Source organism: Nicotiana tabacum, chromosome 17 (assembly GCF_000715075.1).
Source record: "Nicotiana tabacum cultivar K326 chromosome 17, ASM71507v2, whole genome shotgun sequence".
In the NCBI taxonomy this organism is placed as follows: domain Eukaryota; kingdom Viridiplantae; phylum Streptophyta; class Magnoliopsida; order Solanales; family Solanaceae; genus Nicotiana; species Nicotiana tabacum.
In genome coordinates, this window is record NC_134096.1 from 52,688,917 (window position 1) to 52,761,005 (window position 72,089).

A 72,089-nucleotide genomic window follows, 5' to 3' on the forward strand; every position below is an offset into this window, starting at 1 on the left:
GCCCCGCTGGGATCAGATCGATATGGGCAGGAATCTTGAACCTCGCCCTATAATCAGCAAGATCGATCTCCTTCATCATTGAATCTGGGACCTCAGGGTCGTCCCCAGGTATCTTCGATAAATCGGACCTAGGTTTCTCATTACGGGGAACCATTTCCTCCACAGTAAGGAAGTTCTCTTCCTCAACAGCGGCAAAAATCCTATCGGCGTGAGGAGGCATGCCAGAACCATACGGTGCGTTAACCATATTCTTGAGAGAAGAAGTTTTAAGGACAGAAAGGATGGAAGCAACTGAAATCACTGGAATCAGGGGAGTGACTACGCAATGACGAAGTAAAAAGGGAGACAAGGGTTCAATATGGAGAATGAAGAAGGAGCCACAAGGATTTGGTATTAATTTAGAGTATGCAAAACAAACACAAATGGCCTCAGGTCCTTATTTATAAGTGTTCAAGCACTAGGACCAAGAAATCAAGCCATCATTACCCAGTGTAGGTATCGAAACAGTAGACACGCGGAAAACGACGCAAAGCATCGGGAAAATGCATCACAATGACGTATAATATCATGACGTCATTATGAAATAATGCGGCCTGAAAGGTTGCGGCTCACGAAAGGTCATGTCGCCACCTCGTCCAACTATCCGACTTGCTCGCCCAATTTTGTCAACCACGATAAACAGAGTCTGCTCATCAAGTCCATCTGGGCTCGGCCTCAATGAGCGGAGGGACTAACTGTATGAGCCAAAATCTGCCCCAAGGGTATTTGGTCTAATATGACATTAAGGAAAGAATCGATCGACGTCGACCATAAGGCAGCAAAATTCGTGACTGATGTGTCAACCATGGTCGAGGTCAAGCACTGCGTAAAGGACAATAACGGCTAGTTTTCAGAGTAGGATATTAGAGAGAATATTCTAGTGAATATTCTTCACATTTGTACTAGTAGGGTTTACTATGTTGAATATATAAGGAAAAATATAAAGTAAGAAAGGCATGTAATATTGATTTGATAAGAACACTTTTGAGAGGAAGATTATCTCTCTTACAAAAATACAAAGATTGTCTTTTGATAAAGATTCTTGCTCATATTATTTTCCGTTTTACCACCAGATCCGAGGATTGTTTATACGAATTTTGGACCTTTCTGCCATTCATCATTGTCTGGAAAAATATTCGTCCAATCCATCCATTATTGGGTGTATCATTCTCCTTATTTATTTAAATGTCATTTATTGTTAGTTATATCTCCATTAATGTTCATGCTTTAAGAGTATTTTGCACTTATGGCCATCACTCATTCACGGGATCTATCCACATCACTTACTTGTTTTCGAGATTAGTATCTAGAGTTGTTATCCTTAACTAGATTTAAACCATTAATATATAAATTTAATAATTTAATCGGAAGTTATATTTTTTGGTCAAACAGTGCATACCATACCATATTGGTACGAATATTTACCCGACTAACGTTCTAAGAGTTCCTTATCAGCTATAAATTCTTATTGTTCGAACAATGAAACAGACCAAGAAAACATGTCTGGTCTTTTCCCCATCAAATTCCTGATAATTGATGCTCTCAAATTTTCACAATGGAAAAATAAATGGCATGTACAAGCGGATAAAAATATGGGAGTTTTATAGCTTTACCCATAAACACCAAACTAATTATCCTTGTCTATTCATTTATTTTTCTACCCATTAAACTAATTACCTTTCCTACCCATTGTAGCTTTTGTGGATAATTGGCTATTTTTTATCCTTTTCTTTTTTCTCCTTTTTCTTTATTTTTTCCCTTTTTCTCCTATTATGTTCTTTTTTAAAATCATATTATTCTTTATTTTATTAATTTCAAATAATTTGATTCCATACTCAATTTTCGCTCCTTTCTTTTATTTAATTTTTTCTCTTTTTTCTTTCCTTTTGTTCATTTTCTTTATTTCTTCCTCCTTTTTCAAATTAATTTAGCTCTTTTTTCTTTTACTTTTTTTTTCTACATAATATATTTACATTCACTTTTTTGGCTCTTTTTCTTTGTTCTTCATTTTTTATACAATAATAAAAGATAACAGATATGGTAAAAATTTATTCATCTTCTTTAATATAATTGATAATATAATATACTATTGGTGAAGTGGTTGAATTTTGCGAGTTGTTCCAACCACTGCTGGATGTGATTCCAAGAAGCTAATTGAAACTCAAGAGCTTCACTCAGAGCTATTAAGCTCTTTGGGGCTTTTTTTTTTCTTCGTTAACTCAATTATTAGAGCAACTTATACATTATACCCGTTTTCTCTTCTCTTTTTTTCATTGTATTTTTTTTTAATACATGTATTACTATAAACATTTCTAGCACATAGGATCCAAAATTATATATGATTATAATAAAATGGTATATTAGTATAATAAAATGGCATATTAGTATTTAATGTTATTGTAAAATACTTGTCACAATATTACACCAAAACCGCATATAAATATACCAAATAGGTATATTGTTATTTTATGTCTTCCGACACCTACTTCTTATACAATGAATATTATTTTCATGGAACTCCATCAAAAATTCATCTAAGAAAATATTTGCAAGGACATAGTTGGAAAAAATTTAAATTTTTTAAAAATGACTTATTTATTATGATATATTGTTATATTATATTGTATACTATAACAACATAATGTTACTATAACCATGACTTTAGCTTTGCACAATATCACCTAGATGATTCAACAAATACCAGTCGAAGTATACTATTATAATATATTGTATACTATTATAGTATATTGTTACAGCATATTGCATATTATTGCAGTATACTATTATAGTATATTATATACTATAACAGTATATTATTACAATATAGCTATATACTCCTACAATATATTGTATATCGTAGCAGTATACTGTAAGGTAACTGTGTTCTTTTTCGCTTATTACAGTAAATCACTGCAGTATATTATATACTATAATAGTATATTGTTGTAGTATAGCTATATACTCCTACAACATATTGTATACCATAGCGGTATACTGTTGAGTAACTATGTTCTTCTTCGATTTTCAGTTGAAATATTCAATCTCAATCACCTCAAATCAGCTCCAAATGCGATCAAATTTCAGTATGATCTTTCAAACGGTACTATAAGCAATATTTAATAACATCCACTTTAAATCAAACAAGAGATCTTCAAAATAAAAAATTTAAATTCAAGAGCTTCAAGCCCAACAATGGTGGATATTCAAATACACATAAAAATTCAGATCTGGAAACTTACTCGAAGGTGCTATAAGCAATATACATCCACTTCAAATCTAATATTAAAATCTTCAGGTTGACAAATCATATATTTGGAATTTTGGAAAAAAGACTTTAAGAAAATCTGTAAAATTTTAATTTCAGCAAAAAATACGAAGTGCAAAATCCGAGCAAGCATGAGATTTTAACAAAAAAGTGATGAGATTATATGAAAAATAACGGGGTCAATTGAATTCCATAGTCTATTAAAAGAGAAAGCTCTAGGGTTTTGCAGAAAGGGAATGTTTTCCACTAGATTAAGCTAGAATTGATAAAACAAATCTAAAAGCAAAAGGGAATAGGTAGGTTGGGTAAAATATTTTGGCCGAATAGGTAGTTTTTGTAACAAACTTTTATATGGTAATTACAGGTAATTATATTGGGTTGTGTGGGCATTTAGTATAAGTTATAGTGAATGAATCTTTAACCAGTATATATGTTCAGCATTGAATCCCTCAACAATCAGTATACTCAAATTATTGAGCTGTAGGTTTGTCAGCAGGATTTACAGCCAGCACGTTTATATATATAGACCATATTGCCTTTTCTTACATTTGATGGTTGAAACAACTTACGAAACTTTAACTGCCATTGGCAAGTCTAAGGTAAAAGCTTAACAAGGGAGGCTCAGGATATGCTGGATTTCAACCATAGAATATAAGTGATGCTGCTGTATGTTATGTTATGGAAGAAAAGGGTAAAAGAGAAACATCATCTAAAAAAATATATAAAACGAACAGATACACAACATGAGAAAAATTAAATAGGCAAAAAAGAAACAGCGCCGTTGCCGGGGATCGAACCCGGGTCACCCGCGTGACAGGCGGGAATACTTACCACTATACTACAACGACTCTTTGTTGTTTCCCTAAAGTAGTGTTTTATAATATAGCTATATTAATGTTAAAGTCAACTTCGATATGTGAGACATTGCTCCTAACTATGTAAGGAAGATAAGCTTACCGATAGTGACATATGCATAATATATATTGACTTGTAAGTATGTTTGGATATGAGACTTTTGATTTTAATGCTTTAAGTCATGTACCAAATTGATATGTATTTATATAACCTTCAAATAGTGTTATCCTATTATCTATCTATATATATATATATATATATATTGTTCACACTTAGGTAAAGAAAAAATTATGAAGCTGTGTCGGATAACCAAAGGTGCTCCACTACTGAACGACAGTGAACACAGGAATTGACCTTATTTCTTTAACCCACAAGATCCATTTCAAACCCCTAAAGCCAACAATGTAATCTCTGGTTTCTGATCAAAAGCATGCCCGTGAACGATACCCAACTTATAGCATGTTCCGCCAAGCTTTTCGAGAGGTCAAAAGTGTTTTTTTTTTTCCTAACTTGGTATTTGGCCAAGCTTTTTTGGGAAAAAGGTGTTTTTGGGAAGAAGCAGAAAAAAATAGCTTCTTCGCAAAAGCAGAAGCAGTTTTGACTTTTTTTTATCAAAAATACCCTTAATAAAATATAGTATATACCAAAATAATCGTTAAACCTAATACTTAGGATATTAATGTATAAATATTTTTTATTATTATTAGGATAGCTTTCTAATATATAGTGACTTTAGGGGTAATTTTTTTATATTTGTTGAATGATTTTTAATATATTTAACTTATATTAAAAGAATTAAATACTTTTAAATTTTATTTTCATATTTTACTTAAATAAAATGAAAAGATTTAATTATTGCATGTAATAATAAATTTTTGAGATTATTTATTTACTTATAATATTAATTATTAAGTAAATCTATTCATGTCCTTATTCGTAATTTGATACTAAAAAGCATTTTTTGAAAAGTTTGGTCAAACACAAATTATTGCTCAAAAGTATTTTTCAGAGTGATTAGCCAAACACAAACTGCTTCTCTTCAAAAGTAAGTACTTTTGAAAAAAACACTTCACAAAATAAGTTGATTTATCCGGTTGGGCCAAACAAGCTATTAATTGTCAGCTATATCAGAAAATAAGTTAGAAATATGTTCAATTTATCATCATTACTACTGCAAAAAGAAACCAAATATGACAAAAAATAAAAGGAACAAAGCAGCTAAGAGAAAAGAGCCATTATGACCCAATCCGTGAATTGCTGCCTATTCATGATTGCATTTATAATTTTTCCCCAGTCATGTTCATCAGCTAGTAATATAAATTTTACTAGATAATCGTTTATAATAAGTGAGATGAGTAATCTCCTTAAAATATACATATATTAATATAGAACTTTTTACATTATCAATCAATATATATGAATTAAATCCTTGGTAGGTGCACTAGTAGAATCTATGATGGAAAAAGAATTTTTCTATCCCAAAAAAAGGACAGTTTATTCTTTATAGCATGCATTAATATGGCAAAGAAAAATATTGTTACTTCTTGATTTATGCTTCTCTCTCTGCCTTCTTTTTCTTCTCAACCACAAACTCTTCCAAGACAAGCACCCACCTAATTGCCTACTGCACATCTGCTTCACTTTCTTTTTCTGTCCCTGCAGCAACTGCTCCTCATTTCTTTTCGTTTCTTCTTCCCCTGATCCTGTTTCTTTCACTTTCACCTGTATATACATTTACGGTATACAAAAAACAATATATATATTGTCGTAAGTGTTCGAATGTTTTGTCAACAAGAACAAGGCTTATAGCTTTTTTTGTTAAATTAGTTGAGTATTCTTTCAATTTTACAAACATAACTAATTAATACGTTAGCTATAGTTTAGCAATACCCAAGCTTTCGATATAAGTAATTATACTTCGTTTGTATTTTTATTTTCGATATAAGTAATACTGATATTATTTTACACTGGATTTTTAACGTATTTTATACTACCTCCAACATGAGATAACAATCCAAGAATTAACTACACCAGGATAAAACAAGTAAAATAACAAATTGTTCTTCTACTAAAACCTTCCATTAAGAAGATCAAGGTTAAAACTAGAAATAAGAGTTTATCATGTTTAAAGTCGAATACATCTTTGATTATACACTCATGTGTATCACATTTAAATGCAAAGAACCAAATAAATCGTAAGTATTATAAACAATCTAGGATAGTATTACAATATATGCATTATAATTCCAGCATAATTTTATTTTCGGGCCAAACGTCCCCTTATCTATCTAACCGAGTAGAGTAGCTGGCAGAGGCGGATGTAACGTAACGCACTCGGTTCAATTTAATCCAATACTTTCGGCGTGGAGCATAAATTTATGTGTAAAAATTTATTAATATTGTAATATATAGCAATATAAACTCATAACTTTAAAAATACAATGTATTCAATGCTAAAAACTTTAAATGTTAAACTAATAAAACTTAAATCTTAGATCCGTGTTGGTAGCGGGAACTAGAGAAAGATAAAAGGTGGAGAAAAACACTACTTATTAGATCATGTGGTTTGTGTTTGTGGGGTTGTGCATTGGTGTTTGAAAGAAACTTATCTTGCATGAATTATTGAGGGAGTACGTAACAATATGACAGATATTATATTCATATTGACATGAGTATAGGGGAATACTATTCCCCTTAGTATTGGAAACCTGTTAACCATTCTTAGTAAAATAAAGCTGAAGAAAATATGAATAAAAAAGAGAGAAAAAGCTAAAATCTCACTTGTCCACAGAAGAAGCACAAACATTTGGGGCCACAAAAGCAAGTGATTTGCATGTGCTTGGGTGAATTATGCTGATTGATGTTCCAAGGGACCAATTATATATATATATGTAGTCCCCCACCAATATAATATATAGGGCAATAATCTGTCAATATCATGATATTCAGACAATCTTAATAATCTAGTCTTTCTGTTACTGTTGTCCCCCATCCACTATATATGATTCTTGAATGATAGGCCATGGTCCAAAGTTGAGAATTATTGAGATAGTACTGTTTCCTGTTGTCTTAATTTATGTGATACTTCACTCATGTCAAAATATCTGACATAATTCTACTAACAATAAAATTCCATATCTTTCATGAGTTTCTACAATTCAAGGTCAGTTGACTAATCAAATTTGGATTTTAATAAAGTGAATCTAATATACTGCTAATTAATTAAACTATGATCAACCACATAAAGTGAAGGACAGAGTTTCTATGGTTGTTAAGTCTTAATAAAAGATATATCCTAACAGGAAAAAGAAAAAAGTGTGAAACTAAAAATTCTGAGATATAGGTCCATAGATGTTGGGTTTTTTAATATGATGGGGCAGCAAAAAAGATTTAAAATATTAATTGAAAATGTCGCTCATAAATTTTATTAACCAAAAGGGCTTTAAATAGCCAACTTAAAACAGGATCTTGCAAAATAAATATTCAAATTTAAAAATCTAAAATATCTCAACTAACTTATCCAATTAAATTTAAATTTAAACAAAGCTCCTCTTACGACTAAATTACTTATTATTCTAGTAAATCAAATATCACCAATAACAAATGCAAAATCCAACAATAGACAAGAACCAAAAGAAAAGGATTTTTACGAAATGATCAACTTGTGCATCATTCTCTTAAATTATTTTGCATGTAGATTGTAGTATACCATGCAAACATTTCATAAGACAGGATTCTGAAATAATTACCTCTTCCTCAGATTTTAGTTCTGGAGTAGTCATAGGTGAGGAATCAGCTGCTTCACTTTGCTTTATAGACATTTCTTCAATTGATGGAGTTGGAACTGGACTTGGACTATTAGAACTGACATAATTATAAGCTGGTATGCTTTGTGTTCCCATATCTCTTGTTATGCTAACATCTTTCTTCTCTAAAACTAAAAGTGTGCAAAAGAAAAAAAACATTGTGAGTAGAAGAAAGGATAGTTAACAACAACAACATTAACAAATTCAGTGTAGTATGGGGTCTGTGGAGGGGAATGTATACATAGACCTTACCCCTACCTTGTGAAGGTAGAGAGTTTGTTTCCATCGGCTCAAGAAACAGTAAAAAAGAAGAAATGATAGTTAATGGTCTTGAAAATATAATTAAGTAAATAAAAGTGTATCTTTTTAACAATTTAAGTTTTAGACGAGGTAATCACACATTCTGCATGGTATTAGGCAAAGATCGTGAGTTCATGTCAAATTACCACCTATTATAGAACAAGAAGTTCTATGTATTTGGCCAATGAAGAAGAATTAGGTCGGCACATGAGGAAGGTTGAAGATATAACTAAAACAAAAATGTAAGCTCTCTAACAGCTTAAGTAGTTACGCATTCCAACAAATAGTAATGAAGAAATGAAATGAAAAACAAGTGTTTATACCTTTGCTTGGGATTTGGTTTTCAACATCTTGTGTAGGGAAAGAAGGCTTTGCAGGGTATTTTGTTGGAAATTGTCCTGTACTCTGAATCTGACAAGGATAAATGAGAGGTGCTGAGATAGTAATTCTGCTATTTGTTTGGCGAAATGATCTTTCATTCAGTGTTTTTGTAGATAAACACTCCAAAGGAACTTCCCCTGACAATGGATTGCATATGTATTTCTCAGCTTCATTCCATTTTGAATTGAGAGCCAAGCCATCTGGTGACATGTATTCCCAATTATATAATGTTTTTGCCTGTAATGCTGCATTCAAAAACTAGGTAAAGTTGAAAATCACCATTCATCACAATCATCTTTATTGTTCAAATGACTCACCTTTCAGGGCAGTGGTAAAAGAATATTTTGATGGATCAATTTCCTCTGCAGAAAAAATTAGAGCTTTATAAGATACAAAACTCCAAACCATGATTTTATAAGCAATTCAAGATTTCGTTTGTGTTCATGTTGGCGATTTCTGATGTAAATTATTGAAAGTGAAAAGGGGTGAAGAAGATGTTACCTCTTAAAGTGTAGCCAGGAGAAGAAGCAGTGCTTGAAATTGTGACATTTGATCTAAAAGATTTTGCATTTTCTCTGAAACTTCCAATATAAGATGCTGAGTACCTTCTTGAATTAGTTTTTTCTCTGCTAAGTTTAGCCTTAAGAGCCCATTCTCTCAAATTGAACTCTGCTTCATCTGGCTTTCTTGAACTTCCAAAAGCTGACTGTTCCATGCTAGGTTCTAGTTTCATGGATATACTATTGATGTAGGTAAGAAGATTTTAATGGCACTAAAATTTCTTTTATTTTTAACAGATAGGAAGGTAAGTCCAAAAAAACTCTTGTTGCAGAATAAGCAAAATAATTCAAGAGCATGAACTTAACATGTAACTTCCAAAAAATAAATTCGAAATATAAAATTCCTACCCTGTAGCAACCTAGTAAATGAGATAAAAGTGGACCACATGAATATTTGGTTTATCTGCAAGTAGTAAGATCAGACAGAGCTCTAATCTGATCTTGCTTTTGCATTTGCATAATAAAATGGAGGGGAAGCTTGGTGAATAATCCTAACGCGGAGTTTAAAAAAGAAATACTTTTCAAATTTGTAGCCTAAAAAATACCATAAATATTTATGTGGTTATAAAATCATGTCATTAAAGGTAAATGAAGAACTTAAAGTTAAATTACTTCTAAAAATTAAAATGTTTCTTTTTTTATGAAAATGTTGTCACATAAAATTGGACAATGATCTCTCTTTTTGTAGTACCCAATCTAGGAGCTGAAATACTACTCTATGTCTGCAAGAGCATGCAGTTTCGCCCTTATATTTTGGTACAAATAACAAAGTACAAGATAGCCAGGAAATATATGTTGATTCACCAAAACATTCTATACAGAACTGTGAATTGTGATCAATGTTGATTTTTTTTATTAGCCTTATGGATAAAGTCGTGGTTAAACAGGAAAGCAATTTAAAGAAGTGATCACAAATCGTTGTGTACTACTAACTCCTAATCGAATTGTTTGAGATTTACAAGTGGAAGACAAGAACCTAAAATGCATATAATTTTGAATTAGCTCTGAGATGATTAGAACTTTCTCCTATTCTTGTGAGTCCAAGAAATTCAATTAATATCAACTTGTTTAGTACTCCTTTAGGGAGTTCCTATATCCATATGGTAAGCTCGCAAAGCATAATGGAGTAATAAATATAAAAAGTAGCCAACATTGAAAAAGACATGTACTCCGGGCAACATTCAGAAGTTCAAAGAAATGATTCATGAAAATTCATTTTCTTGGCAGCAAGAAGATTATCCAATGGAATATGGACATGTGTTGCTAATCCATATCCAAGAAGATAGGGGGAATGATATATTTCCAAAGAATTGATGAAGGGGCATTCCACAATCCACAGTGTTGGGTTATATTCATTCTAGATTGGAAAGATTGTGTTGAAAGAGAAAGGAGAATAAAGGATATATAGAGAGAGATTGATGTATGCATGTGTTCATATGTGGACATCCATGAATCCATGTGAAGATGTCAAGATCATTATCTTAATACTAGGTAGGTCCCCCCCCCCCCCCTTCTTCTTCTTACTGAACATTTTGTTGATCACCCTCAGGTTTTGTCTCACGTGTATGCAAAATAGGTTTCATGGCAGAGGATAGAGAGTATGTTGTTTATGTCTCGTTGGGTTATTTGATCCTTCTTTACTTCCGGTATTTTTATCCAATTGGTTTTTACTTGTTCCATCCTCCGAAAATGTGTCTAATCTTCTAAAAAATTCTCACTCTTGGAAGATCCAACAATAGTAACGATATTTTTTTTGAGAATTTGAGCAACATAAGTGATTGACACCTAACGAGCTTTAATGCCCGGCAAACAAATATGCAAAGGGGTTTCAAGTGGTCCGACAATCATGCAATACGTATAATAAAAGCCATAACATGGCCCAAAGGTATCTTCATAACAAAATAAGTCACCTCAACAAGACGACATCCGAATACAAATTCGTAACACCACATACACCAACTCAAGTTTCATAGAGCTTAGAGTTATGAGTACATTAAGTTACGCACTTACAGAGTATAGGTGCTTATGTTTGGCTTATACAATAATTTAGTTGAAAAGAATCTTTGTACTATCCGTGGACAAAAGCTAAACTCTTGGTGAAATGTACTCCCAAATTTATTAGTTGATTGAATGTGGCTTTATTGGTTCATTTGCACACAAAATTGGACACAAGTGAGCTTAGTGGGAGGCTTAGGTCCACAGCCACAGCAAAGGCAAGTCTGGACCCTCAAGAGGAAATGGCAGTCAACTTCATACCTGACACTAACATGCATACTACTACTATTACTGTCAAGTGCCCACTATCTCGTCTCACTTATGGAGTAGTTTCCACCTCAATGGACAAGATGCCAAGAGAATCTTTTACTATGCATTTCACCCCCCAACCATATTTGGAACAGCAGCAAGATGAGGTAAGACAAGGCTAAGGATTATAGAAACTGTCAACTGTATATACAGCAGAGCGCAATACATAGTTCATACCATCTTCTGCATTTTCATACCATATCACAATTAAGCTGCATGAGTACAGAAGTTTGTAAAACAGTAAAGAGTCATCCCTAAGTCTATGAAAATACTCACTTTTTTGTTGCTATGAAAATACATATTGTTATATGACCAAGATGACAAGTTGGTAGTCGATATTTCAAATGACCTCAGGACACATCATATAGTAACAAGTTGGTTACAAGACAATGCTACCATTAAATGGAGTTCAAATAGAAACAACAAAAGGATGTGGATGGAGAAGGCACATTACAGACAAAACTAGATACAACTGCAGTTACAATATTCCTAGAGGTCACTGACAAAACATTACAACCAGAAGGTAAAGGTAACATATTGAAATGTAATCTTCAAATCCTATCATCTACCCTCTTCTTTTCTGGTACTGTGAATATGCAAGTCACAGAAAAATAAGGGTAAAAATACCATCCATAAGAGAAGCCGCTACCCACTGCATTTCTCCAACGAACTGCAGGTAAGATGATGACAAAGGTTGTTGATCTTAGCTAGGCACGCATCTCTTGACATGTTGCAGAACATATTTAGTACCTGAATTCTACCAAGTGGTTGTCAAAAATCAGAAAAGATCTTAAGCAATAGCTTCACTATTCTGAAATGGAAGTATCTCCTGGACTTTGTGAGCTCTGACCCTCTTTACCCTGCAATTGAAGAAATATGATTTATTCCTGAAGATTATTAAAACTTACAAACAGTAACGCCTGATCAACTCAGAAAGACTATCAACTTTATACTAGATCCACATCCAAGTAATACTAATCCCAAGTGGGAAACTCCGAGACAACATATTGGCAGCAAGGATGTGTTATTTTCAGTCAAATTGAATTATCAATGAAGTTTATTCAGCATATGCCGATAACAATAAGCATTAACATAAATACATGCTTGCAAGCAAATAGCTAATGCAGAATTGTGATTTGTGACATAGTATATTTCTGTTAAATGCTCATAAATCATTACTTGATATCATGAGACAAATGAGTGCATTTTTCACCTTACTAAAGGATGTTTTATCTCAATTACTAGACTGGTACAAGGCCATTTCTGACTTCCTGAGCATAGAACAGGGGAAAGGTACATTTCTTTCTACCATCCATGGGAGTGGTCTAAGCAGCAATCAGAAAGGCAAGTACTGCAGTTCGCATATTCCAGAACAATAAAGAAGAAACTAAAATGAGCTTTTACATTGACCATGCAATAGAACTTGGAGAAAACCTTTTTTTCTTTTTGACAAGTCAAAAAAGTATGAAAATCCTAAAGGCCAGACAATCAGACAAAACCGTGTTGAAATATACAACTTATCTGCAAGGGAATTAGGGAAGTTTTAAAGTGGTTGGTCTCATATGAACAGATTAAGAGATTTATTCTCAGGAGAAATTCTTATCCTGTTTGTCCTGCTATCCCAAGTACAGCAAATATTCTCTTAGGAGTCTAAAAAGGTATCCAGTCAATGCACTTGTTTCTTATTCTAGACAATAAAGCATGTCAAACCTGAAATTCAGGCTCTTTAAATAGCCAGCTGGAAAAAATGAGAACTCAGCCTTGGAATCTCTATCAGTTTAATGGAATATAGTATTTGCATTACCAACCTTGAAAAATTAATGCGCTTCTCAATGATTTCTTTCTGTTCAACATCAAAAGCGGACCATTTTTCATCGGATGCAGCAGTATCACCAGTTCCTATGTCTGCATATGAAATAGGTGTAAAGAAGATCATCCAAATGCCAGTTGCAGAAAACCAGAGAAAATTTATATATACTTGAACCAACCTTGACATAATAGAATGGAATTGTCACAATAGCATTTTAGTCTCCAATACACATTACCATCAGTGCCTAAAAAGAAAGGCTCTGTCCTAACAGCTTCAGATCTTTGATTATCTATAGATAAAAAGAAAATGGTCAGAACCCAAATATATTTGGGTGGGTGGGGCGGGGGGGTTACATAATCATTGAAATTACAATAGACCAGGAATCATCAACAAACAAGCATTTCACATATCTCGTACCCAAATTTCATTTATGAATAAAGTGGCAGTCTGGATGGGGTAATAGCTATCTATGTTACTATAATTTTGCTTTGTTTCACTTTACATGATTGATTTGGTGTTATTGATCTTCTCTTTATTCTCTCTGGTCGCATGGTGCAGGTGTTTGATGGTCGTGAAAAGGTAGAATTTTCCATCTTTTCACTAGCCATTATATTATAGAATGTGGGGTAATGGCTGACAACCTACTCACCATATTATCAAGGTACTACAATTTACTTCTTTGAGAAGGATGGTGATCTACCGACGTGCTTGACTGGATCAAATTATATGTTCATCAAAAAAGTGAAACGGATAAAAGCGTCTTATGATCAAAAATCTGCATACAAGTTAATATTAAATTTCTCAGAGAAAATACTAAGCTTTGTAAAACAGTGGAATATTTAACAAATTTTCAATTGATGAAAGGAGAGTAAAGATACCCTCTCTAAGGGTAATGTCGTCATTCAACTTGCAAAGTTAAACAATTCGCTGAGTTAACCATAAGATTTAACGGGGAGGGGCTATTTAGTCTTGAATTCAAAATCACACAAGATCTTAGCCTATTCCAAAATCTTGGAAAGAAGACAGAATCTCGCATTGGTAAAAGTTCAACAGGTTCATAAGGCAAATCAAAGATGGTAGGCAAATACTATAATATACGAGACAAAACAATCCTAAAATACCAGCACGTTTTGACAAATATTAAAAACTCAAACACCATATATGGTAAAATAAGTTATCACAATAAAAATAGACAGGTGCATGCATCAAAACCCAGCATCTTGCAGCACGCTGAATAGCAACAGTTTTGCATCAGGATGAAAACAAATTTTGCTTTTATTTATCATGGCACACTATAGATACAAGATGATAACATTCTAAAGATTTCTTACAAGACACTCAAAATTTCAATATTAACTACCAACTACATTTGCATGACTTGAATCAACTGATGCTACATCAATACTGAAATCAAGTCTTAATGCAGTCCAAGCTAACTTCTGTCAATCTATTTGTCTAATTCTATCTCTACCTCTCCCTGAGAGAGAGAGAGAGAGATGATAACCTGCAGTATGTATATTACATCCAGATTGAGCTTGTGATTATAACTATAGTTTCCCTGGTGTAGGAATCAGATTTGCCAATAACATTTATGGCAAGTGAACAAGGAAAACCTTTTATTCAATCTACAGTGAGAAAAATAGAATGGATGTAACTAGTCTAACTTAATTGGACCTCTTTAAGTTGGTGTACTAGCACAAGACTTACTCCATGTTAAAGCAAAAGGTTTAGAATCTCTCTTGGGGCTCTAGATATCATATAAGGTAATAACAGATGACATGGTTCTAGAGCTAGAATAGAAAATATATAACAAGTCGTTTACTGGTCCACATAACATCATCATGAACAAAAAAATCTACTCTATTAGCATGTCTTTCCATTTTGGGCTTCCTTTTAACATGACTGATTAGATATGCACACTTATGCAAGTCATACAGGTAAAATAAATGAACTTAAAACTTGCATGTAGAATAAGAACATACACTTTGAATAAGTGTTCTTTGACTCCATCACAGAAGCATGAGCTTCTACTGCTTCACTTTTAATTTGAGAAACAATTGTTTCATGTTCCAATATTGAGAGTGGAGCACCATTCTTTGCAATTAGGGCTTGAGCTATCTGATCCTGCATTTTCTGCTTCAGGCGCTTCTCCTGTACAAGTAATAGCATTTCATATATTAACTTTCGTAACTTGACACACAATGAGGTTAAGTTTGTTTTTATATCTTCTTTACCTCATCTTTTGCAGCAATAACTTTTTCTTTTGCTTCCTTTGCCCTTTCAGCAAATTTTGCGTTTTGATTGTCAATCCAATCCCTTATCTTTCTGGGGAAAAAATATAAATTCACATCAACAAAAGGACAAACAGATAATAGAAAACGCTATGATGAAAGGGAGAGGCTAGGACAATACTTACACAGTTTCAAGGACTTCATCGCAGATAAAATTTAATATCTTGAGCTTTTCTGATGGACTCAAGTTCTCAAATTGATCAGTTCCATTACTTAAAGAATACAAGCCCATGGTTCTTGAAACACTGGGGGATTCTGAGATGCACATTTTAATATCAGCATACCATGAGTTTTTCCCTTCTGTTGAAGTTACTGCTGAAAATCTGGAAAATAAATTCATATATAAATGTTAAGAGATGTAAGAAATGTGCTTCTTAAACAAATGTGAAGAAGAAATTGTACCTTTCCTCATCCTCCTCCTTTAAAAATGATAGCAAGTTATTAAGAAACTGTATTGTCAAAGAACATTTTCCACGTCGTGAACTTCTCCCCTGCATTATATCTCTAAGAACAGCTTCTGGTTGCCCTTTCTTGATGTCAAGAATCTATCAAACGTGAACAGAAGAATAATTGAGAAATGTAAAATTTGATCAGCCAATTGTGTACACCTCCTAAATGCCACAGATCTAGCAACAGAAAAGAACCACAGGCAACAAAGCAAGTGAATAAGAAAGCACAGTATACTTGGAAAACAGATGTTCCATAAGAAATCTGGCAAAAATACTTCGTGTTCAGCTTAGCAGCTCGCCAACAGATATACCCTATATACCAAGTTCCAAGATTTTGGGAAACAAAAATGAAATAATGAACTAAGGAAAAACAAACAGTAGCCTATGTGTAGGAAAGCATGAAATTCAGTAATGAAGCTATGACAAGTGCTCGTCCACATTACAGCTTCAATGCATGAAAAATATTTTTACCATGCTGCCATAATAGAGTTTGTATTGGTATTGAGTTACTTGCCTTTCCAAAAACCACACAGAACTCTAAAAATTGTAAAGCATTCCCAACATCTTCCAACTGTAGATCAATGCCACCAACAGCTGTCAAACCAGCGCCCTGGGGCAATGAAGTCAAGGCAAAGGGATCATTATTTTCAATAGTGTTATCTTTCACAGAACCTTCCTTGACAGATCTTTCCTTGTTACTCTTTCTAGAATCTTGAGATTTTTCTAATAGAGTTTCTTTTGCTGATGCAACAGCGCCTCTCTTGCTATCAAATTTTGATCTTGGTTGACCTTGCATCAATTTTTTTGGCTTATTTTCACCACCATGTGGACTATCTTCAGAAGATGGAATGTTTTGTACACCATGATCTTTTACTTCATTATTCTCTGATTTCCTTTTATTATGACTGTTTATCTTACCATTCACTTCAGTTGCTCCCTCTTGCTTGATTCTCTTAGATTTTCCCTTGCCAAGGGGATTATTCTCCTTTAACGAAAGCCTTCCATCAGGCTTTCCGTTAACCTCTTTCCTTTTACATCCCACAGATTGCTTACTACTGGGACTTTTTGACAAATGAGAAGGACGCATATTTAAGTCTATCACCCCTTCAACGCAATTTTCCTTCCCCACAATTTCAGCAGAAACAATGCTTTCCTCCTGTCAATATTTAGAAACAAGGTATCAGAGCTAACAAGCAGACAAATATTTCCCCATTATCAGTGTCAAAATAATGATATAAAAGCAGAATTACATTGTTTGAAGTATTTGTGTCTTTCAGAACTTTGATGCGATCAATATTATTAAGCCCATTAGTCTGCAGCATATCTGAAACAGAAGAATATCCTGTTGCCTTTGCTGCGTGCACGAGGATACCGGTGGGTTGGAAACCCCGTCTCTTCCTGAGAATTGAGTTAGTCAGTACTCAATATTAAGCTGCCAAGACCATGTTAAATTTTGTTTTTAAAAGAATATGTATTAAGAACAAACTAAAGAAGGCTACGCACATGCAAAAACTGCAGTTACAAATGCCTCTGCATTTTGGACATTTCCAATCCTCCAAAAGTGATACTTCTTCTGCCTTCTCACCATACCTAGTTTAAAAGCTCACAAAACATAAGTACACATTTAAAATAAAAAGAATAGTGGTTGTCATAAAAAAAATTAAGATGGAATGCTTTTAACCTGTTTAATAGGCATTTATGACAGAAACGAATTGGACAAGGCTTATCATTTCTCATATTCTTACACGCAGCCATATAGTCCATAGTCTTTTGGCGGCACTGCATGAAGTTCAGTAAAAAGTTAGTACAAGATGCTGAAAGAACAAAAGGATGAAGGACAATAAGTTCATAATCTGCAATGCTATGCACACAGTAATGATAAATGGACAACAAGTAGTGCATGAGCCACAGGTTAACACAAATGAAAGTTCACATAAACCAAAATGTCATAAAGAAGCATAAAGCTTCACCAAGTTTGTCTTGCTTCAAATACATTTTTACCCAAATTAAATTATTCAAATAATAACTTCTACTTGAAAATGCAACAAAAATCACCAAAACCATTGTTCAGTTTTTAGACTCTTTCATCAAGAAAGAACTTCACATCTCCTGTAAAAACAAAGCAGGAAAAAAGAGAATAATTTTTCCTTTATGCTTGGCTACAAAATGAAATCTTGCATTAATTTCTACAAAGGTCTTGACTCTTGTGCCTAGTGCAGAAAATAAATTCCTTTAGAAAATATAGACAAAGTTCGAATCATGCTTCACTAATTAAAAAATCCAAAAGTAGCAATATGTTGGCAGTACATTTTTCCATCCAAATGCAGCAGAAAATGCATATGAAGGGTAAATGTTGATTTTAAACAATAAATTCTACATTAATGAACAATGCAATGAAGCAGAAGCACATAAATCACTAGGGAAAAAAGATAGTAGTAATAATTTCACAAGAGCAAACTTAAATGGGAAAAGACTGCATATGTAGTAACAGGGCTAACCTAGAGTATAAGCTGTGGTTTCAAACCCATTGCTGTTGGCTCTAAGCCAATTGATATATATATCCTCCTCCTCCTCTTCTTCTTCTTCTTTTCGGATAAACAAAACATCCACAATGTTCCAACTTCGCAGTGCATAATGGCTCACCCATCTACCCTTCCCATTTAAATACCAGACTTGGTTCACCACCCAAAATTTAAAAATGATGACATGCACCCACCACACATCTCATACTACGCTATGCCATTGAACCATAACCCTAGAAGCACATTGGAATTTATATTTTTATTTATAAACAAAATATATTCAAACTTCTCAATGGAAAATGGCTCACCTCTCTCCACTTAAATACCAAATTCAGTTCACCACCCAAAATTTGGAATAATGACATGCACTTACCACACATCCCATTCTACACTATGTTTGCCATTGAAACAAAACCATATAACCCCATTAGAATTCATATATTAAGGAAATCTAACTCATTACTCTCTTGAAGCAACAAAGCAGCGACATTTGTCTGTCATCCTAATTGCAACACTGAACTCGCTTACTTTACATCATGGACAAAGGCAGATTCAAGATTTGAATGTTAAGAGTGTTTGAACTTTAATAAGGGATTGACTTCAGGATTCAGAGTCAATTGTTTGTACTTATTTAGTGAATTTTTTAACAAATAAGGTTAGAGTCAAGACTACTAAGTTAGAACTCTATACCTGCCCTTCATGGATCAACGTCAACCCATGAATGGTAGTTTTTAGAATCAAATAATCGAGTAAGTCTCCTCCTGGTCCTCATCATATATAACAACTTACAATTTATAAAACATTTTCCTAATTTTAAAACAAGTCACCGAAACCTCAGTCCCTTATCAGCTTTCTTACTGATTAGCACATCAAGTAGATGTAATCACAGACCAGTTAAGAGGTACAACACAAGCATAATCTGTTATTAATCAGGGACGATATAGTAAGTAAAGTACCTGATGACATGTCTTGCCATTAAAAGAATCATAGATTCGCCCACCCACAAGACGTACTCCGGGACAATTGTTACGCTTCGCAGGAGTAGAAATAACCTTTTCCGATTGCTCTTGAGACTCCTTATTTCCCTTTTTCGTTGGGCTCTTCATTTTTCCTTCCTTTTGCTTAGAACCTGAAGCAACAGCCATTGTACAAGCAGAGAGTAGAGAGGGAAAGTTTACTTGTAATTTGTAAATAGATTTTGTTTTCGGTTTGGGGGTTTTTCTATTTCCTCTAGAGGGCGGGAAATGAATTTGGAAAAATGAAATTTTTGGATTGAAATGAAATTGGTTTTCGAAATTAACCCGCCATTGTCGACTCTGCAGACTATTTTAAAGGAACGGTGTGGATGCGAATTTTAGGACCATCATGTGCGCCGAATATTTTTTGCTATTTCTTTATTACTGTACGGAGAAATCGAGAGGGAAAAATACTTTAAGTTTCTTACCAGATGGCGTGCATAATAAAGGCCAATAAGGCATGACTTGTAACCTTTAGTGGGTTGCGTAGTTGGTTAGGACTCGATTAGGATCGATTATGTGTTCAATGTTTTTTGGGTTGAGCATGTCGAACAGATTTTGTCTAGTGTAATTTTTAATCTATTATATATGGGGAGGTTTACCCAATTCACACAAAATGCTCACCCGAAGGACAAAGGCTGTGACAGAGATTGTAGCGACTGCGAATTTTTCCTCTTACCAAGCAAAAAGGCATGACTTGTAGGCAAATCTACAATGTCCCTAAGTCCCATGTGGATTCACAATATTTATCGAAATTTTCTATATATATTAAAGTTTATTAAATATTTCCTAATTAAGATTATTGTTTGAACCCATAAGCTTCAAACTTTGAATTCTGAACTTTTATATATCTCACTTAAATCTCTCTCTTTCTATATATATGTGTGTGAGAGAGAGTTATACTTTTATTAACTTAATATATCAACCTAAAGTCGTTGTAGAACCCATTAATTTTGGATCTTGAACTTTTATATAACCTATATATAACGTGTGTATATATATATATATTGATTTTCGAAATTTACCTGCCATGGTCGACTCTTGATCACGTCCAATTCACACTCACTTAAAGGGTATGAAACAGTCGTTGCAATTATAAATCCCAACACGAGTCAGGATTGAATACACATGGAGTTTAAGTTGGTGCTAAGGTAAACACTCAAGAAAAGAACTTGAAATAACTAAATTTAGCTTTCAAACAAAAGTGGGTAATTGTTATCTAAATTAACTTCTAGGGGGGGTAAATAACTAATAAGCAAATAATAGTTGAAATATTTTTAATGTTTATCAAATAAAAGGATAGCCTAGGGTTGTAACTTTCACCTAGATGTAAATTTAATGGGTAGAGTAAATCTATGCGTGTTTGGTAGATCGAGGTCATGACTCTTAATGCTAAAGTACCCACTCAATAACTCTTGGTCAAAGAGTGATTATGCCCAAATTGACTTTCTCAAAACCCAATGAGTAGCAATCAAATCAATTGATTATGATTCCAAGTTGGATTATCCCTATCTCTAGTTCAAGTCCTTTAATCAAACTAATCAAAACTTCAACTAGTTCAATTTCTTGTTAGCCAAGTTTTTCTAGACTAAGTTCCTCTTTCTCAATTAATAACTAAAGCAAATGGGCATGAATCAATATTTTCAACCATTAATTGTAGAATAAATGCATGAATAAGGCTAAATAACATACACGCAATCACTAACAAGCATTAATATTAAACACCTATAAGTTTTACATTCTAGGGATCACAACCCTAGAAAAAATCCAACTACTCATAATCATAGACATAGAAAAATAAAAGGAATAAGTAATTGAAGACATAAGACTAGAATTAAAGAGTAAAATTAATGGGTCCTCTATAATTGTAATCACAAAATGCCCAAAATGGCTAAGTATAACCGTTAGCAGCTACTACAGTACAAAAATTGCCCTAAAAAGTATTTCTCATCTATTTATAGTGCTCTAAAATTTCCTGATAAAAATACCCTTCAGAAGATTCTGCGGCCGCATAATTTCATATGCGGTCCGCGCTTCAGTATGTTGCTCTTGCAGTGCTTGTCGGTTGAAGAGATTTTGGGGCAGCACAATTTTAAGGAGGTTTTAGACTTGTTCTTTTGCATCTTCTCTAATCTCTCAATCTTGTCAGTGTGAGCTTAAAATGCGACCGCACATTTTGGTGTGCGAACCACACTGCTTCTAAGATCATCTAAAGCTTCAGGGTTTAATATGCGGCCACGCTTCATTTTTTGCGGGCCGCATCTGCATTTGCGATCGCGGATAGAATTTTGCGGACCGCACTATTCTTTGCATTTCTCCTCTTGATTGTATGAGCTAGAACATCTCCTCTTTGAGTTAGATTTTTTTCGTTGAGCTCACATTCTCCAACACACTTGCAATTCGCACATTTTCATTAGATTCATAAATAAAAATCACTACTTTCGAACTAAAAACTAAAGCAAGAAGGTACTAATAAGTGGTTAAAATCCACACTTATCAACTCTGCATATTATTTTAAAGGAATGGCATGGATGCGGATTTTAGGACCATCATGTGTGCCGAATATTTTCTGTTATTTCTTTGTTACTGCATAGAGAAATCGAGAGGGTAAAATACTTTGCTTTTCTTGCATAATAAAGGCCAATAAGGCATGACATGTAGGCGGATGACGGATCTACAATGTATCATGTGGATTCACACTTCTTATCCAAATTCTCTATATATATTAATATGTATAAATATTTAATTATGAACTCAACTACTACAATCAGCATGACTCGACGTGGTTTTTGAACCTCTCTCTCTCTCTCTATATATATATATATATATATATATATATATATATATATATATATATATAATGTGTGTGTAATTGTTTTGTGCTTTTGTTAGCTTATCATGTGTTGCATATAAACTTCCTAGTTACGTGTGAAAGAGCATATTGTTATAGAATATAACTCAAAGTAACAATATAGAACAAGAAAAAACAAGTTAAGAGATATAGAGAGAAAGAGAGGAGATATTCTTATTTCTTCTTCAATTGTGTGTATTTTCCTATCTATTACAAGGTCTTTATATAGGAATAAAAAGTGAAGAAAAATATGTCATTGAATATGTCACTAAGCATAGAAATATGTCATTGAATATGTCATTAAGCATTTGAGAAGATCATGGATGAAGAATAGACATCCACCATAATTTTAATTTTTCTTATAACACTCCTCCTTGGATGTCCATATATAATGTGCCTCGTTAAAACCTTATTAGGAAAAAAAACCTATGGAAAAAAATCCTAGTGAAGGAAAAATAGTAAACATGTTTAGAAATACGTCTTTTGGTTGCCTCATTAAAAACATTGCAAGAAAAATTTAGTGGGACAAAACCTTATAAGGGGAAAAGAGTACAATGTGTATTAACTCCCCCTGATGAGAGCATCAATTCACATCCTTGAGCCTTCGCATCTCAATATTGTATACTAGTTTCTTGAAGGTTGACGTCGGTAGAGATTTGGTGAACAAATCAGCCATATTATCACTTGAACGGATCTATTGCACATTGATATCACCATTCTTTTGAAGATCATGTATGAAAAATAACTTTGGTGAAATGTGCTTTGTCCTATCCACTTTTATGAATCCTCTTTTCAATTAAGTTATACATGATGCATTGTCTTCATACAAAATTATGGGTAGTTTGTCACACTTAAACCATATTTTTCTCGAATAAGGTGTATTGTAGACCTCAACCATACACATTCTCGACTTGCTTCATTAATAGCAATTATCTCAACATGATTATATGAAGTAGCCACGATTGATTGCTTAGTCGATCGCCAAGATATGACAGTGCCTCCATATGTAAAATACCCAGCATCGGCATAACCAACAAGATCGGGACTGCATTCATTGCCATAAAATAATTTCATATCGGTAGTCCCTTTTAGATACCGCAATATGTGTTTGATTTTATTTCAAAGTCTCCTCGTAGGAGCAGAGCTATATCTTGTTAACACATTAACTGAAAAAATTATATTAATCCTTGTAATGTTAGAAAGATACATTAGTGCACCAATTGCACTAAGATATGGTAGGAGTTTTATCTTTGGAACTGATTAGTCTATTATGCTTCATGCATGTCATAGACTCTATTCATTATTAACTTTATTTTATTTGGAGCATTAGCAACTGAATATGACATTTAGCTTTGGGTCAGCAAATACGCCTGGTTATATTTTGCAAACGAATTATCACTTGAACTTCAAGTTCACATTTTCTCGTACGAGGATCTAAATGTACTCATAATAATTCATTACATGCATTACTTTTTCAGCTGACCATTTCCCCCCTATTATTGGGATCACCAACACATATCCCTAGCCTTATTTGGGGATCCATCTTTGTGCATTGTGGTGGAATAATCAAATCATATAGCACATTCATATTTCTAGATGGAAATTATTTGGTTCCTGACCCTGAACCAATTGTGATAGGGAGAACTTATCATAACTTAGCTAGAAGCATACAAGTGTTGTTGTATATTAAATACTACATCACATATCAAATTTTATTTTGGCAGTTTTGTTCTCATAACCAATGGATTAGATATAATTGGAGGCATACAATTTCTGCTAAAACCAACTTGGATTTAAACTAGTATTATCAAGATAAATCATCATAATTTATATTCTAGAACTTTGCTCTAATAATTTGAGCAAGTAACCTTGCAAAAGTCAAACTGCAAGTTGAACAAATGCACATGTGACCATAGAATAGACGCATCTATTAAGATCATATAATAATAAAAGGTCCACATGGTAGGTGACTGGGCCAATATATTTATCACCTTTTATTTGCTCCAGATATCAAGGGATTCAATCCCAACATTAACTGGTATATCATGTGAATAAGCAGCACAAGAGAATTCATGAAGAATCTTTTATTTCTTCAATATATGTCAATGTAATTCTCAATTAATTTTTCGCATCATAATTGAACCGGGATGGTCAACCGGTCATGCCAACTAATATTTGTTTTAGTAAACCTCTAGTTTACTTGTGACATATAATTTCATCATCATGCTTATATTTTTATAGTACAAATAGAAAGAAAATCGGGTAACCTTTCATATTTACCCGTTATGATTATAGAAATATGAAGATATTCAATATTTCGTTCACTTATAGTCTCAATATGCCAACCACTTTGACTTGTACATTTGAAACTCAAAAAGTTTCGTTTGAGACTTTACAATATCAATGTCGTGAATAATTATTCATCCGGGTAATAACAAATTAATTTTTTCGGAGCTCTTAACAATTTTTGTACTATAAGATCTTTTGTCACACCAATCAAAATCATATCTTGCTTTAATTTTGCCTTTAATAACCTTTTATAAGGCATAATAAAATATATATTTTTGGCGTATCACATGTACGCGACCAATGACATATTCATGTAACCACACAATAATAGTTATTCTCTTTATTTCACTCAAACCTCCCTTATAGGTGAGTTGTGTGGTATTCATCTAATCATGCATTGCTTGTCTTTATTCATTACTTTTATCACATATTGCCACATTCACCTTTAGGAATAGGTCTGCATTCTCAATGCTTCTCACAAGTCATATTCTCTTCAAGGAATGGATCATAATCAACGACGTGTTTTATTATTTTTCATATCAATTTGATGGTAAACATTGTATTCACATTTTGATGGACTATTTTGAGAACCTTTATTATTCTCATTTTATAATCATAGTGATGATTATTATTATTTTGATTTTTGGAACACCCACATTCATTGTTCAATCACTTGTCTTCATTTAGACTTATTATGCGTCGCTACCACATTCACTTCAAGAATGGAGCAAATCAAGTGGGACAATATTCATGCCTTTTCATGAAAAATATATTATTTTTCTTTAGTTATCATTATATCATCAATATGGTATAGTGAGACTCAAACCCAATGTCTTACCAATATAAAGGCATGTTAGGCCATAATGAATTGAGACTCAAACCCAACTCTTATCATTGGGACTTAAACTCATTGGAGTTGATATCATTAATAGCAAAAGACAAAAACAATTTCAGATACGAAGGAAATGCTTACCTCTTGAGTTAAACTCTTCATAATGTCATTTGGATATAATTCTCAATAATAGACTTTCGTTTACTCAAATCATCTAAGTAATTAATGTCAGACGAATATATGAAAATATAAAATAATATTAAAAATTCACATATGATCTTTGCTGCAATAAACTTACTTCAAGATGAAAATGATATGACTAGAACATTAAGAAAAAATTATGTATCAAACAGAATAATAGTACTACTAGTTACCATGCACTTTTGTGGAGATTAAGTATTATACTCTCTAGAAAAATAAAAAGATATAGTAGAATATTTAAGTCAAATAGAGAATCAAAACAAAATAGTGGACAAATCTCTGTCTACTATCTACTACTAAATGCTTTCCATATATAAATGATTCAACATGTTAATTTGATAAGAACTATTATCAATAAAAAATTTGATGTAGTACATACTTCTTGTACTAATATTTTATCTTATCAAAATAAAATAGTTACGATTATTATTATTATTATATTATATTTGATAGTAAACTAATGTATAATCATTATACTAGGCATACTAAAATCGTATTAAAAGGTAAAACCATAAGCATACATAATAAAGTATAATTTTAATTTTGTAGATTATTTAGTATACCGCATGCCACCTATTATTTAGTTCATGAAAATTTAACAAGGTGACATCCTTAGCAGCCACATAAATACTAATTTTCTAATAAACATACCATTGCTTATTCTAAATAGTGGTACAAACTTATCTGGTTTAAAGCTCGAACTTGTTGTTGTAGCAAAAAGACGTGTCTGTAACACTACATACCTTTCTGAATAAAATCTAGATAATTTTAACGATAGATCATCGAGATATACCTTACCAGAAGTGGAATTCAACCTTGAGGTTAGAGACTTCGTGTTGATAACGTGTTATAGAATATAGTTCAAAGTAACAATATAGAACAAGGAAAAACAAGCTAAGAGATATAGAGAGAGAAAGAGATTCTTATTTTTTCTTTAATTGTGTGTATTTTCCTATCTATTACAAGGTCTTTATATAGCCATAAAAAGTGAAGAAAAATATGTCATTGAATATGTCACTAAGCATAGAAATATGTCATTGAATATGTCATTAAGCATTTGAGAAGATCATGGATGAAGAGTAGACATCCACCATAATTTTAATTTTTCTTATAACACATATTGCATCCTAAGGAGTTGTTGCAAAATGATGTTAGATGGAGGGTGGGGAATGATAAATAAAAAAATAATATTGATAATGACCTCACCTTCCTTTAGATAATAATTTTTTCCCCGGAATTCATTTATATGTGGAAGCTCAAAATATGCAAGCTAAAATCTATTTTGTAAAGATGGCACAGGTATGATTAAAAAAAATCTCTATCTTTAACAAAGAGGAAGCAAAAATAATTTGCATTATTCCGATTAGTGTAAGAGGGGAGGTTGGTCGATTAATTTGGTATTTAAAAAAAATGATCTTATATCGTCAAATCACGTTATCACATTTGTTATCCCCTCTCTCTCTCTCTCTCTTCTCGAGCTTCGTGCTTTCACGGGGCATTTGTTGATTGGAAGAAGCTTTGGCACTTGAAGTTACCTCCAAAAAATAAGAATTTTATTTGGAGGTTAGCTCGAAATATTCTACCTACTAAATTAGTTTTAATAGCTAGATTCATTATTTTCAAGTGGTGTGTTATTTTTGTGGCTCAGTAATAAATAATGAACAGGTATTCCTTGATTGCAATAAGGCGAAGAAATCTAGGTGGCATGACAGTATGAACTAGGCGTGAAAGGCATTAGTATGGTAGGGTTCCTTAGCCCTGTTGATAATGACTCAATTTGTTGGAGGCTAGGCAAACATGTGCAGTACTTTGAAAAATTTAAGCCATGAGGAACAAATTTGTATGGAATGCACTACAACAAATGTGGCCTACAGCCACACTTATTTTATATTGCGCCCAAGAAGTGTTGCCAAAAATATTTATGGGAACACTTTCAAATGGTGGCCTTTGGATAGAGTCTTTGACTACGCTTTTTAAGGCAACGCTTGGAAAGCGTTCCTTTTAAATGAAAAGACTATATTTTTTAAGGGTGGCTAATAATAAAATATTTGAAAACCCTTATTCTAGGCATTGTAATGCTTTTATGAGTAGTATTATCAGCATAACTAATGTAATCCTTTACAAGTGTACCCAAAAAATTTCCCTCTAAATCTTTTCCCCAAATTCCCCCCTCCTAAAAGTTCCCCCCAAAATTTTCTAAAAATTCAAAAGGCAGTAACATCGATATTCATCTGTATATCACTTTTCAAAAGTACTGGAAAACCTTTTTCCATCTCCAATTTGTTTCCTCCGCCATAGTTTTGTTGAACTCGACTTCGCGTTACTTCTGTTACCGAATCAACACTGCTATTGTTTCTTAAGCTGACTGGTATGGTGTTCTCTTCATTTTATTTGGTTGATTCGTTGTTATTTTCTCACTTCATGCTTTGTCTTTTTTTAAAAAAATTCTTCTAGTTTGATATGAATATACGTGAACAACTGAACTTTGCTCAGGATCGACAATCTACTGTTGTTCGAGATGAGCTGCTAAGATCTCTTCTTGTGATTGCGCAGTCATGACGGTGAGAGTTTTATGAGAAAAATATTTTTTCAATTCAGCTGTTAAAAGAGACTCACGCTGACTCCTAAAACCCTAGACGTCAACGAAATATGTGAATATTTCGTTGCTGCCTAGGATTCAGCGGGTAATAAATTATGATTATATTATCTTTACTGATACTGATCTAGAAATCACTAGTTTTTTTCTAACATCGTGGCATTATGTGGCTAGCACCCGTATATATCAATGCCCGAATAGGTCTGCCGTTTACTTTCATGTCAACGAACTTTAACGTCCTCTTTTGTGATGTGGGAGGCCTCTCGTCCGCCTTTCCTTTCCCTTTCTTGTCGATTGGGAATGCCTTCTTCTTGGGGTTGCCAGCACTGGTTCTTGCCAAGGTATCATGAACGGAGCCAACAAATGCGTTGAAGGCCCCTACCTGTTCTTCGCCGACTGAGCCGTCCTGATCTGACTCATCATCGTCAACAATTTGTTAAGCATTGATTTGTGTATTGGGGCATTGATTGTTTCAATGTTCCCCGCCGCAATGACAGCATTCTGATGGGGGATTTCTCCCTTGATTGTTGTTGACTGATGCAACACTGTTGGTGCTTGAGTAAGGAGTCATAGATTTGATGCACCTCGATCTCCTCCGTTTCTGTTGGGGCTACCGTTGCTAGGTTGGCTCCCGTTATATCCCCCTCGGACAGGCGGCTGGGGCCTATCCTTCTGAGTTTCCAATTGATAATCCCCAAGGCACTCTGCAGCTTGAATGGCCTTGGGCAGGGTATCTACCCGTTGTCTTTGCAGCTCCATACGAGCATGAGGTTTCAAACCTTCTATGAATGCGAACAGTTTGTCTTTGTCCCCCATATCCCGTATGTTTAGCATGAGTGCGGAGAATTCATGCACGTAGTCCCGCACCGACCTGGTGTGGTGGAGTTCACACACCAGAGTTTTGCATCTTCACCGGCCCTGATGGCTTCGTACTTGACTCGCCACCATAGTTTTGCATCACCCTGAAGATACATGGCAGCAGTTGCTACCTTTTTGGATTCTTCCAACTGTCCAATGGCATCGAAGTATTGTTCGATGTCGAAGATGAAGTTTTCCACTTCTTTAGCATCCCGGGCTCCGTTGTATGGCTTGGGCTCCGGAATTTTCACCTTTTGTGGCATGGGGACAATGTTCATGGCACCCCTGATGTGGTTTCCGCCTCCTTTGAGCAGGCTTTGAAGGGCAACATTGACAACATTGAGCTGGCCTGTCAAGTTGTTTATGGTTTTCTGCATGACGGGCAGTCTGTCTGCCTCTAGTTCCTGATGGGCTAAATCCTCGGCACGCTTATGTTGGAGGTCCTCAAATTTGCCATGAATTTTGGTTGCCTCGACAGCAGCCGTTTTCGGTCTTCCTCAGAGTCTTGACTGATGTTTGCTATGTCAATTTCTGCCTGCCGCATTCTGCGGTCCAGGTCGTCCAACCTTTACACTAGGATGGTTTTTAGATCAGGCAATGTATCCACGATGGGCCGCAATGCGTCAACCGGCTCTTTTAGGGTCGTGATGTGATCCCCATAATTCACCATAGTCAGAAATGGTGATGATGATGGCAATGAGTTCCCTCGTCCAATGTCGAGCCTAGCTCTAATACCAACTGTTACGCGATGCCTTCCTGAAGTTCCTTGGAAGGGCGACGTAAGGCTAAGAAACCGATGTCAGTGCGGTTGCTATGCGCCAACTGAGGTCCTCGTCGTACGTTAGACTAGATTGTCAGTGCCGTACGGGAAAACCAATGTCGTGAGCAATTGAGCAGCGGAAAATGAGCAATTGATGATGAAAGCTGATGATTGTATTAATGATGATGAAAGCTATTACAAGATGCAATGCGGTGTCGGGGGGGGAGAGACACCAGTACAGAGAATTGTTTGAATGCTTGAATGTTTGAATGCTTTAGTCCCCCTTAATAATGCTTAAAAAAAATAAATCAAAGTTACATGAGTGGACCTAAGAAAGTTGTAGAAGCACACTGAAAATGAATGAAGTAAAACTACTCTATAATTACATTGAGAAGGACTTAGTCTTCTATGGAAGCAAGTCCGATGGCATCAACTTTGTCTTGAGCATCAGGGTCTGCGCACGCATTGATGTGGGCGCGTGCGACACTATTTGTATCTGCCAGCGGCGGGGCGCTGGTGCTTGGTATTGGGTCTGCACGCGGAGCACTGTCTGTGCATGCGGCGCTGTTGGCAACATGATGGTTTGTGCGCGCGGCATTGTCGGTGCGCGCGGCACTGATGACATTCGCTAGTCGTTGGGCACTGACATTGATTATCGGTGGGGCAATAGAGGTGCATGCTCGGTTTTCACTTAGCGCTGCCAAGACCACGGGGTCGACCATGGCACTAGGCGTTGGGAGGTTTACCGGGACGCCACGGGGCGCGTCCAAGGGGTCATGGGTCGATGATGGAAAGCAGCCCATGACATTCTCCCCCACCTGAGTTGGCGACGTCCTCGGATCCTTACCTGCCGGATGATGATGATTGGTCAGGCTCTTGTTGGCAGGGAGGTCTGTTCCCCTCGGTGTTGTGAGATGTCTTTCTGAATGATCTTTTATGCATTTCTGAAATGGCCTGAGGCGGATGACATGGAAGACTGGATGGATTTTCCACCAGGCTTGTGTGTTCAGCTGGTATGTGGATTTCCCGATGCGCCTTTCAATGGAAAAAGGCCCGATGTAGCTTTGCAATAGGTGAGGATCTTGGGTCCTCTTTGCAAATAAGTCCCGCCTCGGGGGTTCTTACCATCACTTTGTCCCATGTTTGATGTTGGGCAAAGCAAAGGTTTTGTTCGTTATACCTCGTTGCCCTCTCCTGGGCTTTGACAATATAGCTCCGCACTATCTTCAAAGTTTGCTCCCATTCTGTCGAGAAACTGACAGCTCGATGAGATGATGGCATGTTTGGTGCATTCACATTTTGTGGGAGTAGCGGTTGCTGTCCGGTAACAATTTCAAAAGCGCTTTTGTTTGTATGGGCGCACTTTTGTGAATTGAAACACAGCGCAACAGCATCTAAAAGCTTCACCCAATGTGTTTGTGACCCGGTTGCAAATTGGCGGAGATATTCCTCTAGCATGTTGATGTTTGGCATACTTTGATATGTGTTGATGTTACTTTACCCCTGTTTTAAAATGCTTTTTGATGTTATTTGATCTTTAAATGCCCAACATGGTTTAATTATTGGTTTTATGACTAATTGAGTTGTGTGTGGTGAATTAGGGTGTTTGGAGTGCAAAAATATGAAGAAACGTTGCTCTAGGTAGAGGAAGAGAGATTGGATGCGTCGCATCCAATCTAGAAAAAAATCAGATTTCGTGCACCCTTAGCAGTGAAGTCGGCCCATAGCATCCGCACTTGGGCAAAGCTGAGATGGAGGAACAAGGGTTGGATGCGTCGCATCCACCCTCGCATGCAAAGGTGAGAAGTAGAGGACGAGGTGGATGCGTCGCATCCACCCTCGCATATGAAGCTGAGAAATGGAGGACGAGGTGGATGCGTCGCATCCACCTTAGCATCAATCCCTGAAGCCGATTTGGACTAGGAATAGGAGAACTTTGGCCCACGACTTTTGTACGCAATATATAAGCCAAAAACACCTCTTTTAGGTCATCTAACATATTGGAAAGAGGGAAAAAAGCCACAAAAAAACTATGGAGGCCGGAATTCGTCAAGTTTTATCTTTCTCCCACCAAACTTAGTAATCTTTTATGTTTCTTTGTATAAATTGTTGTTTGGCTGCCATGTCTATATGGAGCTAAACTTCACGTTCTAGGGTTGTGGTTCTTTCATGACTATTGTTATTCGGATATTGATTTTGACTTCTTGATTTATCATATTAGTTTATTTATTCAATATTGCGCTTAATTATTTGATTTCTTGATCATCAATTGAATATTATCTACGAATCTAGAATTGAACTCAAAAGTGGGAATTCTATATTGCATACAGGATTGAGTAGGGCAAGTTCTTAAACTCGGGCATCGGGGTACGGATTCGTGGTCAGGATAGACATATACCTAATTGCCTTGTTTGGTTGATTTACATAAATTATAAATGCGTTCTTGTTGATTCTAACTCCATTGACATATAGGCGTTAAGTTAGCTTGAATAGGCGAGTAAGAACTCGATAGATTTTTATGAGCAATATGAACCCTGTCAACCAATAAGCTAGATAAATTAGTTGGTCCATTCAATTTAAGAATACAATAGGATTGTTAGATAGCCCATAACCCTAGATCGTTTTCATTACATTGATATCATAAAAATCTGCTCTTTCTCTGTTCAAAGTTCATTATTTATATTTTTTTATTTAATTAGTTTAGAATCAAATATTTTTAGGTTTAATTCTTGTTTAGATAATTAGGATAGTCTAATTTAGTTAATAGTTAATCATAAGTCCTCGTGGGTTCGACATCCGACTTTTAGTCACTTTATTACTTGACGACCGCGTATACTTGCGTGAGTGTGTTTGGTCGCAACAAGTTTTTGGCGCCGTTGCCGGGGACCTAAAAATTAACTACTTGACTGAGTTAAGCTTTTATTACTTATTTGTTCAAGTTTTAATTTTTAGTTTGCCTTGTTTGTGTTAACGCAGGCTCTTCTCTTGAATGCGGAGGAGTAGAAGTGAAAACAACCTACTTCCTTTTGATCCAGAAATTGAACGAACACTTCATAAAGTAAGAAAGGAAGTGGAAGCTAGAACGAGAATAGAAAGGGAGGTGGACATCGTAGTTCAACCACAGCCAATAGAGATGGCAGGTAATGAAGAGCGTCTAGTGATAGAAGCCGCAAGGCCCAATCTTGCTAATATGACTCAGGCTATCGTGAAGCCTGACATCACAGGGCATTTTGAACTCAAATAGTACATGGTACAGCTGATTCAATCCACATGACAATATATGGGTCTATCTCATGAAGACCCGCAGAGGCACATTCAGAACTTCTTGGAAATTATGGACACTTACAATTATCCGAATGTTTCCAAGGACTATGTTAGGCTGACATTATTTCCCTTTTCACTGTTGGGGGAAGCTAAGGAATGGTTGCAAAAGGAGCCCGCAAACTCAATCCACACTTGGGATGATTTAGCAAGGAAATTCCTAATTAAGTTTTTCCCTACTAAGAAGACAAAATCATTGAGGAGCCAAATTCTTGGGTTCCAACAACGGGATGGCGAGACACTCCGTCAAGTTTGGGAAAGATACAAGAAGCTACTCAGAGACTGCCCACATCATTGTCAGACTGATGAGGTATTGGGTCACACTTTTGTTGATGGGCTAGACGAGGCACCAAAGATGAATCTGGATTCAGCTTGTGGGGGTAGTTGCATGGCGAGGCCGTACCGTGAAATTCAACTCTTGCTAAACAACTCCACAACTAATGATCATAACTGGCAAGGAGATGGGGATGCAAGAAGAGCAATTAAATAAAAGTCAGCCGGGTTGATTGAGCTTGATGACTTCTCAACCATGAGAGCAGATATTGCAAAGCTGGCAAATCAGATGAACCGAATGACAACACAACAAACGCAACATGTACAACAGATGTCTATTTGTTGCGAAATATGTGGTGACAGTCATATGAGTGACATGTGCCTCACGAATCCTGAATCTATATACTATGCGGGGAAACAAAATAGAGGTCCTATGAATCAACATGCACAATATGGGAACACTTACAATCCAAATTGGAGGAATCATCCTAACTTCTCATGGGGCAGAAATCAACAGAATCATAATAGGCCTCAAGAAAATTTTAATCAGCCTCAGAAGCTACCCCAACAAATAGAAGAGAGTACGAATGACTTGCTGAAAAAGTTGTTACTAGACAATCAACAGCTCAGGACCGATTTCAGAAATCTTGAGAGGCAAATGAGGCAGTTAGCATTAAATCAAAATACTAGACCTACAGGCTCTCTTCCCAGTGATACAGAGAAGAACCCTCAAGTTAATGCAGTTACACTTAGAAACGGGAGGGAACTAGAGGAAGTGCCAAAGAAGAGAAAGGACAAACCTATACCTGAAGGGGAGCTGACCCCTAAGGCAATACACGAGTCAAAGAAAAATGATGCAAGTTCAGAGCCAGTGGAGGCTGTAAGGCCACCACCACCTTTCCCCCCAGAGATTGCAGAAAAAGAATGACGATCAAAGGTTCAACAAATTTCTCTCTATGCTGAGTGATGTTCAATTAAATATTCCATTGGTGGATGTACTTCGTGAAATTCCAAAGTATGCTAAGTACATAAAAGATATAGTGGCTCACAAGAGGAAATTGACTGAGTTCGAGACAGTTGCACTTACTGAGGAGTGCACTTCAAGGGTCCAAAACAAGCTTCCCCAAAAGCTTAAGGATCCTGGCAGCTTCACTATCCCAGCCCGAATCGGTAATAGTGATGTGGGTCGTGCTCTTTGTGATTTGGGGGCAAGCATAAATCTAACGCCCTTGTCCTTGTTTAAGCAATTGGGTTTGGGAGCTCCAAGACCAACCACTGTGATGTTGCAATTAGCTAATAGGTCCATAGCCTACCCGGAAGGAGTGATTGAAGATGTGCTGCTGCAAATTGGGAAATTTATCTTCCCAGATGACTTCATTATTCTAGATTTTGAGGCTGATGAACAAGTTCCAATCATATTGGGATGACCTCTCTTGGCTACCGGTGATGCAATAATTAAAGTGAAAGAGGGAAAAATGATTATGAGGGTGGACAACGAGGAAGCAGTCTTTAATGTCTACAAAGAAATCCAACTTCCCCGCCACTATGAGGAGCTCTCTATGATATCTGTTGTGGAGGCGGACGAGCAACTTCTTGACACAAGTGTATATCTAGACAACTCTCTAGAAAAAGCACTCATAGTGTTCGATAGCTTGACGATTGATGATGAGGTTGAGGAGATGATGCATATCCTAGATACATCATGTGCTTACATACAAAGAATACACCCGTTTGAGCCCCTGAATAAGCCAAGCGGGCATCCTCCAAAGCCGTCAATTGAAGAAGCTCCAAAACTGGAGCTTAAACCCCTACCCCCTCACCTTCAATATGCTTATTTGGGTAGTTCTGACACTTTACCTGTTATTGTTTCTTCTCACTTGTCTAAATTGCAGGAAGAAAAGCTATTGAGAGTGCTACATGAGCACAAGCGAGCAATTGGGTGGAAAATGTCTAACATTAAAGGCATTAGTCCAGCTTTCTGCATGCACAAAATCCTCATGGAGGACGAACACAAGCCAAGTGTAGAGCATCAACGCCGACTAGATCCAATCATGAAAGAAGTGGTAAGAAAAGAAGTGATTAAGTGGCTTGATGCAGGTATTGTATTTCCAATCTCTGATAGCAAATGGGTAAGCCCCGTTCAATGTGTACCAAAGAAAGGGGGGATGACGGTAGTAGTTAATGAAAATAATGACTTAATTCCTACAAGAACTGTCACTGGATGGAGAATTTGCATAGATTATAGAAAATTGAACAATGCCACCCGGAAATACCACTTTCCCCTTTCCTTTATTGACCAAATGCTTGATAGGTTAGCTCGCCACGAATAGTACTATTTCCTGGACGGTTATTCGGGGTATAATCAGATTGCTATAGCCCCAGAGGACCAAGAGAAAACTACATTTACGTGTCCTTATGGCACGTATGCGTTCAAGAGAATGCCCTTTGGTCTTTGTAATGCACCTGCGACTTTTCAAAGGTGTATGATGGCTATTTGTACTGACATGGTTGAAAAATTTGTAGAAGTGTTCATGGATGATTTTTCTGTGTTTGGATGTTCTTTTGATAGTTGTTTGATGAACCTTGATAAAGTGCTTGCTAGGTGTAAAGAGGCGAACTTGGTGCTAAACTGGGAAAAGTGCCATTTCATGGTACGTGAAGGTATAGTTTTGGGGCACAAGGTGTCAAAAGATGGTCTACAGGTGGATAAAGCAAAGGTGGAGGCGATTGAAAAATTGCCCCTACCGACATCCGTCAAAGGCATTCACAGTTTCTTGGGCCATGCAGGTTTTTATCGTCGATTCATTAAAGATTTCTCAAAATTTTCTTCTCCGATATGCAGGCTCCTAGAGAAAGATGTCACCTTCAAGTTTGATAATGCATGCCTGAAAGCATTTGAGGAGCTGAAGGGAAGATTGGTGACTGCACCAATTATCATTGGCCCAGATTGGGCACAACCATTTGAGTTGATGTGCGATGCAAGTGACATAGCAATCGGAGCGGTTTTGGGGCAAAAGAGGGATAAAATCTTTCACTTCATTTATTATGCGAGCAAAACTATGAATCCAGCTCAGATGAATTATACAGTTACTGAAAAGGAGTTGCTTGCAGCGGTGTGGGCGTTTGACAAGTTCAAATCCTATCTAGTGGGAACCAAAGTCATCGTCTACACAGATCATTCAGCTATTAGATACTTGTTTGAAAAGAAAGACGCCAAGCCGAGGCTAATTCGTTGGGTCCTACTCTTGCAAGAATTTGACTTAGAGATCCGAGATAAAAAAGAGACAGAAAATCAAGTGGCTGATCACTAGTCCAGATTAGAAAGCCGGAACCATGTAGCTGAATGAGGGTCAATCAAAGAAACATTTCTGATGAGCAATTATTAGCAGTCACCTCAGGTAAAGCCCCATGGTATGCAGATTATGTGAATTTTATTGCAAGTGGGGTGATGCCATTAGAATTGTCACCTGACAACAGAAGAAGATTCTTACATGATGTGAGGCTCTACATGTGGGATGAGCCATTCTTATATAGGCAGTGCGCAGATCAGTTGGTGCGAAGGTGTGTTCCTGAGGAAGAGATGAATGCTATACTGCATGACTGCCATGCTTCGCCATATGGAGGTCATCACGGCGGGGATAGAACCTCCCAAAAAGTGCTACAATCAGGTTTCTATTGGCCAAAATTATTTAAGGATGCACATGCCTTTGTTAAAAATTGTGATAGATGCCAAAGAACCGGAACTATCACGAGGAAGCACGAGATGCCCTTGCAAAATATTCTGGCAGTAGAGCTTTTTGATGTTTGGGGGATTGATTTCATGGGACCGTTCCCATATTCTAATGGGCACAGGTACATCTTGGTGACGGTCGACTATGTTTCTAAGTGGGTGGAGGCCATTGCTCTTCCTACTAATGACGCAAAGGTAGTGGTAAGCTTTGTAAAGAAGCACATCTTCACATGTTTTGGGACTCCAAAAGTGTTGATAAGCGAAGGGGGAACTCACTTTTGTAACAAATTGCTGAATAATATTCTTGCAAAATATGGAGTTAAGCACAAGGTTTCCACTGCCTATCACCCCCAAACGAGTGGTCAAGTAGAAGTTTTCAACAGAGAGGTAAAGCAATTTTTGGAAAAAACAGTAAGTGGGAATAGAAATGACTGGTCCGGGAAGCTGGATGACGCATTATGGGCGTATCGCCCTGCATACAAGACCCCCATAGGTACTTTTCCGTACATGTTGGTTTATGGGAAGGCGTGCCATTTGCCCGTCGAGCTTGAACACAAAGCATATTGGGCTATTAAAAAGCTAAATATGGAGATGGACTTGGCCGGTGAGAAGAGATTGCTACAACTCAACGAGCTTGATGAATTTCGATTGCATGCGTATGAAAATGCCAAATTGTATAAAGAAAAGACCAAAAGGTGGCATGATAAGCACATCCAACATCGTGAGTTTGAGCCAGGTCAAGAAGTTCTCTTGTTTAATTCAAGGCTAAATCTTTTTCTAGGAAAGCTTAAATCTCGATGGTCGGGTCCGTTTGAAGTGGTTACTGTGAAACCTCATAGTGCAGTGGAATTGCGTGATACGGGTTCCAATGCGACATTCTTGGTAAATGTCCAGAGAGTAAAACACTATTGGGGTGGTGACATTGCACATCACAAGACCTCGATGGATTTAGTGGAGGCATGAAGAACGTGTTGCGTCGTGCCGCGACGTTAAATCAAGCGCTTCTTGGAAGGCCACCCAAGTTAGTTAGTTCATTGTTTTGTAAGAATTAGATTATATATGTATATATATATATATATATATATATATATATATATATATATATATATATATATATAATTAAAAAAAGGGTCCAGATATAGGAAAACGAGGCGGATGCGTCGCATCCTCCTCAGCATGAAAAAATTGATGGACTAATTGCACAAGGCAGTGAAGTCTGCCCATTGCGTCCACAGCAGCGTCCAAAAATAATTCAGAGAAGTCAATTAGGACGCGTCGCGTCCAAATACGCATCCCAGGTAAGTATTACTTAAAACACTTAAACCACCTAAATCCCCTCCCTCACAATTTTCCCTTCAACCCGTCTTCCCCCATTCTTTCTTTTAATTTAATTGGCAGTCTTGAAACATCCGCAGTCTTGCGATGCATCCAAACGCGACAGGTACGTATCGTCTTCCTCGTTTTTTCTTTTTCTTCTCTCCTAATTCTCCTCTCTTCCCTCTCTCAATGGTAGCAACAAGTTAGGTTTTGCCAATTTCAAATATCACACATGTGATTAAGAGAGGAACTGAAAAAGTTTGAGGTTTAGGGCTGTCGTTCTTGTTAGTTGTAATGGTTGCGAGATGATAAACTATAATTCCTTTCATCTCGTTAATTTTGGGAGGGTAGTCGAATTACACAACTGATAGAATGAACTAGGCACAACTGTTGCATATTACATGTTCGACGAATTGCCTGTGAGGTAAATTTAGGCACCGGTGAAGTCTGAGTAACCGAGCAACATTAGTATATGCTAGTGAATAAGTGTGAGGTCGTTTGTGTCGATTGTGTACAACAATGTTTTGAGCCTATGATATATTGTCTAAATAAATTGAACATCCGGCACATGCTAGACATCGTGAATTATAAAGTGTTACTCGATTTAAATTGTGTGAGCGCTATGCGTAATGATATGTCGTGAGAATAAATGTGGGGTCGAGTGAGGTGCTGTGTGCAATTGAACATGGTTAGTGAGCGTCACTCGGATAAACCTCATGTTGGGCATAATGATATCTATATAGCGCAATGCTTATTTGTAAAATTTGAAGAGAGTTATCACATCCCTGCTGAAAGCCATGAGCTATAGTTTCATGAAGTATTGAATGGCATGACTCTGCGAATAATTGGAAGTGCAAGCTGTTGCAACTGCTTTATAGCTGAACTTCACTGTTTTATACGCTAATTGTTGATTTCTTTGCATTGCAGGTACTTAGGTTCATAAATGGCAGCAACGAGTAAACCGTCCAAGCAACAAGACAAAGATAATAACAAGCAACCGCCCAAAAAGCCTACCGGAAAGGCAGCAGGTGCCCCAAATCCACAGAAAAAAAGGAAGCGGACTAAGAAGGAGAAGGAACTACAGACTAGGCAGTTGATTGATGAATCAGAGCAAGAAGAGGAAGAACCATTAGTAAGGAGGACATTGGAAAAGGGTATTACAACATCATTAAATCCGCCAAGTAAAGGGATAGAGATAAGAGAACCTGTGACATACCAGAGAAAAGCCTCCAAGCAGAGTGACCCGAATGATAAAGGAAAGCAGAAGATTACTGCAGAATCTGAGTCCGAGTCAGATTCGGATAATGAGCTTCTACATGGCGGCATGAGTGATGAAGATGAGGATGAACCAATAGACCGAGCTGCTTGGGAGAAGAGCTTTGTTAACGAAAAGGCATTTTGAGCTTATAATAAGATACTGGGTTCAAAGAAGTACATTCCAGAAAAGCCTATCAACATCGGAGCACTTAAGAAAAAGTACCCAGAGTTTCTAAAATCAATTCGAGAGGTGCAACAATGGGGACCTATTTTGAAGGGCCACGGCAAGGCCAACCTCACTATCGTCAGAGAGCTTTACGCCAATTGGCGTCACTCCAGGGGCAGCATTGTGAGAGTACGAAGGGTGGATATTAATGTGTCAGCTGAAGCTCTGAATAATTTCTTAGGGGTGCCACAGACACTAACAGATAGGTTTGACTCCATATGCAAAACACCAGAATATGCACACATTAAGTCTGTCCTATGCCCTAACAGGAAGGATGCAAATTGGAAGCATGGGAGTATGGAGTACCATTCTATAGCCAAGGAATTCATGAGTGCGTTAGCACGTGTGGCTCTAAATTTCATATGCAACCGCCTGATGCCATGCCAACACAAAACTGATGTCCCTCGACACCGAGCACTAGTATTGTATGCTTTATTAGAGGGGATACCGCTCAACTTGGGAACCATCATGCATGACCAAATGCAACGTACCAGGATGAACTACAAGTGGAGGTTGTTCTTTGCAAATACCCTATCAACTTTCTTGACAGAGATGGGATTACTATGGGACAAGGAGAATGACGACATTGAGCCTAAAGCTCCAAGACCATATGATATTACTCAGGTATTAGAGCCGAACAAGGGAAGGTCTTTTAAGCTCACCATTCAACAGTTGTTTGAGCAAATGCAAGCGGATATACAAGAGAACAAGGCTGAGTTGATAGCGACTCGTGTAAAGTTGCGTGCCACCAGAGACGAGTTGAGTCAGACTCTTGAGGATCTAAGTCGAGTCCAGACTGAGCATGCCACGATGATGAGGGAGATATCATTACTCCTCAGAGCTCTGGTTTAACGTGCAGATATAGATATCTCACAGCTGATTGCATCGTCCACTGCCGGACCATCCACTCCTGTTCCTCCTATAGTCCCTGAGGCTCCACACACCAGGCCTTCTGAGGTCGATGTACCACCTGCTACAGAATCAACTCCAGTTGGTGATGATAGGACAATGACAGCTCTCCCTCTGCGTGAGGATTATATTGCAAGGCCGGAGGGGGTCTTGATGAATGCCATGGATGCATATGCTCTTCCACAGACTGTGGATGAGCCTTCCACCTTGACTTGAGGGGGTTTCTTCTCACCCTACTTTAACTTATTTGTGTGCATTGAGGACAACGTACAGTTCTAAGTGTGGGGTGGGGGTTATTCATATTTTTTGTGTGGATGAATGTACTTAACTGTTACAATTTGACTGTTGGGGGCTGTAATATTCACTAGATTAATGGCATGTAAAAGTAGTAAATTCATCTATATGGAGTAACTCTCAGTTAATTCTTGAAATTAGTGTTAGTATTAGGAGATTGACAGAAAACTAAAGAAAAGCACAAAAATAGAGTAGTAGCCTTGAGTAATTAGTAAATTTTTTGTGTAGGTAGTAATAATACCCTGTGGTTTTTCTTTGTGCATCGGTTCTTTTCCATGGGATGTATTTTGAACCGGGTAGTAAATTTTTTATTTTAGAATAGATTAGAGTTAGAAAATAAATGGAGGAAGAAATATGAGATTCCTAGAGGGCTCTTGACTTGTTTGATAATAGCATATTCAGGATTTGGCATGTGTAGTGCCTTTCCTATATTTTAAAAATTGATCATGAAGCCTTTATAAATTGGATAGCATGTTTTGTGACACCTATGTCTCGTTTACATGACTTATGTTCACTTTATGCTTAATGCTTAATATCTCGTTGCTCCGTGAATACTTACATTATTTGAGAGTCGAAATGTGATCGTCCTTAGTGAGTAATGTGCCATGTGGGGTGAGGTTTTTGTGTTGTTCATGTATTGTACTTGTATTTAGAACTTGCCTGGTATGTGAGTTGAAGCAAAATTTGAGGTGATGCTCGGTTAGAAAAATAATTTTAGGCTTTCTTTGATCTTTTTGAGCTTATTGCTTATCATAAATAAAATTTATCCCTAGTTAACCAATTTGAGCCTATTGACTTTTATTTGGTACCCATATTACAAGCCTATACCCTTTTTATTCTTAATTGACATTGTTTTGATCCTTTTACCTCTTGAAGCACTTTAGTTGTTAGATGAGCGCTAAAAGAAGTAAGAAGGAACTAAGTGTGGGGTGGCTTTTGAGTGGAACCAATAAAAGGAAGAAAGGTGCACTTGTTTTGTAAAATAATACACCACTAGCGGAAATTGAAAAAATAGTTAGGGAAAAAAAATGAAAAAAGTAGAAAAACTAGACTTTTGCAGACGATTGATCTCCTAGACAGTTTTCTTGAGGGATTAAAGTCTAAACAAAAATCCAAAATATGTCTTTTGGCTTTTTTTAGGTAGTAATAATCCCTTGTGGTTTTTCTTTGTGCCTCGGTTCTTTTCCATGGGATGTAGTTTGAACCGGGTAGCTTTTTTCTTTCCGAGTAGATTAGGAATTTAGGGAATAAAAGGAGCAAGAATGATGAACCTAGGCGCCCTTGACTTGTTTGATAGTAACATATTTATGCTTTGGCATGTGTAGTATCTTCTGTATTATTTGAATTTATTGATGATGCCTTGTTAAATTGGATAGCATGTTTTGTGGCGCCTATGTCTCGTTTACATGACTTATGTTCACCTTGTGTTTAATACTTAATATCTCGTGGCTCAATGAATACTTGCATTGCTTGAGAGTCGGAATGTGATCGTCCTTAGTGAGTCATGTGCCATGTGTGGTGAGGTTTTTGTGTTGTCCATGTATTGTACTTGTGTCTAGAACTTGCCCGGTATGTGAGTTGAAGTAAAATTTAGGTTATGCTCGGTTTGAAAAATGATTTTAGGCTTTCTTTGATCTTTTTGAGCTTATTGCTTATCACAAATAAAATCTATCCCTAGTTAACCCTTTTGAGCATGTAGACCTGTTATTTGGTACCCACATTACTAGCCTATACCTTTTTTATTCTTAATTGACATTGTTTTGATCCTTTTACCTCTTAAAGTACTTTAATTTTTAGATGAGCGCTAAAAGAAGTAAGAAGGGACTAAGTGTGGGGTGACTTTTGAGTGGAACCAATGAAAGAAAGAAGGGTGCACTTATTTTGTAAATAATACACCACTAGCGAAAATTGAAAGAAAAAAGAAGAAGAGAAAATATGGAAAAAAAGAAAGAAAAATATAGATGAATAAATTGTTATCTTGTTCTTGCTAGTGGGTATGAATTAAAGTAGTGCTTAAAGAAAGAGGAAATATTGTTGGGGATGATATTATTTTTGTAATTGAAATGGTGTTGAAGAATTTGCGCTTAAGTTATTTGGTGATGTGTTAAAGTGCTTAGGAGGTTGAGTCACTATTCCTAAAATATATCCTACCCGTCCCTTAGCCCACATTACAACCATGAAAAAGTCCTAATTGATTCTAGATCGAGCGAGCTTACATTAGTAGAGATTTATATTAAGGGCAAGCCTATGGTACCAATTGCATGCATGTGACTTCTTTGTGAGAGTGAGCGATTTTCTTTGATATATGTGAGTCATTAAAATATATTTGATCATGAGATTCGAATGTGTGGATTGAACTCGCTCTCTTGTTCTTGTTGTGAGGGCACATGGTTTCACGAGGGATAGGTAACGTTATTAGACTTCTCTATGATGCTGGGTGTTCAAGCCATGAGTGCATAGTGACATTGAGTCGGTTTTTGAGGTTAGGATTATTGTGAGCATGTTGTCTTTGTTGGAATATTTTTAAAAGAATGACACAAGTAAAGGTAAGTGCATATGATGCATATTCTAGAGCCTAATTGTGGCAAATGACCATGGTCATAGGTGTGGTGTGCTTTGAATGATAAGATCTTAATTTTATATTTGTCTACTATAGTAATGGTTTGTTCGAGGACGAACAAAGGTTTAAGTGCGGGGTAGTGATGTTTGGCATATTTCGATATGTGTTGATGTTACTTTACCCATGTTTTAACCGTTTTTTGATGTTATTTGATCTTTAAAATGCCCAACATGGTTTAATTATTGGTTTTATGACTAATTGAGTTGTGTGTGGTGAATTAGGGTGTTTGGAGTGCAAAAATATGAAGAAACGTTGCTCTAGGTAGAGGAAGAGAGATTGGATGCGTCGCATCCAATCTAGAAAAAAATCAGATTTCGTGTACCCTTAGCAGTGAAGTTGGCCCATAGCATCCGCACTTGGGCAAAGCTGAGATGGAGGAACAAGGGTTGGATGCGTCGCATCCACCCTCGCATGCAAAGCTGAGAAGTAGAGGACGAGGTGGATGCGTCGCATCCACCCTCGCATCCACCCTCGCATATGAAGCTGAGAAATGGAGGACGAGGTGGATGCGTCGCATCCACCTTAGCATCAATCCCTGAAGCTGATTTGGACTAGGAATAGGAGAACTTTGGCCCACGACTTTTGTACGCAATATATAAGCCAAAAACGCCTCCTTTAGGTCATCTAACATATTGGGAAGAGGGAAAAAAGCCACGAAAAAGCTATGGAGGCCGGAATTCATCAAGTTTCATCTTTCTCCCACCAAACTTAGTAATTTTTATGTTTCTTTGTATGAATTGTTGTTTGGCTACCATGTCTATATGGAGCTAAACTTCACGTTCTAGGGTTGTGGTTCTTTCATGACTATTGTTATTCGGATATTGATTTTGACTTCTTGATTTATCATATTAGTTTATTTATTCAATCTTACGCTTAATTATTTGATTGCTTGATCACCAATTAAATATTATCTACGAAACTAGAATTGAACTCGAAAGTGGGAATTCTATATTGCATACAGGATTGGGTAGGGCAAGTTCTTGAACTCAGGCATCGGGGAACAGATTCGTGGTCAGGATAGACATATATCTAATTGCCTTGCTTGGTTGATTTACAAGAATTATAAATGCGTTCTTGTTGATTCTAACTCCATAGACATATAGGCGTTAGGTTAGCTTGAATAGGTGAGTAAGAACTCGACAGATTTTTATGAGCAATATTAACCATGTCAACCAATAAACTAGATAAATTAGTCGGTCCATTCAATTTAAGAATACAATAGGATTGTTAGATAGCCCATAACCCTATATCGTTTTCATTACATTGATATCATAAAAATCTGCTGTTTCTTTGTTCAAAGTTCATTATTTATATTTTTTTATTTAATTAGTTTAGAATCCCATATTTTTAGGTTTAATTCTTGTTTATATAATTAGGATAGTCTAAGTTAGTTAATAGTTAATCATAAGTCCTCGTGGGTTCAACATCCGACTTTTAGTCACTTTATTACTTGACGACCGCGTATACTTGCGTGAGTGTGTTTCGTCGCAACACATATCATTGAACCGGTCTGTTTGATCATATGTTTGCTGATGATGATGGCTTGAGTTGTAACTCAATTTGGATCCGAGGCGACTGAAGAGTTGGGTCCAAAATTTACTATGAAGCGTGGGTCGCAGTCACTAATGATGTTGTTGGGCATACCCCAATGTTTGACAACATGAGAGAAGAAGAGTCGAGCTGTATCTTCTACCGATATGTTCTGTGGGGCTGTGATGAAGGTAGCATACTTGGAAAATTGGTCTACTACCACCATGATGGTTGCATGATTTCCGACCTTGGGTAATCCTGTGATGAAATTTAGGGAAATGCTTTCCCAAGGTCTCTGTGGGACAGGTAGCGGCTCCAAGAGTCCCGCTTGTGCTGAGTGATCCGACTTGTCCTTTTGGAATGCTTGGCAAGTCTTCACACAATGAGGGGAGCCATGAGCTGTTGGACCCCGATGATGTGATGTCTGTTTGATAATGTTGAGGGCAGCCGGAACCGTGGGTTCAGGTCTATTGGTTCCCTCCTTAAACTGCATGGCTGTGATGTTTCCAGCGGCCATCTTCTTGGATATGCACGGTATGGTGTGGGGTTTGGCCCCGTTGTCTCCCATCATTAGGAGCATGTTGGCATATGGTACCGGGATGGTGTTGGTCTGCCTGAGGAATTCCAATCCCACTATCAGTTCGAAGTCATCGATGATAGATATGTGTAGGTCGAATATTCCCTTGTATGGGCCAAGCTTGATTGGCACTTCTTTGGCTATTCCACTCACTTGCTAAGATGGAGAGTTGATAGCCTTGACACGACCCTTGCATTTTTGCACTGCTAGACCGAGGTGTTGCACCTGAGTTGAGGTCAGGTAGTTGTGGCTAGCACCCGTGTCTATCAATGCCCGAATAGGTCTGCCGTTTAATTTCATGTCAACGAACATTAAGGTCCTCTTTTGTGATGTGGGAGGCCTCTCATCCGCCTTTCCTTTCCCTTTCTTGTCGATTGGGAATGCCTTCTTCTTGGGGTTGCCAACATTGGTTCCCGCCAATGTATCATGAATGGAGCCAACAAATGCGTTGAAGGCCCCTACCTGTTCTTCGCTGACTGAGCCATCCTGATCTGACTCATCATCCTCAATAGTTTGTTAAGTATTGATTTGTGTATTGGTGCATTGATTGTTCCAATATTCCCCGCCGCAATGACGACATTCTGATGGGGGCTTTCTCCCTTGATTGTTGTTGACTGATGCAACATTGTTGCTATTTGAGGAATGAGTCTTAGATTTGGATACACCTCGATCTCTTCCGTTTCTGTTGGGGCCACCGTTGCTAGGTTGGCTCCTGTTGTATCCCCCTCGGACAGGCGGTTGGGGCCTATCCTTCTGAGTTTCCAACTGATAATCCCCAAGGCACTCTGCAGCTTGAATGGCCTTGGGCAGGGTATCTACCCGTTGTCTTTGCAGCTCCATACGAGCATGAGGTTTCAAACCTTCTATGAATGCGAACAGTTTGTCTTTGTCCCCCATATCCCGTATGTTTAGCATGAGTGCGGAGAATTCACGCACGTAGTCCCGCACCGACCTGGTGTGGCGGAGTTCACGCAACTTTCTCTGTGCATTGTATTCCACGTTTTCAGGGAAGAACTGTAGGCGTATGGCGGCCTTCAGTTCTGCCCATGTCTTGAGAGTATCTTCACCGGCCCTGATGGCTTCGTACTTGACTCGCCACCAGTATTTTGCATCACCCTGAAGATACATGGCAGCAATTGCTACCTTTTTGGATTCTTCTAACTGTCCAACGACATCGAAGTATTGTTCGATGTCCAAGATGAAGTTTTCCACTTCTTTAGCATCCCGAGCTCCGTTGTATGGCTTGGGCTCCGGAATTTTCAGCTTTTGTGGCATGGGGGAAATGTTCATGGCACCCCTGATGTGGTTTTCGCCTCTTTTGAGCAGGCTTTGAAGGGCAGCATTGACAACATTGAGCTGGCCTGTCAAGTTGTCGATGGTTTGCTGCATGACGGTCAGTTTGTCTGCCTCTAGTTCCCGATGGGCTAAATCCTCGGCACGCTCCTGTTGGAGGTCCTCAAATTTTCCATGAATTTTGGTTGCCTCAACAGCAGCCGTTTCCCGGTCTTCCTCAGAGTCTTGACTGATATTTGTTATGTCAATTTCTGCCTGCAGCATTCTGCAGTCCAGGTCATCCAACCTTTGCACTAGGCTAGTTTTTAGATCAGGCAACGTATCCACGATGGGCCGTAACGCGTCAACTGTCTCTTCTAGGGTCGTGATGCGATCCCCGTAATTCACCATGGTCAGAAATGGTGATGATGATGGCAATGAGTTCCCTCGTCCGATGTCAAGCCTAGGCTCTGATACCAACTGTTACGCGGCGCCTTCCTGAAGTTCCTTGGAAGGGCGACATAAGGCTAAGCAACTGATGTCAGTACGGTTGCTATGCGCCAACTGAGATCCTTGCAGTACGCTAGACTAGATTGTCAGTGCCGTACGGGAAAACCAATGTCGTGAGCAATTGAGCAGCGAAAAATGAGCAATTAATGATGAAAGCTGATGATTGTATTGATGATGATGAAAGTTATTACAAGATGCAATACGGTATCGGGGGGGAGAGACACCAGTACAAAGAATTATTTGAATGCTTGAATGTTTTAGTCCTCCTTAATAATGCTTAAAAAAAATAAACCAAAGTTACATGAGTTGACCTAAGAAAGTTGTAGAAGCACACTGAAAATGAATGAAGTAAAACTACTCTATAATTACAATGAAAAGGACCTAGTCTTCTATGGAAGCAAGTCTGATGGCAGCAACTTTGTCTTGAGCATCTGGGTCTGCGCGCGCATTGATGTGGGTGTGCGCGACACTATTTGGATCTGCCAGCGGCGGGGCGCTAGTGCTTGGCATTGAGTCTGCGCACGGAGCACTGTCTGTGCGAGCGGCATTGTTGGCAACATGATGATTTGTATGCGCGGCATTGTCGGTGCGCGCGGCACTGATGGCATTCGCCAGTCGTTGGGCACTGGCACTGATTATCGGTGGGGCGACAGAGGCGCATGCTCGCTTGTCACTTGGCGCTGCCGAGACCATGGGGTCGACCATGCGTTAGGCGTTGGGAGGCTTGCCGGGACGCGTCCAAGGGGTCATGGGTCGATGATGGAAAGCAGCCCATGACACAACACATGCTTCATTGTTACGAGAGGTCTTGTTTATGGCAAAATTGGATACAACGGTATTCATGTTAGTATATTTGTATTGAATTCTAATAATATTTGATTATTTGCTCCACCAAAATTAGTCAACACCCGGAAAGATCTGTGGTGTACTTGAAGTTAGCTTTGGCATAAAACAAGTGTCATGACTAGCTAAAGAGATTCCTATTCTTTTTATTTTCTTATTATCTTACTATACAACATCCTATTTTGGAAAAGTTATTCTTAATTTTTACGATCTATATCTAATATCACCATTGACTTTTAGGTTTTTAAATGTTATGTCCCAAGGCTGGATGGATCTACCAAGGTATACAAAAGAGTATACTAATGATGTTCAATATTTCTTTGGCTTTACTAATTCAAATGATGAATGTTTGTACATGTTCAGCTAGAAAAACCGTTCAATTAATTGCTTGATTAAATACTAAAGACACGTTAGAAACTCCAGCTTTAATATTCATTTTTTGTTTTTGATACTTTCTTCTATGTTTACTTTATATATACAGATTGTCCCTTTTGGTATTGGTAGAAGGTATTAGATTGGTTACTTTTGATTCTCTTTTGTTAAAATCCGAAGTTGTATATGTAAGCATTTTGATCTTATTTGGTTCCCTAAATTTAAAGCATTTGGTTACTATTTCTCGTGCCTCAAGTAAATATAAGAACCATAGTGCACATATTAGAATAAATGGAAAGAAGTCTAAGTCCTCTACTTTTGAACTATACAACCAGAGAAGTGAAAGGGAAGTTTACCCGAAGTAATAATATCACCATCATATTACCTGAAGTATTTAAGCAAGTTTTATACTAATAACATGCTCTTTTTCTTTTATTATTGTCAGGTGGTTAACATCCAACTAAAGAAGATTGTGGACTAGCAAAAATTAAGGAAGCACATATTAGAACCATAGTGCATCATATTAGAATATATGGAAAGAAGTCTACGTCCTCTACTTTTGAACTATACAACCAGAGAAGTGAAGGGAGGTTTACCCGGAGTAATAATATCACCATCATATTACCTGAAGTATTTAAGCAAGTTTTATACTAATAACATGCTCTTTTTCTTTTATTATTGTCACGTGGTTCACATCCAACTAAAGAAGATTGTGGACTAGCAAAAATTAAGGAAGCATATAGATATTGAGCAGGTATGTCACGATCCCAAATCCACCAATCGTAATGGCACCTAACCCAACCCGCTAGGTAAGCCAATTAACCACTAACCAATTCTAATAACAATTAATAAAGCGATTAAGTAAAGAAATACGTGAATCTTATACATTCCACAAGGACTGGTAGTACAAATCATTAGCTTCTAAGAATAGAGTTTACAAAGCTGAAATGAAATAAATATATCGTTTGTTTGAAAAGTGCATAAACAGAAGTTTTTTTTATAGATCTAAGGCTACCATGAACAAGAGGTAGCTACAACCAAAACACATGCACATCTTCAAATCCAGCTCCCATCGAACACATCAATATCAACAATCAATATCCGCACGCAAGGTGCAGAAGTGTACCGACCCCATGTACTAAATAAGTAACAAACCTAACATTAGGTTGAAAGTAGTGTCGAGCTAGCAGAAAGGTCGGGTCCAACACCAATATTCCACAACAGTTCATAACAACATAGTACACGTAACAAAAGAGTATCTCATAAATAAAAGGCTCAGTCCGTTCACATTTCCAGAAAAATAGGCATTTCTTTTCAAGTATCTTAGTGAAAATCCAAATCTTTTACCGAAAAAGTCAAAATACGAGTAAGTTTGAAAACTGTGATTTTTCCCAAAACTCTTTTCAACAAATAGTAAGATGTTCATTTTCAGATAACATGAGGAAAGTACTTCTCTATGCCTACATGTCAAGATACAGGTAAAATCACAAATGTCCCCAAAACTAGGTAGCATAAGGAAATGCACCTATATGCATATATCTCAAGTACACATGTCAAATGCAATGCATCTCGATGATGAGCTCATGTACTCACACTCTCAGAGTACTCAATCTCACTGTCTCACATTCCCTCTCACTATACTCAGCACACTCAATCACTCAACGCTGTACAATACCCGCTGCGGCGTGCAACCCGATCCATATATGACCATAAGGCCCGTTGTGGCGTTCAACCCGATCCACATATATATAGTCGACTGCGCTCATTGGGGGTGTGCAGACTCCGTAGGGGCTCCTTTCAGCCCAAGAGCTATAATCCGCACGGACAACTCACGTGCTGCAATATCTGGAATCGCATGGACAACTCACGTACCGCACGGATAACTCACGTGCTATAATATCAACATCTGGAATCGCACGGACAACTCATGTGCTATTGTGACAACATCCTCACAAACAGGCCCCCGGCCTCACTCAGTCATCAATCTCTCCAGTCTCACTCACGGGCTCACAATGTCATGAAACTAGCTCGACAACAATGATATGATGTATCAATATATAACTGAGACTGAGATATGATATGAATGCATGAATATGACTGAGTACAGAATATCAATGAAATCAGTGAGATGACAATAAGAAACGACCACTATGGGTCCAAACAATATCGTCATAATGCCTAAACCTAATATCTAGCAAGATTGACAACTTAACTACTTTATCACATGGTGAAAACACGGATATCAACAAAGTAAGACCATTATATAGTGCCATGGAAACAATAGAGTCCCAATTCACATGGTGCACGCCCACACGCCTGTAACCTAGCATGTGCGTCACCTCAATACCAATCATGTAACACGTATTTCGGGGTTTCATACCCTCAACACTAAAATTAGAAGAGTTACTTACCTCGAACAAGCCAATACCAATGTCGAGCAAGCCAAGCGATGCTCCAAAGATGTCATCTCGCGCGTTCCGACCTCCGAACGACTCGAAACTAACCAAAAATAACTCAAATGCATCAAACAATGCTAAAGGAACCAATCCCGATCGAAAAAGATCAAATCTTGAATCAAAAGCCCAAAATCGGCCAAAAGCCCAACCCGGGCCTGCACCTCGGAACCCGGCAAAATTCATAAAATCCGACAACTCATTCAATTACGAGTCCAACCATACTAGTTTCACTCAAATTCGACTCCAATTCGATGTTCAAGATCAAAATTCATATTATGAAACTTTAGTCCAAAACCTCTAATTTCCTCTTTAAAAATCACAATCCAATTACCAAAAACGAAGGTAGATTCGTGATATAAGATAAAAAATGAGTAGAGAACACTTACCCCAAGTTGTGTGAAAACTTTCCTCTCCAAGTCGCCCAATCCGAGCTACAAAATCCGAAAATGAAGAAAGAAACCAAAGACCTCGAATTATAAGTTTTGCCCATCGATTTACGCATTTGCAGGCAATCGTCGCATCTACGACCACCGCTTATGCGGTAAAAACTTCACTTCTGCGAAAATAGCCTTGCCCAGCAACCCCCGTACCTGCGGATATCAAATTCCGCTTTTGCGAAGATTTTCGCATATGCGCTTCCAATCTCGCATCTGCGCGCACGCATGTGCGCTACAAAAATCCACTTTTGCAGTCTTCCTCACCCAGCCTCTTCTCGCTTCTGCGACTTCACCAATGCTTCTGCGACCATCACACTTGCGCAAACTAGCCACAAGTGCGGTCACACCAGAACCAGCAATAGCAACATTGAAGAAAATAATCCAAAATCAATCCGAAACACGCCCGAGCCCCTCGAGACCCCGTCCAAATATACCAACAAGTCCCATAACATAATATGGACCTACTCGAGGTCTCAAATCACACATAACAACATCGAAACGATGAATCGCACCTCAAATCAAAATCTATGAACTTTGAGACTTCAAACTTCCACAATTGATGCTGAAACCTATCAAATCACGTCCGATTGACCTCAAATTTTGTGCACAAGTCCCAAGTAACATAACGAAGCTATTCCAATTCCCAGAATCACAATCCGAATCCAATATCAAAAAATTCACTCCCGGTCAAACTTTTCAAAAATCCAACTTATTCCATTTCAGGCCAAATTTCCCTACGAACCTCCAAATCACAATCCAGACGCGTTCCTAAGTCCAAAATCACACAACGGAGCTAATGGAACCATCAAGACTCCGTTTTTGGTTCAAATTCACAAAAAGTCAAACTTGGTCAACTCTTTCAAATTTAAAGCTTCTAGCTGAGAATCATTATTTCAAATCAATTCCAAATAACATGAAACCAAAACTGACGATTCACATAAGTCATAATACATCATACGGAACTATTCATGCCTTCAAACAACCGAGCGAAGTGTAAATGCTCAAAACGACCGGTCAGGTCGATACATCCTCCCCCACTTAAACATACGTTCGTCCTCGAACATGCCCAGAGTTGTTCTCAAAGCCATCAACTGTCGTGTAACCTTATCATGCACACACCCGGGGGTGATCCCATGTCACCATATTCCATATAGGCCCGATAACACAACATAACTGAATATCATTACTCCAACCTTAACCCATAAGCCTTAGAATCCAATTTCCAGCATCCGAAATTTCTATAAGGTCAGAATCTCGCATCTACACACTGTATAATCTGAACAAGCTATAACCATAACCCAAGATGTAATCACATGATATACCACATAACTCAAATACTCATAGCAATAATTTCTAATCACAGTGGCTGCTCAAAACCACCCAATATCGGTAATAAACCTCACGCCAAACAAAACCTCGTTCTAAAACCTTCGTACACTGCCAATGATGAAAGAAACACGCAGGACTCATAACCATTCATCAGATCAACCAGTCATGGAATTCCCTCTCATTCGACAAGAACTATAGTCAATTCTAAGCCGGCTTTTGATATTATCCTTCCAAACATGCTGTAATCAATTCCAATAGTATCCATTCTAGGTCCAATGATCTCATCTCATCCAACACGATCATTCTAGTGACATGCCACATCAATACAATCTAAAGCCATAACCCGTGCAATCCGTGCACCAATAAGCAACATTCCAAATATACTCAAATCATGGAAAACTGATTCAGACGGGAGAACTGTCCTGCAAGCTCAACAAGTACCACCACAACGCAATGCTAAGAACCTATGACACACCGTAGAACCAAAACGCATGAATCTAACACAAGGGATCATATCTCAACATAACTCCGCTGCAATGCATGACCCCATCCAAACAATATTTCATATGATATACCTCATCCCCCATGCTCAAAATCAATAACCACGCGCAATCCGACATCAAGTACTCAAAGTGCATTACCATAACCATGAAGAAACAGATGACACAGTTGATAACGATAAGGTCGGGAATCCAAACTAGAGTAAGAATTTGAAAAGTAAATGCGAAAGCAATAACAATAAGGAACTGAACAACTAGAACTAAAGGGCAGAAAATAAAGGATATGGGAAAATTCAAGGAAAGAATTCCAATAACTTCCAAGAACGCAAGTTCTATAGACTTGACAAGATCAAAGCAACAATGTCTTGATTTATTGAAGAAAACAAACGCCTTTACTTAAAAGCAAATCAAAATAATAGATTCGAATCTTGACCGCTTTACGAGTAACTTGAGACAACAATGAATAACTAGTATTAATCGCCTTCTAAGAATACCACAAAGGAATCAAAGATATCACAATAGAGAATAATCTTACTACCTTGAACTATGAATTAGTAAAGGTTGAAAGATAAATATCAAAGCACAAGTAACAAAGGTTCAAAAGAACTCTCAAAGTATGATATACTTAATCAATAATGAAGTGTCTCAATAAATGAGATGAACTCCTTATTTATAGGAGTACTAAGGCACAAAAAGTCCTTAAAATTAGGTATGGTGGTTGCTAAGGCATACAAAGTCATTACAATTAGGTAGGGTGATTGCTAAGGAGTAAGAAAAGTCATTACAATTAGGTGATGGGCGGCCAAATCCCTTTGGGGCAGATTTGGACCTTAAAACTACTAGTTTGGGCCATTGATTTGGACTCCAATTGGGCTCCCTTTTGAAACATCCCCTTTTGGATATCTTTTTAAGCTCATTTTGAGCCCCTTTGGTGGACTTCAAGGGCTGATTTGGTGGCCCAATCTTCCTTCTCTTGGATTTCAATTTGGATCACCAAATAATTATAAAACTTGGATAATTCATCTACTTTGGGCTTGAGCTCTTCCTCTACAATTAAAAGCTTCTTTATTTGCCATTGAAGTCCAGCAACCTTAGAGTGCAACTCTTTAGCTTGAGATCTTGTAAATGGCCTTGGAGCTTCCAAAACTCTATCCTTGTCCTTGATGCTATCATTCCCCTCTTCTTGAAAAGAATTCGTCCCCGAATTCGATCCTACATCAAACAAAGACAAGTCAGCAACATTGAATGTAGCACTTACTTGGAACTAACCAGGTAGGTCCAACTTGTAAGCATTGTCTCCAATCCTTTCAAGGACTTGAAATGGGCCATCTCCTCTAGGGTGCAACTTTGACTTCCTTTTGGAGGGAAATCTCTCCTTTCTAAAGTGAACCCAAACTAAATCTCCAGGTTTAAAAATAACTTGTTTTCGACCCTTATTCTTTCTCAAGGCAGTTTGCTCATTTTTCTTCTCAATTGCTAGCCTTGTTTGTTCATGATTTTTTTTCTTCATCTCAGCCTTTGTCCTACCATCAATATTAACAATATTATTAGTAGGTAATGGTAATAAATCAAGGGGAGTGAAGGGATTAAACCATAAACAACCTCAAAAGGAGACATACCTGTAGAAGAATGGATTGTTCTATTGTAAGCAAATTCAATCATAGGTAAGTGAGCCTCCCAAGAAGTTAATTTACCTTTCAAAACAGCCCTCAACATGTTTCCTAAGGTTCTATTAACTACTTCAGTTTGTCCATCAGTTTGTGGGTGACAAGAAGTAGAAAACAACAATTTAGTGCCTAACTTCCCCCAAAATACACGCCAAAAGTGGCTCAAAAACTTAGCATCTCTATCACTAATAATAGTTCTAGGTATACCATGCAATTTGACAATTTCTTTTACAAAAAGATCAGCAACATGTGAAGCATCATTAGTCTTTAAACAAGGAATAAAATGAGCCATTTTGGAGAACCTATCTACCACAACATATATACTATCCTTACCATACCTTGTTCCAGGCAAACCTAACACAAAATCCATAGAAATATCAATCCAAGGTGAAGTAGGAACAGGTAGTGGCGTGTAAAGACCATGTGGTAACACTTTAGATTTAGCTTGTTTACATTCCAAACATTGTGCACACATTCTTTCAACATCTTTTCTCATTCCAGGCTAAAAGAAATTTTCAGCAAGTATGTCTAGCGTCTTTGGGAATCCAAAGTGACCCATAAGCCCTCCACAATGTGCTTCCCTTACAAATACTTCACGTAAAGAGCAATTAGGGATACACAACTTATTTTTCTTAAAGAGAAACCCATCTTGGAGGTTAAACCTCTCAAAAGGACCCAACTTACAATCTGCAAAAATCTTGCCAAAATCAACATCATTAGCATAAAGTCCCTTGATTTGATCAAAACCCATCAATTTAGAAGTCAGGGTAGAAACTAAGACATACCTTCTTGAAAGTGCATCCGAAACAATATTTTCTTTCCCTTGTTTGTAAGAAATTACATAAGAAAAAGTTTCAATGAATTCAACCCACTTAGCATGCCTTCTACTAAGCTTGCCTTGACTCTTCAAGTATTTCAAGGATTAATGGTCAGTTTTAATGACAAACTCTCTTGACCACAAGTAATGTCGCCATGTGGCTAAAACCCTTACCAAAGCATATAGCTCTTTGTCATAAGTGGAATAGTTCAACGTGGCTCCACTCAACTTCTCACTAAAGTAGGCAATAAGTTTAGAATCTTGCATCAAAACAACACCAATTCCTTTGCCAGAAGCATCACATTCAATTTCAAAAGATTTAGAAAAACCAGGCAATTGTAACAATGGAGCAGAACATAACTTTTCTTTCAATAAGTTAAAAGCATCATCTTGTTCTTTTCCCCATGTAAAAATCTTATCGTTTTTAATAACTTCAGTTAAAGGAGAAGCAATGGTGCTAAAGTCTCTCACAAACCTACTATAAAAACTAGCAAGTTCATGAAAACTCCTAACTTCAGTTACATTCTTAGATTTTGGCCATTCTTTTATTGTTTTAACTTTCTCTTCATCAACCTCAACTCCTTTAAAACTAACCACAAAACTCAAGAAAATCACACGATCCACACAAAAAGTACACTTTTTAAGATTAGCAAATAAGAGTTGCTTTCTAAGAATTTTAAAAACTTGTTTTAGGTGTTCTACATGCTCTTCTAAAGTGTTAGAAAAGATCAAGATATCATCGAAGTACACCACAACAAATTTTCCATGAAAATCCTTAACGATATGTTTCATTAATCTCATGAAAGTGCTAGGTGCATTAGTCAAACCAAAAGGCATAACTAACCACTCATAAAGCCCATATTTGATCTTAAAAGCAGTTTTCCATTCATCTCCAGGATTCATTCGAATCTGATGGTAACCACTTTTTAGATCAATTTTAGAAAAGATTTTGGATCCATGTAATTGATCCAACATGTTATCAAGATGAGGAATAGGATGTCGATACTTTACCGTTATCTTGTTGATTGCTCTACAATCCACGCACATCCTCCAAGTTCCATCCTTTTTGGGTATCAATAGGACAGGAACAGAGCAAGGGCTCATGCTCTCTCTCACAAAGCCTTTCTCATGCAGCTCCTCAACTTGCCTTTGAAGCTCTTTTGTCTCTTCTAGATTACTCCTATAAGCAGGCCTATTTGGGATTTGTGATCCAGGGACAAAACCAATTTGATGCTCAATGCCACGTAAAAGTGGCAATCTATTAGGAATATCTCCAGGAAAGACATCTTCAAAATCTTGCAAAAGAGAAGAAATACTACTTGGCAAAGAAGAAGTTAGTAACTCAGAATTAATCAAAGCTTCTTTGTAAGTAAGTAGTATTATGGGCAACCTCCCTTTTCTTGCATTTAGACACTCTTTGGCTTTTTATATAAAAACTCTCTTTTTTATTTTCCTTAGCCTATTTCCTCTCACCAAGATTTTTATTTTTTTCATTCAAGCCCTTTTTTATCTCATCTCAAATTGTTGCCCTCTCTCTCTCTCTTTCTCTCGACCATCTCTCTCTTTTTCTAACTCTTGGCCTTCTTTCTTTTCTTTTTCCTTAAGCTCATTTTTTATCCCTCCCCTTGGTTTTCCCATTGTTTCCCTTAATCTCTTTTGATCTTCAAGCACTCGAGAAGGAGATAAAGGTGCAAGAGTAAATTTCCTGCCATTTAGCTTAAGAGAATATCTATTCTTCCTTCCATCATGAAAAATATTCCTATCATACTGCCAAGGACGACCCAGTAAGATATGACAAGGTTGCATAGGGACTATGTCACAAAAAATATCATCCTCATATCTACCAACATTGAATGAAATCATGCATTGTTTGTTTACCCTTTGTTCACCACTATCATTTAACCATTGAAGTCTATAGGGAGTAGGGTATTTCATGCATGCAAGTCCCAATTTTTTCACAAAGTATGAACTCACCACATTAGCACAACTACCACTATCAATGATCATAGAACAAGTTTTTCCCTTTATCTCACACCTAGTTGGAATATATTCTCCCTTTGTTCTTCACTATTGCTTCCCAAATTGATAGTCATAATTCTCCTAACTACCCCAATCATGCCATCATTAGGTAGTTCTATATCATCATCATTACTCACATCTTCCTCTTCTTCTCCCTCACTTTTTTCACTCTCACATCCTCCATCTTCTCTAAGAATGATGTTTCTTCTACTTGGACATTCATGCATCATATGTCCCCTTCCTTTACATTTATGACACTGAATAGAACTAGAAGGTGTAAAAGGTTTAGGGTTAAAGGTTTTACCTCCCTCTTTGTTCTCAAACTTACCTTTATCATTGTCTTTTTTGAGGTCTAGAAGAACTCTTCATCTCTTGATTCGACCATGGCTTCTTGGAGACGGTGTTTGACCGACCTTCCCATGAGCTAGTTTGCTTTCTTTTATTTTGATTTTCTACCTTTACAGACAAATCAACTAACTCATCTATTGTTACATATTGTTGTAATTCTACTACATCAACTATTTTCTTATTTAAACCATTTAAAAACCTAGCCATTATAGCCTATTCTTCCTCCATACAATTAGCTTGGATCATATTCATATCCATAGCCTTAAAGTACTCATCCACAGACATGGACCCTTGCTTCAATGTTTGAAGGTGTTGTTGTAGCTCTCTTTAAAAGTGTGATGGTATGAATCTCTTTCTCATCACCCTCTTCATCTCAGCCCAAGTAGCAATTGGTGTTTGTCCTTCTTGCAATCTGTCCTTAGTAAGCTTTTTCCACCAAATAGTAGCATAGTCAGAAAACTCAACAATTGCAAGTTTAACCTTCTTACCCTCAGAGTAGTTGTGACAGTCAAATATGGCTTCAACCTTTCTCTCCCAATCAAGGTACAAGTCTGGATCCCTTGTTCCCTTGAAAGATGACATATTTATCTTTATACTACTTATATTATCATCTTCTACTCTACCTCTTTGTCCCCTCCTATCTCCTCCCACCCTATCAAAATCAATATCATTAAAATCATCTATAGGGTTTTTTTGATTTAAAATGGGAGCAAGGGATACATTTCTCTTAGCTTGGGGCCTAACATTATTTTCCCTTCTAAGTTCAACTATTGTATCATTTTGCTCAGCAATTGTGTCCCTCATCTCTTGGAGTTGCAAATTCCACCTTTCGAATTGTTGATACATAGCTTGTAAGGTAAAATCATTTCTTGCTTTGATTTCGGCTTCTTGAAGAACTCTTCGTTCATCATCACTACATGTATGTGACATCTTAAATAATTAAACTGTATCACACAAATTGAATTTTTTTCTCAATTGTTCTCACACACACTTTGCCCTTTTTTTTTCTCTCGAAATAACCTTTGAACAAAATACTTTGTAGATTTATAGTTAAACACAACCCGTATAAAGTTCTTAGTAGTAAACTATAGATTTTTGGGGAACAAATGAAAGAAGAACCAAATCCTAGAACTATTAGACTCGGTTGAAACAAGACACGAACAAAAAGAAAATGATTATATATTTAGATTAGAAAGAGTAAGAAAAATTAAATTTTTGTCTTATCTTTGAAATCTAGGATCTCCTCTTCTTGTTTCCTTTGATAGTTTTTGGAAACAAATTAGATACAAAAGAAAGTTCTTGGAGAGCAAGCAATTTTTTTTAAAAAAATTGATTTTCGTTTTTTTTTGTTTTTCTTTTTAACTTTTTTTTTTGCTCTTAGTATTCAAGAAATCCCCACAATTATCAAGAACGAAACCTTGATAGAACCGCTCTGATACCACTTGATAACGATAAGGTCGGGATTCCAAACTAGAGTAAGAATTTGAAAAGTAAATGCGGAAGCAATAACAATAAAGAACTGAACAACTAGAACTAAAGGGCAGAAAATAAAGGATATGGGAAAATTCAAGGAAAGAATTTCAAGAACGCAAGTTCTATAGACTTGACAAGATCAAAGCAACAACGTCTTGATTTATTGAAGAAAACAAATGCCTTTACTTAAAAGCAAATCAAAACAATAGATTCGAATTTTGACCGCTTTACGAGTAACTTGAGACAACAATGAATAACTAGTATTAATCGCCTTCTAAGAATACCACAAAGGAATCAAAGATATCACAATAGAGAAGTAATCTTACTACCTTGAACTATGAATTAGTAAAGGTTGAAGGATAAATCTCAAAGCACAAGTAACAAAGGTTCAAAAGAACTCTCAAAGTATGATATACTTAATCAATAATGAAGTGTCTCAATGAATGAGAAGAACTCCTTATTTATAGGAGTACTAAGGCACAAAAAGTCCTTAAAATTAGGTAGGGTGGTTGCTAAGGCATAAAAAGTCATTACAATTAGGTAGGGTGGTTCTAAGGAGTAAGAAAAGTCATTACAATTAGGCGGAGGGGGGGCAAATCCCTTTGGGGCAGATTTGGACCTTAAAACTACTAGTTTGGGCCATTGATTTGGACTCCAATTGGGCTCCCTTTTCAAACACCCCCTTTGACCTCTTTTTAAGCTCATTTTGAGCCCCTTTGGTGGACTTCAAGGGCTGATTTGGTGGCCCAATCTTCCTCATCTTGGACTTCAATTTGGATAACCAAATAATTATAAAACTCGGATAATTCATCTACTTTGGGCTTGAGCTCTTCCTCTACAATTAAAAGCTTCTTTATTTGCCATTGAAGTCCAGCAACCTTAGAGTGCAACTCTTTAGCTTGAGATCTTGTAAATGGCCTTGGAGCTTCTAAAACTCTATCCTTGTCCTTGATGCTATCAACAATGCCACACAAAACCCGAAAGAACATAACCCATACGCCATCGACCATGCAATACCCAATTACTCAACTCGCTCAACTTCCTCTATAAAGCCCAAATAGAACCGCACTAGGTGTGCTTATAACCAACAAATTACAATTCCTCGTAGCATAGAAGAGTAACTCACAAATCATTTCAGAACACGAATAAGCTCAACAACAACTGAATGGAACATCCCTCAATAATAGCGGTATGGAACCAACCAATCCGGCTCGATGTAGAATACACATCCTAATTGGGCCTCATAATGGACCCCCAAATCGACTCTTGTCACCCACAAATAGCTAAATAACCCTCCGAAAGTCTACAGTGACTGAATCATAACACATACTATCATCTGGATAGCTTCGGCCACAACCTCAGAGTCCACAACCATGAAACAATTTGCTCCTAAGAACTCTCATCCTCCAAATCCATAAAACACACGAATCACCATATCGGATTCCATCTCCACCGCCTGAATGTCTAACACATCTCTCATACATGATCATCCCACGAGGAATACTTCTAAAATTCTTCCGTGCGCCACCTAGCAAAATTTGAATATCAGCAGTCGATCAACCATGAGAGTGTCGCAGTACCCGTGAAATATCCATAAATCAAACACACATTGTCCCTTCTGAAATGTATACTCTTATAAAGCCATACCGATTAGTAATATCAGTTACCTAGTCATCTGAAACCGTCCATGCTGCCTACGAATCTATGTCATTCCCTTCCAAATTGACATGTGACCTTGCACATGCAAATCTCAATCCCACACAACACCGCATCTACCATGCCATCATGTGAAGAGTACAAGAATCTCATAATCAACTCTGAGTCCCAAGCAGAATACATACCAGATCAGTCAGAAACCTTCTATTTGATCTCATCCCGGAGAAAATCCCAATACATAACATATTCCTCACACCGGTAGGAAATATACTTCTCGAACCGTGGTAAAAACTATTGAGAACTCTTTGAAACTCATTTGCACATAACCAAGATATCAGAACAGAATCTCTCTAACTCATCCCAGTCACGCAGGTCGCCAAAACCCAAGAGCATTGCCACGAAACACCTGTAGAGACTAGTCGCATCATAGGTACCTAAAGAACCGATTATATCCATTACTATGCTGATCCAACCTACTACCACGCTGTCCTATTTCTCCAAGTCCCTTTCAAATTGCCTTCAAATTGATACTTCTCCTTGCTGGAACACCACGATCCTTAACCAAAATTCACCACAGAAGAGACCCTAGTATAAAACCACAACACCCTAAGGCCCATAAGCCGATGACTTCCCTCTTAAGCACCCCAAAGTACCACAACCGCGACACCCACTCTAAGAAGATCTTATGTGAACCTAAAATTGTTTCCTTCACCTTCTTGATGCTGAAGTGCATAATCCACAACGGTATAAAAATGCCACAAGTCTCGACACCATCCAATGTAACTCTTAGTTTCTACCTATATACAAATCTTGAAAATTCCAAATCGCTATATACAAATCTTGAATCCATCAGAACCATTCTCGAAGTCATCCACTCTACTCAAATCTTAATTAAACGGACCGAATGACCCGTGCCCCATTATCACACCAACACTCAAGGGAGTAACCCACACTCCTAAGCAACTGAGCAGATTCCTACTCCATGTACACTACACCCTTCACGAATAACCACTCAATTATTTTATGATTCCCATATACCCATAGAGTGTAATACAACCTGTATCCCGAATTTCCTTTACCTGAGTCATCCTCGATCTCGACCCTATGCAAGTCATAACTGATTAGCCAGTATACCCCGAACTGAAACCAATACAACACATAACCGTGCAATCAACTCGTCGATAGCAGACTCCCCCACTTGGCTCAAAGCCATGGAATAAAACATCTGATTACTTACATGATACACATACTCTATTATTGCCAGAATCCCGCACTGAAATTCAACTAAATCCTTTGTAAGCTCATGTAACACAAACCATATAATACCTCAAATCATCTACAAATCTCGCATTCATCCTCGTGCTAGTCAGGTCAACTGTTACAACCAATCCAAAAAGTATAACCCTCTTGGTAGAAAAGAAAGCCTCCACACAACATTATAAAATCACACATCTATAGATTACCTCGCAGGTTATAACCCACCTACTTAGCTCCAAACTGACATCTCTCTATAACCTTTCACAGCCACAACTACTAAGCAATCACTTAATCTCCCTGAGTATGATCTCAACAATAAGACATGAGAACCTATTTCGTTCCAGCATTAAGCAACAAAAAGGATCCTTCAATACACTCATACTCGAGACTGTACGTCACATCAAAACAAAAATCAAGCACTCAATGGCCTCTCCTTTACATTTCAAGAAAACACTTCTCGTCGTATTCAAATCATCTTAACACATCCCGCAGTCACATCATACTCATCACAAAGCCATTCCACCGCTCATCGAGCCACAAATTCCACTCGTAGGGATATTACCGGACATATGAATCCAAATGTAAAAGTTACAACTGAAGCTACCGAGCTTAAGCTGCGGTCTAACCATGACCTCAAGTCCTCCAGACTAGTCCATCACCAAAACACAGATACACATCTCGAATCTCGTTCATAGAATCACAAGCCGGCGATGCAAGCCGATACCGAGCGCTCACATACGCATACGAATGCGTGGAAGGAATTCAAAGAGTTACGCTTCAAACTAAATCAATGTCGCACCATAAGGAATGAAAGATGAGAAGTATATCCTAAATGTCTTGTAGCCTCTCGAAGATAGGTATGGACGTCATCATACTGATCCGCAAGACTCTACTAGACATTTGTTCATGACTTGTAGAACCTATGAACCTAGAGCTCTGATACCACCTTGTCATGGCCACAAATCCACTAGTCGTGATGGCACCTAACTCAACCCGTTAGATAAGCCAATTAACCACTAACCAATTCCAATAACAATTAATAAAGCGATTAAGTAAAGAAATACCTGAATCTTATATATTCCCCAAGGACTGGTAGTACAAATCATGAGCTTCTAAGAATAGAGTTTACAAAGCTGAAATGAAATAAATACATTGTCCTGCAGTGATTACATTTCCTTGGTTACGATTATTTCAAATTATTGTTAATTATTATTACTAATTCTTATGAGTAATATTTCTAATATATTCTTAACAACGACGACAGCTCATTCCAAGTAAAAAGGGTCTGTTGTATAGGTTGTTACTATTCATGTTACTTTATCAAGTGTATATCAGTTCAAAATTATATTAAAATAAAATTTGATTTTAAAAAACTCACACTAGAAGTTGTATATGGCTACTATATGCTTCATAGTTCTAATGTACTTCATATACATATTTGATTTTAGAGAAAAGATTGAGGAAATTGTTGTTAACTTCGAGTTGAAAGTTTTAAATATTTTCACTCTTTTATTAGAGTTTCGCCATTTTTCTCAAAAGAAGGCAAGTACATTTTCTTTTGAATATGCTCATTGCATATTAAATAAAGGAAATAGTAAACATGACTTTCTACGCAATAACGTAGACCCAGTAACTTTTCAGCCCATATGCCAACACTCGCACAAACTATTTTTCTCAATCATGTGAATCCCAGGGATTCAAGGGAGATGGTGGAAATTTCAGGAAAGGGTTAAAAAGTTTTGCTAGATGTTTAACAATTAATTCCAGGATTTCAAAGGATTTTGAAAATACATGGGCGATCACACAACATGCAAATGAGACTATAAATAAGAGCAAAGTCATCAACACAAACAAGTAATGCCACCATGTCAAATTTTAATCACCATAGCACTAAGCGACTATCTTGACCACATATTCTATCACACTACGACATGTTTTATATTGAACCATTTAGACAGTGACACACACAGCCATTGAAGTATCTAATTCACGATCTGGCTATATCCTCATGCAGCACCCTATAAAATAAAGACTAAAAGACTATGCTACTAACTCATCACTGCTGCCCCTCGCCTGACTCATGCTTTGGAGCTTCCTTGATATCATCCTCAGCATCCTCCTGGAATCAGAATATTTAACAACAAAAACCATTCAATATCAGTAATTCAATAGTTAAAGTATGCGAATAATATTCCAGATTTTAGCAATCAAGCACAAGCTGATCCATTTTTCCGGACGTACACAGGTTAAGCAAATCTTTTGTTAGTGCGGGTGGGACTCTGTGTGTATGTTCGTGAGAAAGAGAGAGACACACAGATAAATAAATAGATAGATGTATATATATATATATAGAGAGAGAGAGAGAGAGAGAGAGACCGCATTATCTGAAGTCCAAAGTGTAAGATTGTCTCTGAGAAGTTGCATGATCAATGTACTGTCCTTGTAAGATTCCTCGCCCAGCGTATCCAACTCTGAGATAGCTTCATCAAAGGCCTGCACAATTAACATCATTGTTTATAAATATCTCCACATAATAAGGTGTTAATAAAGAAGCCGAGGTACACTTAAAATCACGTGGTAAGAATGCCTCAAAAGACCTATTATCCTTCAAAATCCACACAAACTTGGTGAAAAATTGAACCACTAGAAAAAACAAATCCATATCAACGACACCAACAAGTTGTAAATTAAGATTTTGTTGTGGTGGTACAATCACATTAGGTCTTGTTTTATTAGGAGATCTTTTAGTTTGATAAGAGATTTATATGTCAGTACAAAAGTAGAGAACCACCAGTGCTACAGAACATGTAATTGGTCCCCCCCCCCCAAAAAAAAACCTTTTTTTATAAAGGAGAACCCTCTAATTGGTCTTATAAAATAAATTATTGAGCATTGATGAAACAGAGTCCAAAAGAAGCAGAATGATATTGAGGGTTAATATAGCCAGTCCCAAGTAGTTTGATGCACTGTAGAAGTGGTTGTTATTGTTATATAAATACTGTCTACAGTTTACAAAGTTAAATAAGGAGCAGTCTGAAATATTCGGCCACACCATAATTGATTGGATAATTTTTTTACCCGTCTCAAAAGGTAGATAATTATATCCTCAGGGTGAGACTGTAATTCTCATCCCACCACTATAATTGTAAGAAGATGATGCTTCCTAGTCTTCTAGATTATCATGAAACTTAATTGTGACTTGACTTTGAGTACAAGAGCAATATGATTTGATACTAGGGTCCTACAAGTCAAGCTGCCAACCAAATGGTCATGTTCATGCATAAACAAAAAGCTATTCAGGCTGCATTGGATATTGATTTAGAATTCCAATGTAACACCTACCTCTAAGCTAATTAAATGAAAGCACTCTCTTTCTACAGACTAGTCCATGCTATTTTTTTGGTTTCGTCAACCGTCGAGTACTAGAAATTCATTGTCACCACCATATAGGGAGACAAAGAAAGCTAATTCTAATGGAAGCCCGACAATATAAGACATAATCTAGAGAGACGCCAGATGAAGTATCACCCTGAGTTCAGAAGTTCTAAAAAAAGATGACTACAACTGACAACACCTTACTAGAATTGCTGCTAGGTCATCATATACAAGGACAGAATCCAGATAAGCTTTAGTTTAAAATTTTCGCGTATGAAACTGCCACAACCCAGGCCAAGACCCTGAAGTGAACAGGACAATGCAGGAAAGAATGCAAAGGAAATAAGCCCTTCTTCCGGTTCGAACGAAGAGAACTATTACAAATTTAGGCAAGACAGAGCACTTTACTCCAACCTTCGGTCACGAAAAGGCCTCTATGGCTGATAACTGTTTCAGTAAACTACTACTACAACAACAACAACAACAACAACAACCCAGTATAATCCCACTAGTGGGGTCTGGGGAGGGTAATGTGTACACAAACGTTACCCCTGCCCTAGGGTAGATGTTGTTTCTGATAGACCCTCAGCTCCCTCCCTCCAAGAACTACCCACCTTGCTCTTGGGGTGACTCGAACTCACAACCTCTTGGTTGGAAGTGGAGGGTGCTTGCAACTAGAGCAACCCTCTTGTCCAACTGTTTCAGTAAACTAACCAGAGTATATGGCAGGCATAAATCAAATCATTCCAACACATCAACGATGATTCCTATCATTCAAACATCACATACCAAGCTTCGTAGTCATTATGAGGCCCTCTAGAGCAGCCCTCTTGTCCAACTGTTTCAGTAAACTAACCAGAGTATATGGCAGGCATAAATCAAATCACCCGCTTACCACTAGACCAACCCTCTTGTCCAACTGTTTCAGTAAACTAACCAGAGTATATGGCAGGCATAAATCAAATCATTCCAACACATCAACGATGATTCCTATCATTCAAACATCACATGCCAAGCTTCGTAGTCATTATGATGCTCCTAATGATAAAGTTAATTCCTATTCAAAAGGTAAATGCAAGCTTAATTAGTATGGTAAAAATATCTAGCTTTTTCATGGACACGCATAACAAATCAACTATAAGAACTAAGAAAAAAATCCATGTAAGCTTATGAGAGAGAGGGGTGTGTGTGTGTGTGTGTGAGAGAGAGAGAGAGAGAGGGAGAGAGAATAATTCAAGTCAGAGAATCAATAAAAGCAAAGAGATTACCTGTTTCGCAAGGTTACAAGCACGATCAGGTGAATTAAGAATCTCATAATAGAACACAGAAAAGTTAAGGGCAAGTCCCAGCCTGATTGGGTGAGTAGGAGCCAGCTCAGTCAAAGCAATATCCTACGATAGACGACACTCAAATATCAAATTCTGTTAAATTACAAGAGAAACTGACAGTGCTCACAATAGATCACCTACCTGAGCAGACTTGTATGCCAATAAGGTGTTCTCAGCAGCTTCTTTCCTCTCTGAACCTGTTTTAAACTCAGCCAGGTACCTGTGATAATCACCTTTCATCTTCAAGTAAAAAACTTTGGACTCAGCTGTGGAGGCTGATGGTATTAAATGGGACTCAAGGAGACCCAAAATCCCATCACAGATCTTGCTGAGTTCAGCCTCAATTTTGGCTCTGTATTCTTTAATAGTTTTGACATGATCTTCATTTCCACGACTCTCCTCTTTCTGCTCAATTGAAGAGATTATCCTCCACGAGGCCCTTCTTGCGCCAATCACATTTTTGTATGCCACAGAAAGAAGATTCCTTTCCTCAACAGTCAGCTCCTCGACATCACCTGTCTTTGCAACCTTCTCCATAAACTCAATCATTTCCTCATATCGCTCGGCCTGCTCAGCTAGCTTGGCCATGTACACATTTTCTTCACGCGATGACTCAGCCATATTTGTTGTTTGTGAAAAAACCTGATTCAACACAAATCCAAGTAAATGAACACCACATGCTGGATGTCAGAAAGCATGGCTTCACACACAGCTAAACTGTAACTTTTATATCTACTTATTGCCATTTTTCAAGTGAACAGCAAAAAAACCCTTGAAATATTGGCATTGAGGCTCAACACCCCATGAACTATTTTTGGGATAGTTAATTTCCTTTGACCTTTGCTCAAGTTTCCAAAATTTATAAGGTGCAACTAGAAAGAAACTCATTTTCTCTGAATGGCTAACCGGTTTGCTATATTCGGAACATAGGCAGGTTTTTGCCTCTTAACTATAGTTAAAGAGCTGGTCAAATTAATTAAATCTAAACCTTTGAAGACTAAAGTGGACATGTGTTCTTCATTTAAAGCTACGCTGGAAGAAACAGGACAGTAACAAATGTTGCAAGAGGCACCTCAGAGGGAGCGTGAAGTGTACTGTTGGATACCAAAAGAAACTTCGTCAAGAGAAGCAACTCCCTAGTAACTAGTTTAAGGAACCTTTTGTGCAAAAGTTGTATTAACTGGAACTCATTGCTTTTAAACAAATCACAGAGATCTCCACAAAAAAATAAAGATAAATCACAGAGATAAAAAAATAAACAAACAATACAAACAAACCTAATTTACATTTTTCCCTGGAGACAAAAATCATTAATTCGGTATTTGTATTTTGAAAATACGGCAAGTGAAATCATTATTTCAATTTTCACAAGCTTTTTCCAAGTAAAGTTCATGCCCAAACTAATTTCAACGTTCACAACATTTTCAACAACTTCTATTTCGTTTGTCTTTGTCGTGTTTTCCTTTTCTTTTATTGATATAGTACTTCAAATAAATGGTCAGTCATGAAATCGAGGAGTTCAAAATGGAACCGGTTCTGTTTCTCAAATTTCCTTGCTTACTATATGAAATGTGTAATACCTTAAAAATCGGAGTAAAACATAGAAAGACCAACAATAACAATAAGCAGTAGTCGTGGTACGCCTCAAATAATTTCAGATTCGAAGTAATCAGGTGGTCAAAGTTTTCAGATCTGTAGTTAAGAGACTGATATGAAGAACGGAAAATCTAAACAAAACGACAGATCTAGTTATGGGGAAAACCCTAATTATAACATCATCATCAATAGCATAATCGATTTGTGAAGGGAGCGAAAATAGATTCGATAAAGTACCTAGGGTTATGCAGCGGGTGGTTACTGATTCTCGCTCCTTTTGTGCGCAGACGGAAGAAGAAAGCAGACAAGAGTAAGCGAATGGAGTTAAATAATAGTAGGTGACTTAAAGACCTAGTAAAATAAAGTTAAATACTAATCCTTCCGTTCCAACCTGTTTGACTAGGCACGTAGTTTTAAAAAAAATGAATATTTTTAAAATTTGTGATCCTAAATAATTCAAAAAGAAACTCAGAGTATTTGTGTGGTTATAAAAGCTTCTCATTAAGGGTAGAATTATAAGTTTAAGCAAAATTGTTTCTAAATGTAGAAATGAGTCATTCTTTTTGGAACGGACCAAAAAGAAAATAGGTTCACATAAACTGAAACGGAGTTAGTACTAATATATGTTACTACTATTTATTTTTTAATTGATTCCACACAAAAAAACTCACTCGTTGTATCGGGTTTGCATAGTGCGAATTACATCTCATATATGATTTTTGAGCTATTGCATAGTAAGCAAGCTACCCAACACGTACCCAAAGCTAAGGAATGCGGTTTCCTTGGGAATTTTCCAAAAATATGCTCATGTAATCTTGAAAACATCATCACATGTCTAAAATTGCAAAATTTAAGGGTAATTTTGGTATATATTCAAAAAAATTATTTCTCTTTAAAATTATAAGTCTAGTCTGATAGACAAACACTATCATAAAACGAAACACATACTAGTAATGTAGTAGATAGTTATTATAATTAATAAGAATAGTTTAAATATTTTATTTACTAATAAAACTATTTACACATACACATCTCAAAAATTAAATAATATAGGTGTTATGGTAGCAATGTATAATATTTATTGGAACTAAGATATATACACAATAAATATGTACATACAAATGGACATAACAATAACAACATACCCAGTATTATCCCACACCGTGGGGTATGAGGAGGATAATGTGTATGCAGACCTTACCCCTACATTGTGAGGATAGAGAGGTTGTTTCTAATAGACCCTTGGCTCAGGAAAGCACGAGCACCACATTAATGAAAAATATATACAAGAAGTGACAATACCCAAAAGCCATATAAAAGCATAATAAAAACAACAAGTTAGTAAGGTGATCAAGAATGAAAGAAAATAATGGTTAGTCATAAAAACATATTACCAACAAAAAGCGAGACTGCGTGCTAATATTACCGCTATGAACACTCTAGACTACCTACTCTACTACCCTAATCCTCGACCTTCATACCTTCCTATCAAGGGTCATGTCCTCGGTCAACTCAAGTTGCGCCATGTGTTGTCTAATCACCTCTCCTCACATCTTATTTGGCCTACTTCTACCTCTTTGTAGGCCCTCTAGTGTCAACCTCCCATCTCCTCACCGGGGTGTCTCTGCTCCTCCTCTTCATATGACCAAACCACCTAAGTCGCGCTTCCCGCATCTTGTCCTCAATATGGACCACACCCACCTTGTCACGAATAACCTCATTTTTGATCCTATCTAACCTAGTGTGCCCGCACATCCATCTCAACATCCTCATCTCTGCTACCTTCATCTTCTGGACATGAGCGATCTTGACTGGACAACACTCAACCCCATACAACATCGTTAGCCTGAACACCATTTTGTAAAACTTACCTTTAAGTTTCGGTGGCACTTTCTTATCACACAAAATACCGGAAGCGAGTCTTCATTTTATCCATCCCACCCCAATACGATGTGTGACATCTTCATCAATCTCCCCACCCCCTGAATAATAGACCCAAGGTAGTTAAAACTTCTTCTCCTAGGGATGACCAGTGAGTCCAACCTCACCTCCCCTTCCCCTCATTGAGTCTCGCTACTGAACTTACACTCCAAGTATTCTATCTTGGTCCTGCTCAACTTGAAACCTTTAGACTCCAGGATCTGCCTTTACACAAATAATTGCGCGTTCACACCGTTTTGCGTCTCGTCAATTAATACAATATCATCTTCAAATAGCATGCATCACGTCACCTCTCCTTGGATGTGGTGCGTCAGTACGTCCATCGCCAGAGCAAACAAAAAAAGACTGAGCGTCGACCTCTGATACAACCCCATCATAATCGAAAAATGGTCTGAGTCCCCACCATTGTCCTCACTCAGGTCTTTGATCCATCATACATGTCCTTAATCAACCTAACGTAAGCAACATGTACACATCTAGCATCCAAACATCTCCACAAAACCTCTCTCGCAACTTTATCGTATGCCTTTTCTAAGTCGATTAACACCATATGTAAATTCTTCTTTCTCTCCCTATAGTGCTCCATCTATCTCCTAACAAGGTGTATGTCTTATATAGTCGAACGCCCCGGCATAAACCCCGAACTGGTTCTCGAAAATAGACACACACATCCTCACCCTTAGCTTTACCACTCTCTCCCATACTTTCATAGTATGACTAAGTAGTTTGATACCCCGATAGTTATTGCAATTTTGGATGTCACCCTTGTTCTTGTATACAGCAACCATCGTGCTCCACCTTCACTATTCGGGCATCTTCTTCGTTCTAAAAATGACATTAAATAACCTAGTGAG

At 37.2% G+C, this 72,089-nt stretch overlaps 3 protein-coding genes, 1 long non-coding RNA gene and 1 other non-coding gene across 7 annotated transcripts; 1 reads left to right on the top strand and 4 right to left on the bottom strand.

Annotated features, from left to right (window-relative positions):
• Positions 1-4,080: 4,080 nt before the first annotated feature.
• On the bottom strand, positions 4,081-4,152 carry TRNAD-GUC (transfer RNA aspartic acid (anticodon GUC)). The gene has a single exon. It is a non-coding gene; the product is annotated as a tRNA-Asp (tRNA).
• A 1,384-nt stretch (positions 4,153-5,536) lies between these two features.
• Positions 5,537-10,548, bottom strand: LOC107825040 (uncharacterized). Of its 2 annotated transcripts, none has more exons than XM_075234313.1 (6): positions 9,555-10,548; positions 9,148-9,369; positions 8,964-9,008; positions 8,589-8,846; positions 7,909-8,096; positions 5,537-5,881 (listed from the first exon to the last, which is right to left on the bottom strand). In XM_075234313.1, exons 1-6 carry the CDS (start codon positions 9,592-9,594, stop codon positions 5,654-5,656), a joined length of 981 nt encoding a protein of 326 aa, XP_075090414.1. In that variant the 5' UTR covers positions 9,595-10,548; the 3' UTR covers positions 5,537-5,653. The 2 variants fall into 2 exon arrangements, with proteins under 2 accessions (XP_075090414.1, XP_016507359.2); XM_016651873.2 differs by having other exon boundaries at positions 8,589-8,891; positions 9,555-10,545.
• Positions 10,549-11,885: 1,337 nt separating this feature from the next.
• On the bottom strand, positions 11,886-19,948 carry LOC107764996 (uncharacterized). Its single transcript, XM_075234314.1, has 12 exons — positions 19,539-19,948; positions 17,742-17,839; positions 17,564-17,650; positions 17,311-17,458; positions 16,575-17,216; positions 16,014-16,156; positions 15,737-15,934; positions 15,555-15,645; positions 15,303-15,471; positions 13,499-13,609; positions 13,319-13,415; positions 11,886-12,370 (listed from the first exon to the last, which is right to left on the bottom strand). Exons 1-12 carry the CDS (start codon positions 19,725-19,727, stop codon positions 12,301-12,303), a joined length of 2,043 nt encoding a protein of 680 aa, XP_075090415.1. The 5' UTR covers positions 19,728-19,948; the 3' UTR covers positions 11,886-12,300.
• An 8,004-nt stretch (positions 19,949-27,952) lies between these two features.
• LOC142171405 (uncharacterized) lies at positions 27,953-49,666 on the top strand. Its single transcript, XR_012700965.1, has 3 exons — positions 27,953-28,139; positions 28,265-28,332; positions 49,482-49,666. It is a non-coding gene; the product is annotated as an uncharacterized LOC142171405 (long non-coding RNA).
• A 15,184-nt stretch (positions 49,667-64,850) lies between these two features.
• On the bottom strand, positions 64,851-69,665 carry LOC107786214 (14-3-3 protein 4-like). Of its 2 annotated transcripts, XM_016607662.2 has the most exons (5): positions 69,532-69,665; positions 67,840-68,340; positions 67,639-67,761; positions 65,372-65,488; positions 64,851-65,114 (listed from the first exon to the last, which is right to left on the bottom strand). In XM_016607662.2, exons 2-5 carry the CDS (start codon positions 68,317-68,319, stop codon positions 65,052-65,054), a joined length of 783 nt encoding a protein of 260 aa, XP_016463148.1. In that variant the 5' UTR covers positions 68,320-68,340; positions 69,532-69,665; the 3' UTR covers positions 64,851-65,051.
• Between the last annotated feature and the right edge of the window lie 2,424 nt (positions 69,666-72,089).

Bases quoted from the DNA above. Each gene is read 5' to 3' on its own strand.
- LOC107825040 (XM_016651873.2), bottom strand. From the start codon at position 9,594: ATGTGGTCCACTTTTATCTCATTTACTAGGTTGCTACAGG. The intron at 9,009-9,147 runs GTAACATCTTCT...TTTTTTCTGCAG, and splicing joins TCCTGGCTACACTTTAAGAG to AGGAAATTGATCCATCAAAA. The intron at 8,097-8,588 runs GTATAAACACTT...GCACACTTTTAG, and splicing joins AAACCAAATCCCAAGCAAAG to TTTTAGAGAAGAAAGATGTT.
- LOC107786214 (XM_016607662.2), bottom strand. From the start codon at position 68,319: ATGGCTGAGTCATCGCGTGAAGAAAATGTGTACATGGCCAAGCTAGCT. The intron at 67,762-67,839 runs GTAGGTGATCTA...CGTCTATCGTAG, and splicing joins TGGCATACAAGTCTGCTCAG to GATATTGCTTTGACTGAGCT. The intron at 65,115-65,371 runs GTCTCTCTCTCT...TTCTGATTCCAG, and splicing joins TTTGGACTTCAGATAATGCG to GAGGATGCTGAGGATGATAT.
- LOC107764996 (XM_075234314.1), bottom strand. From the start codon at position 19,727: ATGGCTGTTGCTTCAGGTTCTAAGCAAAAGGAAGGAAAAATGAAGAGC. The intron at 16,157-16,574 runs GCAAGTAACTCA...CACGTTTGATAG, and splicing joins TCTGTGTGGTTTTTGGAAAG to ATTCTTGACATCAAGAAAGG. The intron at 13,416-13,498 runs GTTGGTTCAAGT...TTTCATATGCAG, and splicing joins TTCCATTCTATTATGTCAAG to ACATAGGAACTGGTGATACT.